The following is a 60,948-nucleotide window of genomic DNA, read 5'->3' as shown; positions in this document are numbered from 1 at the left end:
CACTAATTGCCAGGGACCAGGGGAAGGAAGAAATGAATAGGCAGAGCACAGGGATTTTTAGGGCAGTGACGCTGCTCTGTATGATATTCCAATGCTATATACATATCATTATACATTTGTCCAAATTCCCAGAATTTACAACCCTAACAGTGAACCTTAGTATCAACTAGGGACTCTGGGTGACGATGACGTGTTCATGTAAGTTCATCCGTTGTAACAAACGCACCACGCTAGCGGAGGAGGCTCATAGCGGAAGAGGCTGTGTGGGCACAGGGGGGCAAGCAGTAACTGGGAACTCTTCCTATCTACCGCTCAAGCTTTCTGTGAATCTAAAACTAAGACATAAAGTCTATAAAAAATCAACTCACTAGCCTCCACTGCTACCATGTCAGGCCAAGCCACTGTCTGTCTCACTTGGACAACTGTGATAACCTGATCAATTTACTCTTCTGCTCTCGGCTTTCTCAGAGCGTCCATCAATTCAGAATAATATCCCAAACTCCTGACCTGGTCTATAAATCCTTAAATGATCCAGCCCCTCCCTACTTTTCCAACCTGCGTCTCTTTCCTCTGTCCTCTGGCTTGTTCACTCGCACCAGCCAGATGGTTGATCCTAGGACATTGAGCTCATTCTGCCATGGGGTCCTGTTCCTCCAAATAGCTTCCTGGCTGTTCCTTCACTTTACCCAGGACTCTGTCCAAGTGTCACCTCCTCAAATGGGCTTTTCTTGACCCCTCCGCCCCCTCTTGGCGCGCTTTACTTACCTGGGTAGTATCCTTTGTAACAACTATCACCATGGATCATTACACTACCTATTCATTTGTTTGTTCATTTATTGTCTACCTGCCCCACCAGAACTTAAGCATCACAGCAATGGCAAATTTTGTCTGTTTTGTCCCTGCTCTAATGCCAGTGCAATGTGGCAGGCACATATTAGGCACCTGATAAATAGTAGTGGAAACAGAGCACCAAAAATGAGCTCAGCAGAAGATGAAGAATTCCCTTCTTTGTGTAAAAAAGACAGATAAATCACCAATGCGGGGAAATAACAGGAGAGATGTGTTTTTTTTTTTTCCCCAGAAAAAGAGAAGTGAGGAAATTAGGATTTAGTCCTTGTCTACAGCCTAGATGAAACCAGCCTAGTCTCAGCAGATCTCAATCGCTTCATGTATCAACAAAGCAACAGAATGTTTCACAACGGTTTGGGAGGAAAAGAAAGGAGGTAACTCAAACAAAAAGTTTTGAGCTTTTCAGAAAAAATGAATTTCATCAGTTTGAGGTATCGTGAATACCCCAGCTGGTGATGGCAGACAGAAGAGAGTTTTGGATTTCATGAATTTAGCAAGTTCCTAATGTCACTTTGGGTTCTTCCTTTGTTCTGTTTTAATCCTCCAGGTTGATACAAAATAAAAAATTTGTCTATTATGAAATAATCCTCTTACCCCATGACCTAGAATGTTCCTGTTTTGGGTTTTGCTTATTGTTTTTACTTACTTCTGTTTCGTTTCTTTCCCTTTTCTCAAACTCCGGAACTAGAAGATGCTAGAAAAAATTGTAGGGAAAGTTGTGAGTTTTCACGATAAGGGCAAAGTTTCTCAGAACTTAAGTAAGGAAAATATTGTGCTCCTCCATTCTTACCCTCCCTTGTCCAGCTCAGTTTCTGGAGACCCATTGGCTATTAAGGAGAAGCAGGTCTAGAGTCAAAGAGAACACACTCTGCTCCTAAAAAAAAAGGAACCTACATCAGCTGGCTAATTGCATCCAGCTCCCACCTAAACTGAAGGTGTGAGTACAATCAAACCCTTTGAAACCTACAGCATAACTGGGGACTCAGATACACCACAATTGAATGATTTCTCCTCAAACCCAGTTCCACAGAGTAAATGAAATGAAAGTAATGAAAACTAGTTAAGGCTAATATTCTATAGATCTTGTCCTCTAAGACCAGAGCTCTAAATGTCATCATTCATTCAACAGATACTTACAGAGTACCTATTAGGTTCAAGGTAGTGCATGAGGCACTGGGAATAAAAAGGTGACTTAGCAGCACTTCCTGCCTTAGAAGCACGTACGGTCTGGTTGGAATGATCAGATATGTCCCCAGAGACCTGTAACATGTTAGAAATTTGAAAATGCCCTGAGAGTGATGGAATAGTGGCACCGTTTAAGACGTAGATAGACCTAGCTATCTAGACATGACACCAACCCTAATTAATCGTGCAAGTGTGGGTGTTCCATAACCACAATGAGATTCAATGTCTTCATTTGCAAAATGGAAATTGTGATAGTGCGCTGACCTTAACCAGTTGCTGTGAGAAGGCAATGAGATAATACACATGAGATAATACACATAAATGCTTAGCCTGGTGCTCACCATGTACTGGATGCTTAATCAAGGCTAGTGATTATGATTCTCACTGAGATGCCGAGGAGAGACAGTACCTCCAGGACAGAGGGATAAGGTGAGATTTCCATCAGAAGGTAGCATTTGAGCTGGGTATTAAAGAATCCGATTTGAACCAAGGAAGGAGGATGTTGTGGTATTAGTGAGCCGTTGATGACTTTTACTTTATTGTTTGATTGTAGCAAAGCCAGCAGGAAGGAAAATAGTGGAGAATTCCTACAGAAGAGCTAGGCTAGGGCAAATGAGGGAGAATCTTGAATGCCATGTTGATGAATTTGGGTTTAATTTCAAAGACATTATGGATTCCTAAGACTCTAGGTTTCGAGTAACAGAAGGGAAAAATGACTGCTTCAAGAAAATCAACCTGGAAACAATGGAGAAGAACGATGGAGGAGCCAACACGTCCCCTCCAAGTAAATCCCTACAGCCCCCTGAGCTCTGATGGAGCCCCAGGACCTGCTCGGGTAGCCATTAGTAAATGATCAGTGTTGGCATGAAGGAAAAGATGTGTGCTTATGCACCCCTGAACTAGAGCTACAACAGAAGAGATGACATCCATCTAGCAAACACATCCTGTTCTCAAATAGAAAAGGGCAAAAGGAATCTAGAGTTTTGGCCATCTTTGTGAGATCCAATAGGACTGGTCATCATAAGCAGCAAATGGTAGCAAGGTCAACTGTCAACTATGAGAGAGGGAGGGCTCAGTTTTTGATTCGTTCAAACCAACCATTCTCTCCCAGTATCTTACAGGCAGGGCAATTCACAATAGCCAAATGGCTCCTGGGAAACTAGACATGAGAAGAGGGGAGTTAGCCGACTCACAGTGGATTTAGATTTTCCTTGGTACCCCGGTGCCCCGCCTAGTAAAATCTGGTGGAAATTACAAACTGTAGAAATTCAACTCTGTATTACAATAACAGGATGCACCTGTAGATTTCATAGAATTAGCAGCGGCGTTCTCTCAACACCAGTTTGAGAGAAATAAGGCTGTTTGCATAGCACCAACTGGGACAAAATCTGAAATAGTACGACATTCCTCTCAATGATGAAACGTGTCACTGACAGCAGACGCCGACTACACATCCGCCCCCACGTAACAAACAGGTACTGAAGCCCGCCACCCCCCAGCTTCTTTTGTATTGGTGGCTTTGCTACTTGGGAGATTGCCAATTTAACAGACGTGTTTGCAGGTGCCTGGGGGCTTTTCTAGAGGCTCCCAATCCCCATAATTACATTGTGGGCTCTTTGAGAGCAGGAACCCTGGATTTCTTTGTCTTTGCATCTTTCAGATCCTGGACTGAGTGCCTTGTTCCTGGGTCCCCGATCTGTATTCCTTGACTTATAATGAAGGGTGCACCCAAGAGCATGTGTCCTGTGTGAGAACAAGGAAACACTAGGACCTGTAATGGAGATTTCAGACCTATAGCTAGGAGATAAAGGTGAGAAAGGCTCAGGACACCAGAGGCTTGGGAAAACAGCCTCTTACTGAACTGAACAAGAAACGTGAGCTACGTAAACAGTAGGCTTTCTGCAGCATCTCCCGTCATTGGGCTGCCAAGAGTCCTCCTCTCTCTGGATTCTGCCTCTGATGCCACAGCTCGGCGAGGTGCTCTGCTAGGAGTGTGAGATGACAGAGCAAGGCTGCTTTCATGTGGTGCCGCTGGGAAAGGCAGGGCAGGCCTGCACACTCAAAGGATCCCTGCAGAACCCAGCAGTCATTTCTCTTGTCAAGAGCTCGTTTCCTTCTCTGAGTGGGTTGTGAGCAACCTCAGAGCAGGTCTGAATTTCTCAGCCTGCCCCAGATCCTAGCACCACGCTTTAACCATAGGTATGCGGTCAACATTTGTTGAGGGATGACTTGACAGAGGCAAAATTATTTTATCCAAGTTCTACCTTATCCCTTCCTGAGACTCGCCTGGTGGAGAGAGGAGCCCACAAAGAAATGGTGAAGAGGATGGCAGCAGGAAAGGAGAGGGAGAAACTATGGGATCCTGAGCTCACTGGCCTTCTCTCTTGCCCCTATCTCACAGAGAAAGCTGGGCTCAGCATGTTAACACACCCTCAAAGTGAAGTCAACTCCAAAAGGCATGAGCAAGAAATGGGATTTTTTACTCAAGCTTTTTGTGGAAATATTGGGGAAAGGGGCTAACATTGCAAAGCAAATCGCAAACTATTATTCGCCAATGATCTTAAAAATCTCTTTAAGTTCGCTATCATTTCCCCAAAGTTCCCTTTAATTTTTCACTCTCCGAACCCCTTCTCTGCCAGCCTCTGTCATCTCTACCTCTTTTTTTCTATAAAGCAATTTTTCTCACCCTTGGCATCTCTAATGTGAAAACTCAGGCTCACCCTATTGACTATGCCTTTGAGAACTGGTGACACCATCGTCGACATACAGGAATCAGCAAGCTATGTTACCTCATCACCTATAGGACCCACCATCCCTCCCTGTGATCACCGCTTTCTTATCTCTTTCTTCCTTATCCCATCCTTTCTCCTCATTTTTTGTTTCTGCTTCCAATCATTCAAGATCCATCTCTTTTACCTTTCTTTCAAAGGAGAATATGTGCCACTTGGGACTAGGGGCATTGTTGAAAGGGCCATCAAAGTGACAAGCCATAATGGTAATGAGGGGAAAGTGAAAGAAGGTGATAGATTTCTCATGTCTTTTCTCTTCACCTGCTCCTCCTTTACCCCCTTCTCCCTTATCCCTTAGAAATCATTTCTGCTGCAAGCTAGCTACTATTAGTGGGGTGATGGAAGAGATGGGGGAACCAAGGTTTAGGATAGTCTGGATGATAAATGTCAAAAACAGAGTTCCTCCTTAAGGACCACCCAGCATAGTGGGAGCGAGAGAGCAACCAAAAGTGAACAACTAACTCTTGTCCATTAATGGCACCGCCTTTCTGCCCCTCACCTAACTTCAGGCTCAGGCACCTGGATTTAGCCCCCTGTTGCCTCCTCCTATCTGCCCTTGCTGGCCTCTTTGTTCTGTGTTCACTAGCATCTTCCCCAGGGAACTTTCAAGGAAGGGAAAAGATGAGACTCAAATCAGTGAATTCTACTTCTACCAAAGCTCACAACTTCCACTCTTTACTTCTTGCCCCTGTATGCCAGGTAAAAAACTGCATTTTTCCTTTGCAAGGTGTCCGGACATCATTCCTCCTTGCCATTCCAACTTGTGTCACTTGATTCAGGTCCTCATTATTTCATGCCTGGGGACTATCGTAGCATCTCTATACTCTCAAGATCCCCTGGTGGCTGTCCCCAGCTCAGGCATCATGTGGATTGTGTCCCACTCCTTCTTTGACATCTTCAAAGTGGTTAAAGTCCAGATATCTTATAATGTCCATCATGGTCCACCCCAGTTTGAATCCAGGTGACATTTCTACCCATAGCTTCCACCACCTGTCTACCTGGCTCTTCTTCTGCCCAAATGCAGACCGTGCCTTGTTATCTCAGTATGTCCTACCAAGGCTGCACTGACCCCTCAAGGGCAATTCTTAGGCCTTCCTTGATCATACCAACCCACTAGATTTTCCCTTCCTGACTTTCTGCTGTTCTTATCATGGCCATTTTTATTTGTCATTTTTTACCATAAGAAAATTATTTCTCAAGCCTAAAATAAGGCAGATTGGTCAGCCATTTGTTGTCTGATGTAAGGAAGAATTTCTTCTGGGAAGTACCAAGCTTTTCTGGTAACAGGGTTGAGCAATTTCCTGATTAACTGAGACTCAACTTGCAGAGTTGACCATCTGTCCTGTGAGGAACTCAGTTACCTTTAACCAAATGTTCCTTTCTTGAGCCTAATCTATCAATGCTATCTAGCTACTTTTTCTTCCAAAAACAAAGCAAAACCACCTACTAGAAAAGAAATCTTTGGACTCATTGGAAATTACCTCCTTGCAGCAGGCTTGAAACAAAACTTGGACATATGCTCACAAAGAATTTGCCTGCAGTTGCTTTGTCATAGGCTATTTATATTTTTATGCATAATTGTCTTCACAAATAGCAGTATAACAGCATATAAACAGTGGATTATGGGACAGCGTGACAGGTACCATGACTGAGTAGATACGATTAGAAAAGACCTCTTGGAGGCAGTGATTCTTATATGTCTTTCCATCTCAACTGTAAATTCATTAACCACAGCAGCTTTGCTACAGAGTGTCACTGTGAGATGATGTATAACCCACGACAAAATGGTTCTGCTACCCTCTCCTCTACCAAATCTTCTGTGTCTGCACTGTGCAGCGTGACGTCAACTAGAAAGCTCAAGGTCAGGAAACAAGGACTGAAAGGTCACTTAGTGCAAACTGGAAAATCAGCTATTTGTTTTATATTAGCCTGTCTTAGTACCAAGAGTGGTATCTTATTTTGTCAGAAAAATTGTGAGGCCTTTGTGATCTGGTATTATTTTGAAACTTTTCATTAATATGATTTAAATATTTTATAAAGACCATCAGTTACTTTAAAGGTATTTTTTTGTGCTGCTTTATTAGTGGTCCTAGGAGTTCCTTAGCTGCTTGACCTTCAACAACTTCCTGTTTCAAATGTCAAGATACGTTTATGTGAAACTTTAATATTAGGGAGAAACTTCAAATTACAACCTGTCACACAATGGAATCATTGAGTTAGATTTATTGTTTAAAGCAAAATGGCAGAGTCTCCATATTTGGGAAGGATAAGGTAAAAAATGTTTTTGCTTAGAAGCTAAGAAAATGCTTTGGGGGGGGCTTTCAAACCAAATAACTGCAATTTTTATGAGGATTGTTGGCTTAGTTAGGTCCTTGTAACGAAGGCCACATTTGACAGTCCTTGCACGCTTACACTGGTATGTAGGGGAAAAGAGAAGAGCATAGAAACCGCACGTGGCTCCAAAAAAAACTGTCAGCTACTTTGCCTTCAGAAGCTCACTTCTCCTTTTTCAAGAAATTTCAGGTTGCATTTTTTTTTCACAGTCACTTAGAAATGTTAAGTCTTGCTGCTTGTTCATGTCAGTCCCAGTTGCAGAACTATGTAAAATTCTTTCAGTCACAGAGGTAAGTCTGCAGGGCTGTGGGATATATATGTTGGGTATTCACTAAACTGAGTAATGTCATAAGCACAGGATGAAATTACAACCCAAGTTACGTGACAGACCAGAGACCGGTAAATTGACAATCACAACATGACAATGTGATGGAGACCTCAGCTCACCAAATAGCTCACCAAAATCATTCTTCCTTTCTTCTCGGGTAAATGAGTAGAATACATTCCCAAGCTTCCCATAGCCAAATCACTATTTTCATTGTAACAATTTGTTACCGGGGCATCTGGGTTGAGTGGCCAACTCTTGGTTTTGACTTGGGTCATGATCTCATGGGTCCTGCAATGGAGCCCTGTGCCAGGGTCCTGACTCAGTGCGGAGTCTGCTGGAGATTCTCTCTCTCCCTCTTTCCCTCCCCCAACTCATCCACATACATGCTTTCTCTAAAAATAATTAATACATCTTTAAAAAAGTAATTTGTATACTGTTTTTATAATAAAAATGAAAAATAAAAGATATTTAATCTATTTTACTAATACCTTATCACTTTGTTACTAATAAAATAAAATAGATTTAGTTCTTCTAATTACTATGAGGAGGAGCTGAGGGAGGTTCTATTGTAAAGCAAAAAAATCATGCTTCAAATTTTGATTATTTTATAAAGAAATTAAATTAATTTGTGAGATTAACTTCTGTTGTCTACTTTAATCCAAATGTACATTATGAGTCCTGGTTAGTATTTCTTTGATCCTCAAACAATTTGTAAATAAATATCATTAAATTTAATTTTACTTTAACTTCATAAAGGAAAAAGAAGCTGACATAAAATTGAAGGTATTAGTGAACTTTAGGTAATTGTCACTTTCCCTCAAGAAATATTAATTGCTAAGACCTTCTAGAGTTTAAGAAATCATGAAGCACACAAAAAATCTTGGAGGTGATCATGGTTTTATTTGCTTCTTCATTACCTATGTGCTCATTCTCTGAACGTGTCTGGATTTCACATTGTGGCCTTATTTTCCTTTTAGTACTTTAGTCTTGCTGGTAGCCACTAGCCTGCCTTTTCTCCTTCCTTTTTTGAACAATTCAGTCCTAAATCTTTCAGGGAGAGCAAAGCAAGGAAGACAAATGTGGTTTCTGGTGGAAGGTGGCACAGTTGCCCAGAACAGTGGTGGGGTCACAGCCCAAAGGTAGTGAGGAAGGTGTCTCCATGGGGAGACTGTCTGAAATGAGGAATCAGGGTCTAAGCAGAATGGAGTGGGGGTCCCCACAGGGAGCGGTCCAGTGGGGGAAGTTAGAACCTGATCAGGGTGAGAGGGGCCCAAAAGGACAGGCTGATTGGCAAGGGCTATCTGAGCCCAAGTGAGATGGGAAGGAGGTTCACACGTGGGGTTGGTGGCAGAACTCAAGCAAGTAGAGAAGGTCATGCCCAAAAGGAAGGGCCCAGCATAGTGGTGCTGCACCCAAGCAGGGTCAGAAGCACATCCGTGAGGTGTGGAGGGCTAGCCTGGTAAGGGCTGTCAGAGCCTGATCAAGACAAGCTCATTCCCTCCGAGTTTTGGAGTTGACTCAGAGTAGGAATTCAGAGCCTGAGCAGGGAAAGGAGGGAATCCATGTGGGGTAAGGAATCGTGGCAGGAATAAGAGGCTGATAACATACAGGGGGCTTTATCAAAAAGTGAAGAGACTAGAGATAATGGAAACCAAATTTCCCACTGTCAGGGAAGGGAGTTAAAAAGATAGGAAAGGAAAAAACTAGAATTCAACCCTGTGGTATTAGATTGAAAGTGGGATATTGGGATGTATCAGTGTGAACACATTCATGATTTTCAATATGCATAGATGGGTATAGAAATACATATAGATAGAAAGGTGAGGGTGAACGTGTGTGTGTGTGCATATGCGTGTGTACATACATGTACTGTACATGCATATATTCTCTAGCTTTGTCCACTGGGAGAGCCTGGGATTAGTTCTTTCCCGATGGCAATGAGCACATCATTGACATATAGTGGCTTCTAAAGACTATTTTCCTCTAAAGGAACCAGGGTCTTTGGATAAATGGCTGATTCCAGGGCTGGGAAAGAGAAAGTAAAAGATGAGCCCAGAAAATCTTTTTATGCCCCCAAAGCAAGAAGAACTCAAGAGGAATGACGAGGCACATCAAAAGGACACAGAAGCCAGCTTGAATGGGCCCCCAACTGACAAATGGAGACAATTTGAGCACTGAAATGAATAGTAATAGATTATAACCTACTGCATAAAATAAAAAAATCATGGGTCCACATAGATACAAATAAATGAATCAATAATGGATATTAAATCCTATCACAAAATATTTAATACAAAGAGGAAAACAGTGTCTCTAAAGCAGGGCTACCTGGAAGATACCATTTTATTTAACCAACGGACCAGAGTAAACGTCATCAGTAATGGGATAAAAGGGTGTGAGGTAAGAACACAGCCCCACTTCCACATTATTCCTGCCAAAGACACAAAACTAAATCGAATCACCAGGAAACAGTCTATAAATCCAAACTGAAGGAGAATCTACAAAGTGACTTATCTGTCATCTTCCAATGAGTCAGGTCATGAAAACCAAGAAAAGACCAAGGACCTGCTAAAGGCACACGACAAAGAGATGCAAGAAATGGTTCTGAACTGGATCCTTTTGCTGGGAGGATGTCACCGAGACAACTAGAGAAACCTGAGTCCAAGGACAGATGGTAGTAATGCATCAACCCCGTTGCCGAACCGATGGTTGTAGTGATGCTGGGGAATCTTCGTTGGTCAGAAATACTTACTGAAGTATTTGGGGCAAAGGAACGTTGCACCGGCAACAATTCTGACATAGTTTATTGGGAGGAGGTATTTGTATTGTACTTACAATTTTTCTGTAAGTTTGTTTCAAAATTATGCATTGATAACTATGTCTAGTAAAATTCCATTAAATTGGAAATTTTGATCAGTGGGGCAGACTCTGGAGAAAACAGGATTTGCTGCCCTCCCCTGTGTGCAGTTGAACGTGTTCCTAGCAGTGAGGGTAAGCCCGCTCTGGAATCTTAAAAAAATAATCTTGTCACACTTTGATAAGTATCCCAGAAAGAGATCAGTTGACTGTTTTTCTCTGCAAACTCTGGTACTCAGCTAGGAAACCACCCACAGTTCATTTGCAGAATTCCAAGGCTCTCTTCAGAGCTAGTTGCTTTTCTGAGAGAATGTCAGAGGTGGAGATAATATATATTGGTACCATGAACTACTTTGGTTTGCCCAGACGGTCTTCTTTTTGCTTGCTTTTGAATACTTAAAAAACTGTATTTTATGATAACTAGATGATTGTTAATGGACATGAATTTCTGGACAGCAGAACACAGCCAACCATTTCATGAAAAGCAGAAGGTAACTCTGATAATTCAACAAGGAAGAAAGATTTAATTTGGGGGGGGAAAGTCCAAAGTTTAAAACCAAAGCCCACTTTTTAAAGATTTCATTTATTTATTAGAGAGAGAGAGAAAGAAAGAGAGAAAGCAGGGGCACGGGGAGAAGGAGAAGCAGACTGCCCACTGAGTGGGGAGCCCCAATGTGGGATTCCAGCATAAGACCCTGGGACCATGACCTGAGCTGAAGGCGGATACTTAACCGACTGATTCACCCGGGTTCCCCAAAAGCCAACTTCTAGTATGACCCTTTAAGAGAAAGACAAATCTGGAGGCAAAATACCTTGTAAAATGACAACTCACATTCAAAAACCTGGGCATCATGGTGAAATGATTATAGCCACTACTTAATATAGATGTCGAGAGACAATTCATGAATTCTGAGTATGGGTCAGTCTGTTTCGTTTTCAATTACCTCAATATTGAAGACCCCGCCATGGTTCCCCCCCATCTCGTGTGGGACCTGCTGACTCCCCAGGGAGCCGCAAGTCTGGGGGAGGACCTCGATTTCACAGTGAGGTCAATTTATGAAATGTGAAAGGAGACCACTGCCAAGAAATGCTTGCTCACCCTCTTTCGGCGGTGGGGGAATCTCCCTTCCCTTCTCTGGGTGAAGCTGAAGAAAGGATTCATAAATGAAGTCCAATCCTTTTCAACACCCCCCCAGCCCACACCTCCCAGCAATTGAACTTGAAAAAAAACCTGGTTAAAACCACTTCCTATATTTGAGACTAGAGAGGGCTAGGCACAATTTCCTGACTGAACAAAGCAGCCTAATAAGAGCGACTCCACACTGTCCTAGAGACTAGAGAGACCGCAGCAAGGATGACGGTCCGGACGGACTGATATCCTTTCATCTCCCATCCTCCCAGCATGATGCAAATAAGAGGCTGATAGGAAACTTGACCTTCTGCCAAGAAACACCTTCTCTCCACTGCCCTCAAGAAGGCAGCTGATCCCACGTGCCAGGACGATGGAGCCAAGCTTGCTGATGTGGGGAATCTCCACCTTCATCACAGTATCTGGCCACATGACAGGTAAGAGGTCACGGAGTGCCTTCAGAATCTGGGTAAGGCTAATGGATATTACCTCTTCCCAGCCACAGAATCAGGAGTGGGGAGTTACTTAAGTAGAAAATGCAAACAAAGGGGTTGAATCTTGGGGTCTATGCCTTGTCCATGACCCCCCCCCAGGGCCCCATGTTCTGCTTCCATCATCCCCGATCTATAAACAGAGCTTGAAACTGGGGGATCTCCTGCCACTCAGTCTTTGTTATCTCTAGGGTGAATGGAGTGGCATAACGGAATGTTAACAGGGCTACTAATGAGCAGGTTCCTCAAGAAATTTCCTCTTATTTTCCAATGGATTTGGTTTTTCACGGCACCAACCAGGTGTAAGATAACAAGAAAAATCTACTAGGAATCTCTCTAAGACCAAGGTAATATCCTGAGATGTCAGTAAGCAATATAGAAAATATTGGGGTAATTTTAAGTTTGGCTTCAAGGATGTATATGTTATTTTTAACTGCCTCAGGAAATAATATCGAGGATTTTCCTTACATATGCAACATTATAGAAATTTTAGAAAGCATAAGTGTACTCACTTTAAGAACTCTACTTTTTCTTATGACTTTATGTGTATGTATGCGTGTATCCATATGTGTATATATACACACACACATATGCAAATTTTGGATTTCATTCATCCTTTCAAATGGGTTTTGTCAAAGATTTTTTTTTAACAAATCAGAAACCACTAACTTCTACCTCAAACCACCTTCCCTAATTGAGTGTGAATTTTCTAATAACTTCTTCCCTTGCTTACCCAAAAGGACAGATAAGATATCAAAGTCTACAATTTCATAGCCTTAATTTCTAGATGAATAATAATGCTAACCAGCCATAGAAGGGTGTGTTAAGAAGTGAAGTGTGTTGCGGCCTATAAGGTGCCTTTATGCTTACTTGGTGAAGTAGTTAGGTTATGTTGAGCTGTGAGCTGACCCAGAGGTAGGAATTTCTTTATTGTGGAGTTGAAGAAGGCATGATTTCTGGAAGGTTTATGAGATGACTTCTGTTTCATTATGATCTTTGCAAAGTGGGAGGACAGTCCAAGCTAGAACAGAAAAGCCTTTACAACAGATCTGGGAAACACATTTCCAGTAAACCTGTTTTATTGCTAGCCATTGGTGACTTATCTGGAGATATGAATGGTCTTGGTGGCCGTGTGGCAAGTGGGAGTATTATGAGAAATCTTCCATTCACTCAGGTCTCCAAAAATCTATTCAGCACCTCTCAGTCCCCATCTCGACACCATAGGAAATATGAAAATGAACAAGACATAGTCTCAATCCTTGAGAGACTTATAACCCAGCAAGGGAAGGAAAGGCATGGACATCAGAACAGTACTACGGATTAGAATGTGATGGAATCTATGTGAGCAGGACAAACAGAGAAGCTGCATGACAGTAGCGTGCAAAAAGAGCCCTGAGAGACTAGTAAAGTTGCCCAAGTGGACATTCCAGATAGAAAGGCCCTATGACCAAAGACACATCAGAAGATGAGGGAACAGCAGGGGGTTTGTTGTGGCCCCCAACACTGGATGAGCATGTGGGGACATTGGGGATCGAGTATGAAAATATAGGATGGGGTCAAATGGACGATCCAAGACTACTAGACAATAAAAATGACCATGACCATTTATAGAGCGCCTTCCTTGTGCTAGACATGCAAGTCTCATTTTCGTCCTCATAACCACTTCGCAGCGTGGATATCACTGGGTGAAGAACCCAAAACTCAGAAGTCACACAGACAGGGACAGAGTTGGCGTTCCAACCCAGGGCTCCCTGACTTATAATGTTCCCATTCATTGCAGACACGTCTGTGGAGATGACCCTGGCATAGAGTGGAGGGAGATCAGGTGCACAGAGACAAGTTGCGAAGCCCCTAAAATAGTCCAGTCAAGAGGCTAATGAAGACTTGGTGGCCAAAGAGTGAAATGGGTTGAGTTTCTTGGATTAACATACAGTTTAGGAACCACCCCAGGATAAGAAAGAACCTCATCTCAGACCTTTTCCTCCAAGAGGAGGAACCCAGTCTTAAAATAAACAAGACTTTTTATTCCTCAGGGGGAGAGGTCTCTAACAAAATCAAACAGACTGCCAATAGATGCAATTTCTAGCTGATTCATAAGGCAGATTTTCATTCTGAAAATTTCCAAAGCCGCCAGTTAAAATTGTGATGGGTTGCAGAGGATGTATTAGTCAACTTAGGTGTTTTTAGTCTCTGTATTACTGGGTCCTGGGATGTGGTTAAAAAGAGAATTCTCCTGATGTTACCAAGATGGCACGTTAGCGAAGGCACCTTTCTCAGAATTGTGGAAATTCTGAAAGTTTATCTGTGCTTTCATCATCTTTCTTTCATTCTAGGAATTCTATGATCAAATCTTCATCCCCTAAATTAAAAAAAAAAAAACCAAAGTGTGGAAACCCATTAAGATGATATTTTTGTCTAATTATCCCTTCTTGTAAAGACTACTGCCCACACCGGAATTTCCCCTCTTCAAGTTTGCCATTAAAACCCAAAATGCTTCACTCTCCACACCTAATCATTCCATTTCTTCAGATCCCAAAGTGTTGTTACCATGGTTGACTCTGCTCATGTTCAAGATACACCTTGGAGAGACAGGGCTTTGGTAAGCTTAGGGAATACCTCACAGATCAGTTGCTACTTTCTTAAAACAGCATGTCTTACATATGTCACCTGTACGTACGCTCCATTTTAGATTTGAGCCAAGCAAGGCACACAAAAAAGTGACTTCACCCATGGTCAGTTAGAGGGGATAGTAAAAGAATCCTTGTTGATTCCTACAACTCCAACACTTGGACCCACTCATCTCAAAGAGAAGTATCCTTAAATTTCTTTGGCTAAGTCTTGAGGATTATGGATACTTCTCTGTTAGGTCTGGTGGAAGTTGTTGCTGTAATAGCTAGAGTCACCCCTGAGTCAGGCTAGTCCACAACATGGTAGCTGTTCAAGTGAATTTCCTTGTTTCCCGCCTTGCCCAGGGGTCAGGAGAAACTTCAAAAATTAAGACTTCCTTTAGAAAGTGGGGTCTATCACCTCAGGTCAGTGGAGAGAAGAACTGGGAGAAAATCGAACCTTGAAAGTGAGCCAAGGCCCATCCTAACAAGCATTGTTGGAGGATGCAAGACAAGACATGTGAACAGCATGACTTTTGACAAACTGCTCCTCCCTCCCTGGGCCTCAGTTTCTCCCTATAAAATGAGAAGGATGAAAGAGAAGATTTTGAGGCTCTTGTTGTTCTGTCAAAAATTCTGAAAAGGAACTAAAATAAGCTCTGCTTAAAAGGCATTTTCAAGCGAGGGTATTTTCAGACGAAAAAGTTTCCAGACTGAAGAGACACACACAAGGTCTGGGCTAAAGAGACATTTAAGTGGCAGAGTACCGAAGCCTGGCATGTCATGGCAGGTTATTTCCAACTCTTGAAAGGTACGCCACAGCACTTAGCCATGACCCACTGCTTCCGTACATGCTGCAGTTTTAAGCGTCAAGACCAAAACACCACTGAGGGCTGGTGACGCATTCTGCTGCTTGTTTGCTTCCTCAGGGAATCTTCGCCTTCAAACCATTTCCTTGTTCCTCACAGGAGCGGTCCTACATGAGTGGGAACCCGTTTCTCCTCTATTTATCCCTGGCCATTTCCTGTGAGAAAAGGATAGGTCCTCATTCAGTGGACTGCTTCAAAAGTTATAAGCCCTCTGTCCCTGAAAATGTTCCAGTAGAGCTGTCTGGCCACTTCTGGGGCCATCGAGGGGTGTAAGGAAGAGGGACAGAGTGGCCTTCTGGTCTCTTTCCAACCTTCCGTGCTGGTTCTCCTCTGCCTCCTTCCCATATGTTTTACCTCCCGTCTTAGAAAATGAAATTAAGGATATGTGATTTTCACATTTTGCAAAGCCAAGATCACAAACAAGTACAGGTTTTTGGCTCTAGGAGAGAAAGCACAATCCAGTCCACAGCCTGCGCCCTGCCCCAAACTCTGGACAGTGGTGAGAAACAGAAAAGCAATGGGTAAGGGGAAGTCTCTGAAAGGGTACAACTTGAACCATAGCTTTATTTGTGTTGGGCAAATTTCCAGTTGGCCAAACATTTGTAGTAAAAATTCCTCTGCTCCTTTCCTCTCCACAAAGGGCTCTCTTTCTCTGGAAGTAGTTGAGCGAAGCTCCAATCAGAGGTTGTCAAATAAGGTGGAGAGATTTCCCAAACCAGGCAGGAGGCTGAAGTGAGAGCCTCTGATCCCTTTGGATTTAGAATCTGTGATTTCTCTTCAGGCTGACCATGTGTGCCACCCTGGCATCAGTCCATGGCCCACCCAGGGGCCCTCAAAAGCTCCTGGGAGACTCTAAACTTCCTGAGATCTTCATCTCTTGTTCAGCTCTTCCTCGGGGCAGGTATCACGTGAGGAAAGCTTAAGAACAGTTAAGTACCTTCTTCTTGGCTTCCTAATAATTTCTTCAGGAATTTCTTCTTTGGTAGAGTCAGCCAATGCCCCAGGTAGCATCAAGGGAGGGAAAAAGCCCAGAGAACCTCATTGCATAAAGATCAACTCATTTGTCACTCCTCCACATAGAGCCTGAAGAATCTCAACAGGGAGAACATTGTGGTAGCAAGAATCCATCTGGCTTTTTTGGTTCTTAATCTTTTTTGAGTGGTGAGTCCTTGAGAAAACTTGATGAGATCTGTCTCCTTAGAAAAATGTACGCACACACACAAAATCTGGAGTATAATTCTCTGGGTTGTAGTCTCCCTGTAAACCACGGTCACCTGGCAAGATCTCCGAAGTGATCTTCACCATCTCTACACTGGTAGTCATAAACAGAGAGAATGAGACACAGAAAGTTACCCTCCCTGGAAAGAAAGCTGTAGCTGGCTTGGCAAAGGCAACTTAAGAGGCATGGTTGTATGCAGGGAGGACAGCAAGAGAAGGGTGCCAACGACAAAACAAAAACACTAGGCAACCAGGGAAACCAGAAAGCCGGGATTAGCATCCAGGCCTCTTAAATTCCACTCCAATGTTCCTGTACATCTTCACATGGAGTCTCGGTGGTACACAAGCAGCCGTCCACTGGTGGGTTAGGATCACCAAGATGAAAGAGTGTGTGGTCCTTGCCCTCAAGCTGCTTGTGGGGATGAAAGGTCTGCTGAGCAGTTCCTTCTAGAAGATGGCCAAAGGAGAACCAAGAGTGTCTGCCAATGAGTCAGTGCCCATCACTGAACCCCCACCAGGCTTTCAAATAAGTCACCCATTTAGGGCAAATGATAATGTAGTCATCTCTAGGTATTTTAGGTATTTTCCCCCCTAAGATTACTCAGATAGTTTTTGGCTATTTGACTTGTTCTACGGTTCCTCCCAGATTTGCATCCATCGGTAAGAGAACGCAAGTCTCACTGGGAAATGTATTTAGAGCAGAGGTTCCCAGTGTGTATTTGGAGTGCTTTCACAAAGGATATCCAAGCCCACCCAAGACCAGTTAAGACCAGTTAGGATAGACTCTCTGGAGATGAGAACTGGACACAATATTTTTTTCCTAAGTTCCTTAAATGATTTAAGACCCAGTTAGGATTGAAATCCACAAAATGATGATTCCCATGGTTGTCTGATTCCATTATTTCATTTCTATTCACTAAGATTAGGGGCCTTAATGCAGTACTTCCCAAAATTTAATATATTTACAAATCACCATGGAATATTGTCATGTAGCAGATTCTAATTCAGGATCTCTGGGGTGGGGATTGAGATTCTGGTTTCAAACAGGCTCCCATATGAGGCCCATGTTGTTGGTGCATAGACCCCATTTTGAGTAGCAAGGCTACCATGTGAGAGAAGAAATAGACATTGTATCTACCAGCGTAGAACTTGCAACTAAAATGGGAAAACTGATTTGGGAAAGATACAAGATCAAATATTCCAGAGTAGTACATGGCGAGGTCAACGCGTGCCATTGCGATCCGAAGGGTGTGGGTAATCCGCTTCTGGAGAGTCTGGAAAGTCTTCTCAGAGAACACGGTCCTAGGACATAATGACTCTGAATTTGTGCTTGTGACTCTCAGGACATGGGGTGGAGGACAGTATTTTCTAATGATTTTGCTAAGTTGTATACATGGATCAGGTTCTGTAATGGACTTGAAAACTGAGGAGTTGACGAGCGCAGGGAAATAAAAGGCCCTATTTCATGTGTAAACCAAAGCTTCTGTGTACGTGCTGAGCAAAATGAGACTCAAGGTGCTGGTGGTTCTCTGATGAAAACATACCTTTGCTCAGATAAAAAGCACCTGAGTCCTCTCCTCACATTCATCCTCTAGGCGTCTACACATGTCAGCGGTGTCTGGTTGATTTCCTTTGCACGATGAATCACTGGCCCCGCATCAGCAGGACCGTATCGTGCCCGATAATGGTCAGAAAGTCCGGGTCTAATTTCTCTACATCCATATTTTGCCCCGACCTGGCTGCAGCTAACCGCATGCCATGAGGCTAGATTCTAGAAGCTTTCCTCCCGACAACCCGTCCCGATGCCCTCACACACCCAATCCTTGGGGCTTTTGATCAACAACTCAACTCGGTGCTGAATATCCTGCAAACAGGAGGATCTCAGGCAGGAGAAAACTCTAAGGCACACAAGTGAGGGAGACGACCTCACCGGGAAGGGAGAGGGGAGGAGGCATGGGCCGGTCGGAGCTCTGTGCCTCGAGGCATGCCTGTCCCAGGGTGCAAGGCAGGAGGCTGATTGGTCAGATGTGCCTTTTGGGGTTGTTTTCTCTCCAAGTTCCCCACCGGCCTCTTGCCGTATGCCGTGAGAAAGTAGGTTGGTGGCTGGAGACCAGGAGCAGTTGAGTGATTTTCCCACAAGTAGAAGCAAGAGCAGCAGGTTTCTAAGGAATAAAAAGGAAGCTCTGAAGAGGCAGCTGGTCCCTTTCCCCCGAAGATCAGGGAGAATGGCCCCAGTAAGCCCGGCCGCCTACGGGGGGGAGGCACGGGGGGCGGGGGAGAAACGGGAGCAGGTGAGCGAGAAACTGTCAGCTGGGACCTGGGAAAGGAAGGCCAGGAAAGGCAAGCTGGCCTGGAACCCGCGTCCCGATGCCTGCTGCCTCCTGCAGGCTGATTGGTTCCCGCCTAGTTCCGAGAATCTTTCAACAGGAACCCTAACAGGAGCTGAGAGCCGCGGCCCGCACGCACTCCTTCAGGAACTATGGGAATGCGGGGCGTCCGTTCAGGTAACGCTCACGGTCAGGAAGGCCTCCTTGTCATCCCCATTTTACAGCCGGCACACTGAGGCTCGCAGAGGCTAAGTGGGCTGCCCAGCGTAACGCAACCAGGCAGAGCTGGGATGTGAGACTGCATTCTTCACTCTTCTTCTAAACTGCTGCTAAGGGCATAAATTCGTGGGCCATATTCAGAAAGAAGTTTATTCTCACTCTGTGAAAAGTCAAAGGAAGTGTCTGCGAGCTACGGCTCACCACTCCTGCAGTGCTGTCCTGGGTCGGGTCCATGTTCCCATAACGCAAACCCTCGGGCCACACGCCCGCCCCTGCCTCTAGTCAAGGGACCGAACCGACCTCTCCAGTCTCCTCGATTCCCTGGGGTCTTAAACTGTGACTGCTGTTGTTCCCCTCCCATGTTCTTTCCACCACCACCGTCCCCCACCCCCCACCCCCCACCCCCAAGAGCAGCTCGACTCCGTTTTGACTCGGCTTCAAAGAAAGCACTTCGGTGGAGCCCAGTCTGCCCCAGCCGCCCACAAAACAGAGGAAATTCTGAGCACCTTCAGGCATGAGTCAACCCCGCCAGGTTCAGGAATCTCTGCCCACAGCATCACCCACTCTTTTCTGTTTGGGCCCGAAATAGACACCTTCTTTAGAAGCTTTGCTGCTTTTGGTATTCTCAGCAGTAAAACAAAAAAAAAAAACCAAAGGTGAGGATCAAGTGTATGTCCCCGAGGCGTGATAGTGGGAGTTTTCTCTGCTGTGGAGTTTCTCAGAGTTTAGCAAACATTGCCGCTAAGGGACAGGGGACAGACAGGTGGAAGAGGGAAGGGGTAGGGTGGCTGAGGACAGTCTTGTCTGTGGCAGGACTCCTGGTTATGAGTTCATTCCTTTGTATATCAATCAGCGAGTTGTTAGTTGAGCAACTACGAGGTGTCAGATACAGGGTCAGAGATGATGTGGTCGCCCGGTCCTGGGCTGTCGGGAACTCCTCACCCAGGAGGAGAGAAATATCTTGCAGAGGTAATTACAACACACGGTAAGGTCTAAGATCTAAGTGTGAAGGAAGAGCGGATGGGACACACAGAGACGTTCCTTCGTCTTGCCAGCCCGGTCCTGAGCTGCCTCGCATTTACCCCCACATCTGGGACAGAAGGGAGCCCTGGGAGCACTGTGTTGTCGTTATTAATTACTGAAGTTATTAAAATCAAACACCACGGACGCCGAATTACAGTAATATTCGAATCATACGAACAGAGGGTTTGCCGGAGCTCTCTCTGTTGCTCAAGAAACTCCTTGATGGAGAAAATGGGAACATTTCGGGTGGGAGCATGGACATTCCTTGGAGAACAACCTGATGCTCCCATGGACCCCAAATGTTTGCAAAGCCACACGGAGAGAGACCGCACCGCCGACCCCCGCACCCCGACTCTGTGCGAACAGGTCCCCAGCCCCAGACGTCCGGAAAGCAGGGGCTTCTCCAAGGAAGAGGGGAAGGGCCCCTCATCACTACTTAAAAGCAAAGCAACAGTGTTTTTTTTTTTCCTTTTCCTTTTCCTTTTTCTTTTTATTTTTTTTCATTTCAAAAGGAAAGGAGCCCCGTGGAGCCCACTGGCCGATCTCCTCAGAGAAAGGTGGGTCTGTAACGATACCACGTACAGGGCGTAGGAATTACTGCTAACAGTGTGCGGGGGGGGGGGGGGGGGCCGGAACTGAAGTGACGTCAGCTTCTTCCCGTCTGGGAGCCCGGTGAGTTTCCCGGGAGTTTTGGGGGCGCTGACTTTGCAGGAGGCCACGCACCTGACAGGTGTCCTGGCCACCACGGCTTCCCCGCCCACGAGGCCGGGCCAGGCCCTGAACCCAGCTGAGCAGCCCTGTGGTGTCTTGCTTCCGGCCCCTGCGGTAGCGACACCTCTCTTCAGAGCCTGATTTAGAATAAAAGGACCTTTGTAAAGAGAAAACCTCCTCATTTTAAATGGAAAGCAAAATGAACAACTGTTAAAAAAAAAAGAGAGAGAAAGAAAGAAAGAAAGAAAAGAAAAAGGAAAAGCAAAAAAAAAGCAAAAAAAAAAAAAAAACAAAAACCAAAAAACCTTTGTCAAATGAAAGGCAGCTTCCTCAGACATCCTGCTGACACCGGGGAGCACGGAGACCGCAAAGGGTAAGCGTGTCCGCTCGCCTCGCTCGTTTCGCTGGAGAGTTCGCTTCGGGGCTTTCACTGACTGTCACCACCTTTCACACGGCAGCCGGGCAGGTTTCACTTTCCCACTCCCGGGGTCTCTGGCCTGAGCTGGTGATGGCTGCGTGCGACCGGGCTGGGCCGGGCCGCGACTCTGCACCCACCGTCCTGGGCACCCTCCCAGCAGCCCGGCCAGACAGGCGCCGTGATCACTCCCATTCCACAGATGAGGACCCGGACGTGTTGAGGCAGAAACTCGCGTGACCGAGCTGGACCCTCTGCTCCACCCGCAGGCAAAGGAAACAAGCTGACGACAGGCGTCATCGAGGCCCATGCGCGCCTTAGGCAAGCCTTCAGGTCTCGTTTTAAGGCCTCTTTCATCCATCCCCAGATTAAGGCCCCGAAAGTAAGGTTCATGATGATGTCTTGACCCTGACCAAAGAGCCCAAATCCTTCCCGGCTGCCTCAGGGACGCGGCCCATTTCCTCTGCCTGGCATCCAAGATCCTTTCCACCTGGGACCATCCATCCATCCATCCCCTTGTCCTCTGCTCACAGGACACCGCAGCCTCGTGCATCCGGTCAGCAGTTCTGTCCCGCAAACACCACTTCCTTGCCTGTGGTTTCAAAGCTCGGCCCCGAGGGGCACCTCCCCTCTTACTGGAATAATCTTCCACGGCTCATTCGCCAGCTTGGCATTCTTCCCGATTGCAAAGCATCTTGGGAGAGTAGACTAGGCTCATGACTTCGGGAGTCTACAGGCTTGAATTCAAAGACTCACTCGGACTTGTGTGACTCTATCTCCCTTCACAAGCATGGGTGGGTGCTGTTCTCTGCAGGCATGAGCAAGGGGTGGGCATCTGACTGACACACTGGGCAAAGAAACAACAGGGTGTCTGGGAGTACAGAGGAATGCCACAAAACCAGACAGTAGAGTGCAGAAGGCTTCCAAGAGAAAAACGTGGAGGGAGCCTGCAGGAGAAGCAGGAGTCAGGAAGATGGGAAATGAGCTGTAAGCCCAGCACGAGCAAGGCCAAAGACCAAGGACACAGTGAGCTCTGAGAGCTGCATGGAATTCCAGCCGACTGGAGAGTGTGGGCGGGCAGGGGCGGGGGAGATTTCTGAGGCTGGGCATGAGCTATGACACAGAGCCTTGCCGAGTACAGGGCTTTGGACTGCATCCCGCAAGGAACAGGATACTATAGGATGGTCTTAGGCAAGGAAAAGACACGATCTGGGCCTTCGACGGTCTGGGGAGGAGTTGATGGCAGGTTGGTTCTTTAAACCTCCATGGGCCTCAGTTGCTGTGGGTATAAAATGGGAATAACACGGGCGCCTGGCTGACTCAGTCAACGGAGTGAGCGACTCGATCTTGGGGTTGTAAGTTCAAGCCCCACGTTGGGTGTAGAGATTCCTTTAAAAAATAAAATCCTGAATAAAATGAAATGGGAATATCACACCCCCGTCCTGGGTGAGTCTAAGGTTTGCAAGATAGCCTGCCTATAAAATAGCCAGGATATAGCAGGTGCTCAATAAACATGACTTGCTGGACTTCGAAGCCGCACAGTCCCCACGGAGAGCTCACAATCTTCCCCAACTCGACACACATAGAACTGTCCCCCTGGGCCTGCTCTCTCTCCTCTATCTCCAGTTTCAGCAAAAGACACCCCCATCCTCCCCTGCCTAATTCCAGCCCTCACCATTTCTCCATGCTCCCTCTCATCCCTCCCGCCAAGATGCCAGCCATAGCCTTCCCGCCACACGGGTCAGATGCTAGACGAGGGCAGCAGGAGGCCCGAGGCTCCAGGGTACGCAGGAACAGGGTGCAGCTGAGACACGGAGGGAGGACATGCGGGGGGGTCATGAGCGCCGAGTCCCATCAGGCTGCCGGATCCAAACGCTAGCTTTGCCATCAGCCGGCTGTGCGACTCTGGGCAGGTCACAGAGCCGTGTACCTGACTCCAATAGTCTGTAACATGGAGACGGTAACAACTAACCCAATAATTAATTATTAAATGGCTTCATTTATAATTGTGTTAATTATACTATACTATATAATTATAATTATATAATTATATATAATATATATTACATATATAATTACATATATATAATTACATATATAATTATATATAATTATAACTATATAATTATACTATACTCTTAATTACTTATTATATACTTATATATTTGATTATATTTTAATTACAATAACATAAAATAATAGTGATGTTAATTATCAATAATACTGGTAATAGCCTACTTCCGTAGCTGGCTGGAGAGATGAGAGAAGTCCACGGGTGTAAAGTGCCTTGGACGGCGTCCAGCATGCGGTAACTCTGAGACAATCGTCTATGCAGGCGAGCAGATCCATAGAGAGGGTCTTCAAGCCCCTCTGAGCCCTGACATTCTGCAGCTTACTAAATATTTGCCCTAGAGCAGAGTGAAAAGCAACAGCTCCTCAATGCTGTGCCGACTGAGCCGTCGGACCTCCCCACCGGGACAGCAAGCTCCCTAGCCGCCGCCTCTCCGTCCTGAGCAGGACTGAGGCATCGGTTCCAGGCAAGGAAGAAGGTCTATCCAGTTCATGCTTTAATTACCGTGTCCCTGATGAGTCCCACTTGTCACGTTGCAGCACAAAGCGATTCCCAGGGAACCAAGGTAACAGACTTTAAGTTCCCACGTCCTTGAAAACTGCAGGCACCGCGGGTTTGAGTTCTGTAGGAAGCCCGGCAGTCGTGCCCACGCGGACCACCGCCCGGGGCCACGGCCACTAGCGCTGAGGTCTCCGTTGCAACGAGGAGCATCTGCTCCTTGAAAGGATCGAAAACTGTGGCTCTCCGTGTTAACGAGGAATTCAGGGAGGCTGCTGAGCCGACCCCTGACGGACGGGGAGCTCTGAGGTCATGGAAGGCTGTGTCTCCTCCAGGGCTGGTCCAGCCCATAGACTAAACTCAACAGAAACCTCTCAGGGGAGTTTGCTTTTCCGAGGCCTGTTTCTCATGTACAGGCGAGGGCTTTCGGTACAGCTCCCTTGATAGTCTTAACCTCCTCCCCGCGCTGCGTGGTCCACCCCGTCATCCCTCCCGCTCTGAAGCGTCCTGTGCTGCTTCTGTCTGTGAGGTAGCGCTTGTCAACATGCGGATTCGGGGAAACTTTCCGGCCGCTGCTTGTTTATACTAAACCGGACACAGGCAAGGCCCAGTGGGCGAGCGGATCGGGCCGTTGCCAAAGCACCAAGAACCCCGGGACCCACAGAGGCACTTGCCCTTCAGTTAGGTTGTGAGCTGCGCGTCCACGTGCGGATTGTCCTTCTCTGTGAAATGCATCGCGCCCGTGCCGGTCCATTCCCACCCTCTAACACACCCCACACACTGGGGTCCCTCTGTGTCTAGATCAGGGGCCAGCATGGTGGCTTAGGGTGAGGACTGGCCCCGGGGCTGCTGGACATCCCGGTTTCCGATGGATTCTCTGTGCCCCACACAGTTAGGACCTGTGACAGCACAGCTGGCCCTTGCCTGACACCCAGGCTGGGCTGTGGTTTGCGGGAAGCACGTCGTTCCCGAAGGCTCCCCGGGGTCCCGAGACTTTCTCCTTATTCCTTCTTTCCTATATTTCCCTTCTGGGCTTGTTTCTCCCGGCATCATACTCAGCCCATCTGGTGTTCTGTGAAATCTCAGCGGAAACGCTTGCTTTCCAGTTGATAAATCTCGATTCTGTTTCTCAGAAGAGTCCCTGGGGCAGACTCTGGGTGGGATTCACCGACGGACCGATGGACCGTATTTCTACTAAAAATATGATTCCATCCCAAGAAATAGGTTTCAAAGGTTTGAAGAAAAACTGCTTTTAGATTTCAAAGAACAAGAGTATATTGTTTTTCTTATCTGACACGGCTTTAATTTTCATCAGGTTGACATTCTGTGGTAAGTGTGTGGTTAACTCTTTCATGTGCAGAAGCTTATTGAACTGAGAAGGCTCCCGGGGCAGAAGAGAACCACCCCCTGCCCGTTTCATTCGCGGCATTTGAGATCCCCAGACAATGTCCCTGTTGATTCAGAGACAGCTGCTGGGAAGACTATTTCTGGTTCCCTGCCTCCTTCCTCCCTTCCAGGGTAAACAGAAAGTAACTGGATTCCCACCCCACCCCCGCTTCTTTTTTTTGGCCTTGGTAACAGTGTGCAGGAAGGTGCGAGCTGTCCTCCAAAGGGTCTCACCCCGTAAGTCACTCATTTCTGGGTTGCGGGAACTGACCCTGTGGCTTGCCAGGTCCAGCCAGACATCAGAAATAGCGGATCTGGGGGCGCCTGGGTGGCTCAGTGGGTTAAGCCTCTGCCTTTGGCTCAGATCATGATCTCAGGGTCCTGGGATAGAGCCCCCGCATCGCATCGGGCTCTCTGCTCAGCAGGGAGCCTGCCTCCCCCCACCCCCCTGCCTGCCTCTCCACCTACTTGTGATCTCTGTCAAATAAATAAAATCTTAAAAAAAGAAAAAAAAAGAAATAGTGGATCTGATAACACACATGAGTCACAGACCATCAGTGCTCCTGACCGCGGGTGTGTTCATCTGCTCTGAGATATTTCCCCTCTGAGCACACGGCCGCCACCTTTGGTCCCCTGGGGACCCTGCACATTTTCTTTGATGGCACTCACTTCTTTTAACCCTGCGACCCTCGAGTTCCCAGCCCTGTGATGCTGAACTTTGCTCCTGCCACGTTCCCCTCTGTATTTATGCCTGCCCAGAGAAGATGGGTATTTGTTTGAATAAGTACACAATATTGCCAATGCCAAGACACCCACACATTTGTTCAGTGCCTCCTGCTGCCCACGTTCATGAAATAATTTAAATAAATAACAGGTGATGTGGGCAGCCCACAACAACCAGAAACAACTAGGAGTATTCAGACTAAATGGCGGTGATGGGTTGGCAGCGAACAGGAAAGGGACTCTGTTTTAACCTATTTGAAATCCATTATAAGGTCTGCATGTGAACCTAGGTGAGAAGAAGGAAAGTCACAGAGAATGATCATAAACAGTTCTTAGAAGATGAATTCAAAGAAACTCCATTTCCTCATTCTGACACAATCAAGGTTTACGTAACTAACATGTTAAATATTTTTTTCCAGTTCACAAAGTAACCTGACGTATTTTATCATTTGGTCCTGAAAACAACACTGCCCGAGGGGTAATAAGCAACAGTGAGAACGTGCGGGACAATTTACAGAGTTCAAGGTCCTTCACTCACACACACACATGCGTTTCTGTTACTCACACCCTTGCAAATCACACGCAAGCAACACATTCAACACGTAGTTCCCTGGACACAATCGTCCCTCTGCCAGGGTGACCTCATCGGCTGAACCTGCCAGGTGAACCCGATATGCCCCTTAAACACGGTACAGTCAAGAGCGGCCTTCCTCCTTACCTGGCTCCCAGAGAGGGAGCAGTTCCCCACCAGGGCCCGGCACGTTAGGAGGCCCCGAAGACCAATGAGCATGGCGAAAGGCAGTGACATTGGAGCGACTAAGAAGCTCCTGCGGTCATGTTTAGTTAGTGGCCCCGAGGAACCTGCCCCCTGCCGATGGATGGGCAGACTCCATCTCCAAATTTGAGCAGTGAAATACTGTAGTACGTCCCAACAACAACTCCGCGCGTGTCCCGCAAACCCATTTTCTGGATCCTCCTGAGGTTTGGAATGTGGCAGGAGCAACGCTGGGAGCCACAGGGCTGGGAACTCAGGGTCACAGGGCTAAAGGCTTCTTGTCGAAATCAGAGGTTAATCACAGGGGCAGAGAACATACTAGAGCTCACCTCCAGGCCACTGACTCTGCTCCAGGTGCGACTGGTTCTGTAATTTAGGATGCTTGATTTGGCAACATTTGAAGGACACGTCGGAGGGGTGGGGAGATGGGAGGTAGAGCAGGGTAGTAAGACGCTGCTGCTATGACAGGTGAGCAGAGGGTGAAGGTCATGGACGTGAGAGGAGGCACGTATAGGAGGGACTGAGGCAGCAGAAATCATGACTCTTGGGAAGTGATTCCACAGGGGGGCAAGGAAGGGGTGGCATTTAAAGAGGGTGCCGGAGTGCCAAGCTTAGGTGACACAAGTGATGGGAATGGAAGGATCATGAAGACAAACAGGGACACGAGGAGGAGCAGAGGACTGTCTGTGTTTGCTTTTGTGACTTGTAATTCTGAGATGATTGCAGAGTCACATGCAGTTGTGAGAGATACCATAGCGAGATGCGCTATGGCCTGCACGCGCTTCCTTCCGTAACCACAGCGTGACATCACAACCACGAAACTGGCATTGGTACAACCCATCAATCTGATTCAGATTTTGCCAAATTGACATGAAGGGTGTCCATTGTATTTAGTTCTTGCAACTTTATCACATGTGACCGTCACCGCAGTTAAGACGTACAAGAGTTCCCATCACAAGCGTTTCTCCTTAGCTACCCTTTGTAGCCACAACCATCTGCCTCCTTCCCTTCTAATCCCTGGCACCGTACCATTTCCGTCAGTGTATTTTTGTCATTTTAAGAATGCTATGGGATGGAATTATACAAAATTAACTTTTGAAATTGAATTTTTTTTTTCTCATTCAACACAATTCCCTTGAGATCCATCTTTCTGCATTTCTTAGCTGGCATTTTCCTGTAAAAGACAGCTTTCTCCCCTCCCCAGTCCCATCCCACACTCTTATGGTATCTCTATGGATTGCTATCTTTTAAAATAATTTCATCATTTTGTTACTTTCATCATGGGCCCTTTTGGATTTACCAGACCTACTATCATATAACCTACAAGTAGGGACAGTTTGTAGTTCCTTTACTTCCCATTGTTATGCCTTTGCATTCTTTTATCTGATTGCATTGGCTAAAACTTCAATGGCAATGTTAAGCAGAAGAAGAAATAGTACCTTGCCCTAGAAACAAAGATTTTTTTTTTAATATTTTATTTATTTATTTGACAGACAGAGATCACAAGTAGGCAGAGAGGCAGGCAGAGAGAGAGGGAGAGGGAAGCAGGCTCCCTGCTGAGCTGAGAGCCTGATACGGGACTCGATCCCAGGACCCTGAGATCATGACCCGAGCCGAAGGCAGTGGCTTAACCCACTGAGCCGCCCAGGCGCCCCAGAAACAAAGATTTGAAGAGAGTTGAAGCACTGGAGGTGGAAAGGTAAAAGGGCCGTTATGTTGTTACGTTACGTATGTTACTTTTATGGCCCCACCAAAGCTCAGGGTTGGAGGCAGGTATCTGGACGAGGCAGCACAGCATCCTTGTTAAGAACGTGGGCTCTGAAGCCTGGCTGGGACTCCCAGCTCCTGCGTCCTCTAGCTTTGTGACCGCACTGGGCCACTACAGGCAGTTTATTGAAACCTTTTGGTGTCTCATCTGTAAAATGGCAGTAACAATTACAATATTTATTTCACAGTAGAATTGAATTAGTTAATATGTGTGAAGATCTTAGAACAGCTTTTTGAGCTTGGTAAGAATTCAGTAAGTGGCTAAGTCTTCTTTTATCATATGGAAGCCGTCAGCACAGAGTTAAGACTTGAAGCGATGAGTCTCCCGAGAATAGAATGGCAAGAGCATTGGGAAACGCCTCTGCTGAACCCTTCTGGACACTTTTTGGGACTCTGATGAATGCTATCCTCCTCCTAATCCCAGTCCAAACATGCAAAGAACATCAGACAAATTCCAATAGTGGGACATCCTCCAAAATACCCAACCAGGATTCCTCAGAGCTGTCGAGGTCACCAAAAACAAGGAAAGTAGGGAAACTGTCACGTAATCCTCATAGCCAAGAGGAGCTTGAGGGGATATGACAACTCAGTGAAATGTGGAATCCTGGATAGGATCCTAGAACAGGGAAAGAACAGTGGGGGAAAACAGAGGGAATCCGGGTAATGTATAAACTGTAGCTAATAACAAAGTGTCCATATTGGTTACTAGTCGTGACAAAGGTACCACACTAAGATATCCATAATAGGAAAAGTTTGGGTCAGAGGATGTATAAAACAAGAGTGAAGTGAGCATTCAGGGAAAGAAAGCCAAAGAATGAGGAACCAGCGGGTCGTGGTGTCTTACAATACCGTGAGTGAAGTTTCCAGAAGGAAGGGCTAAAGGAACCAGATGCTCAACGAACGAACTTTGAGGCAAACAAGTATCACTGGGTTGTTGACTCATAGCTTTCTTGGTGTGTTCTGAGAAAAGAACATCATCCCAGTGCAAACAGTAGGCACACTAAACAGTTCTGGAGTGATCGGGGCAGGGACGATGTAGGCACCACGAATGCGCTACCCCCGTGCGATAACAGGATTCCGAGGGAAGGACATGAAGAGTCATTCCTGGCGGGGCTGTAGGCACCTGGGATGCTTCCAGGCTCAGGAGGTGATGGTGAAACTGGGAATGCCAGAAAGGGGCGGCGGGTGGGGCACAGCTCCGGAGGCAGAGGAGGGGACGTGACCCGAGCCACGCCATGTTGGCTTTGGCGAAACCAGGAACGTGTTTTACGTGGAGAGACAGAAGGAAGAGGCTATGCTGACTTAAAGGGGGTGTGGTGGGGAAATGGGGAGAAACACAGAGAAAGCTGAGAAGGTTCAGAGATGAGAGGACAAATAAAGAGTAAGTGAGAAAGGGCGATCGAGCAAACACTCATGCGGACCAACTCTTCAGTGTCGCTAAGGTTGGGCGATGGTAGGACTGCAGAAGTACGGCCGAATCTTTTGATTTCTACTTCTCTCTTAACCTACGCCATTCACTCTTAACCTACGTTTCCTTATCTATGAGTGAGATGCCATTCTTTTCAAAGGGATGGTATGAAAAATCTTGGGTAAACTTAAAAAAAAATGTGTGCCTCAAGATAACATTATAATTTTCAAGCTAGTAAACCCCAACCCAAGGATCCCCAAATTCTCATAAACTTCACCCAACTATCAGAGCGAGCCTCTGGTTCCAGTATCTTTCTTCTAGCCTCCCACTGGAGGTAAATGAGCTTAAGGCACTGTGAAATTTGACCAGCGATCTGGGAGGAATGCTTCCCACTCCCTCTTCCAGAAAGACCATCACAGGGGACGAGGGGACAGAGTGAACGGTCAGTGGAACAGGAAGAGGACTCAGGTCTCTGATGCCCAGAGCTGACTTGCTTTCCCTCAACATTAGGGGGTAGACACGAATAGGAAAGTAAACTCTCAACTCGAGATCATCGTGCTCAATACCTGACATTTTAAAATAAGGACAAAAATTTCTCTTCTAGAAGATGGTCACATCTTAGCCTACCAACACTCATTTCTGTTTACTGCACCAGCCACTCTCCTTGCCCCGCTGGGTTCCTGCACGTCTTTGATCCCTTCTCTTCCATTCCCAACCTCCGCAAATCGATGTCCAGTGCTACTGATCTTCCCGCCCCTCCAGCTACCTACACCCTCTGCTCCTTTCCATTCCCAGATTCCTCTTGGCTCCGACCCAGCCTATTGTAGTGATCTCCTAGCCCCTTACTCAAACTGTGATTGGAACAGCAGCAGAAAACCCTGAAATGAGGATTCTAAGGCCCTGCCCCAGGCCTCCTGGATGAGTATTTGCATTTTAATAAAGACCCCCCGGGACTCAGACATGCACAGAAGTTTGAGAAGCACTAGCCTAATTGGTCACCCTGTCTCCCACCTGTCTGCCCCACAGCTGCCCCCAGCTAACCACATGTTGTTATAGACCCATGAAGTCTTTTTATTGAGAAGGTGGGGGGCATAGAGGGAGAAGGAGAGGGAGAGAGAATCTTAAGCAGACTCCATGCCCAATGCAGAGCCTGATGTGGGGATCAATCTCACGACCTTGAGATCATGACCTAAGCTGAAATCATGAGTCGGACACTTAACCAACAGAGCCATGCAGGCCTGCCACCATGGGCCCACTTGTTCTTCCCAAAGAATGGGTCCAAGCACAGTTATCACTTTCTATTTTGTGTTAGAATCATATATCTGTCCTACCTTCTTTACTAAATTATAAAGATTGCCAAGGAAGGAACCACAGCTTAATTTTTTTAGTTATCCTCCAGGGTCATAAATACTCAGAAGCCATTCACTGGAGGGAAAGTCCACAAGGGACCAAAGTTAATTCACATTATTCATTGTACACAGAATGTCATTACCAAACAAAACAAAAGGGAAAAGAGTCAATTATCAATATGCTCTGATAGTAGCTTATACTACATCTTTCTGGTACCTACTAATTTGTAATATTTATTTAATATTGCTTTAATACAATATCTATCTAGAATATAAGTTCCATGAGAGAAAAGGCCCACCTTCACCACTCACTCTAATCTCCAGGCCTCAGCAAGAGCTCAACATGTGGTAGGTGTCATGTATGGCCTATTACACTACATTATCCATCGTAGAGCAGACGAGTCCCATCGATAATGCCCTTTGAAGTTGGAAACAGAAATGCCCTGTGATCCAGCAAGGGCACTACTGGGTACTGACCCAAGGAATACAAAAATGCCACTGCAAAGGGACGCGCCCAGATAGTTACAGCAGCACCATCTACAACAGCCAAACCATGGAAGCTTCCCAAGGGCCCACCACTCGATGAGTGTGTAAAGAAGATGTGGTGTGTACACGGAGCCGCATAAATCCTGAAATCTTGCCACTTGGAACATGTAGCTCGAACCCTCCCGGATCTTATGGCAGCTCCTCCCGCTGGTTCCTGCTATCCTGCCTCTTGAACACTTTGAGCCCTGCTCCTACAGAGAAGCCAACAGTGTTGTCCTGTGGGTGCTCATGGCGACTAGCGTCAATGAAAACCTTTTCTCTACAATTCTGTCCTCTTCCTTCTTGTTCCTTCTCGACACATTTCAGTTTATTATTTGATAGCATTTTCTGAAAGTAAAAGTGAGTTGTTGTTTTTTTTTTTAATGCAGAAATGAGGGCCTCAGTACTAGGCTTTCTCATGATTCCTGTCCCACCACGTTGAGCTGTACGCTTTGGACAATTTGCTAAAGTCCTCTGAACCTCCGTCTCCTGCTCTGTGTAAGGTGGGGATGATAATATCTACCTTTCAGGGCTGTTGTGAGCTTTAAAGGTAAACTAAACAAAGAAGCAGCACACAGGCAAGGCTCAGATATCATATATATTATATATATATATATATATATATATATCTCAAAATGGAAGATCTGAGCTCTCTGACTTCTTCAAAGATAATGATCTCAATTAAACCACAACATTTCACAAACACTTCCCAGTGACCCAGATAGCTTAGACATAGCTCTACCCCTCAGCAAGAGAAAGCCTTCCACTGCTGGGTTGAAAGCACCCATATTCCTGAAGATTCTGATTGTACGTGATGGGAAAACACTGACCTAGGAATCAGGGGTCCTGCTCTCTTGCCACAACCTGAAGAATAACACACAGCCTCAGTTTCCTTACCTACAAAATGTGTGGATGGACCTAAATAATCTCGGGATCTCTCTCGGCTCTCAGATCCTAGGATCCTATTAAGAGGAAAATTTGACATGTCCTATGGTGTTTTATTTTGTACCAAACACGTACTTTCTATAAGGCCCAAACTGCTGGATGGGTTTGCCAAGGAAGTTGGAGACTATCTTTGACATTAGGTACAATTTGGGGGATTTTTTTAGATCTGACGTAGGAAATGAATGACGTTAGGTCAAGAACCAGATTCTTTATCAGGTACACCGAGCTCTCGATGTACTTCTGTGTCCTTTGTGTAAGCTTAGTAAAGCATGATCTAGAAGTTTCTGTGCTTTGTCCATTGCTCTGCTGGAGAAAACGAAGGCACAAAGATGAAGCCATCTACTCAGTGCTGGCTGGGCTGTGGGTAAACATCACTTGACCTTGATTCGCCCACTGAGAAAAGAATCTTATCTCAGACTCTGTCCACATCCTTTTGAATCCCCTTTATTTTCCTTGTCTTTCATGTTGCTCACATTGGCCACAAGGGCCAGAAGGGTTCTCTTTCATTTTGAGCAACATCAGAGAAGAAAAACAAATCACCTAGCCCACAACCGTTTTTCACCCACCCACCTTTCCTCCTGCCGAGAGTAAGTTTTCACTGCATCTTCTTAGATACTGAGGAAGGCCCCTGGTTGTAAACAGGATCACCAGCGCCTGAGTCCTCTGCGGGTCCACCAGGGGCAGGTGCGTGTCTCAGAAAGGGGCGGATGGAGAGGGGAGACGTGGCAGCCGCCAGTACTATGTGGTTGTGGACCCCACAGAATCTGCGAGTGTGTCAGAAATCATCTTAGCCTTCGTGTTTGCCCTATTGAATCCAAATGCACATTTTAATAAGACCCCCCTCCCCGCGACTTGTTTGCACAGTAACATTTGAGAACCACGCCCAAGGAGGACAGCAGCACAGTCCCACTGTTTGTACAGAATCCGCCTTAGATGGGACTCTCTCAGATCAAAGGATCGATGGCCAACCAAGCGTTAGTATTTCTGGTTCACTCGAGGGACCCAAAAATATTAGCAGAAGACTCATTTTAATTCTATTCCCCTTTCAAAAACAAAAGGGTGAAAGATAAAGGAGCAGATTGGGGGATGGAGCTGAGGGGAAGCGAAATAACGGGGGGGGGGGGTCAGCATTCCGAATCCAAGCAGGAACCCCTGGTCTGCTCCCACCTTTCTCACTGTGTGATGGGGCCCCTGACAGGAAGAAAGTGCCTCGTTTCACCAAGTTTCTTATCTCTTATTTGAAACCCAAGCACTAGAAGCTGCACCGGTGTCCTCCTGGGAACAAGGGGTGCGTAGTTGATGGGAGGGCCTACTACTTGAGAGACCAGATGCCTGAGAGACAGAAAAGCTGGTTTGATCCTAATTCTGTCGCTGTGCAACTTTGGTTGTCATTCTTGTCCACGATGACCCGAGAACCACAAATGCCTACTCTTTCCCCGCCTGGCAGGGGCCATGGCGAGATGGGGAAGTTGAGCCTCCAGCAATCCGCAGGAGGGAAAACAAAACCCAAGATAACAACAGAGAAAAGAGAAGAGTGTCTTATGGTTCCTCACTCTCACCCATCCTTCTCCCCAGACCTGTCCGGCCGTACAGGGCTGAACAAGGAAGCTCTAGTTGCCGTCAGCCATGTCCCAAAAGCACCCAAGGAGGGTTGCACTTCAGTTGAGCAGGAAGTGCCTGGAGGCAATAGATCTTCAGATACCCCAGGGGAAGATGCCCCTAATTCTGCTTCGGGGACAGTGACGAAGGTGAAGTGTGAGAAGGAGGAGAAACACATGGCATCCGGCCTGTGTCTTTCAAATCACCATTCAGAGCAAAACCCCAACACAAGATGTAGAACACTTTAAGGGTCAGAAAAGCTTAATTTAACTCCCTCTTAGTACATGACAAAGCCTTGGGATTTTCAGGATTAATAACAGGCGTTGTCTCTTTTCCCCTCTGTGTACACAAAAGTACAAGAGCTAAAAGGCAAGGCCACAAGGATAATACACCTCTGCGCCTGCCCAGGACTCTCATCCTCGGAGCCCCATTTTTCAAGCTCTGAGCATTTGCCGCCACATTCCAATGTCAAGTTAGTAATCTGAAATTTTCCTCCACTCCATAGGAAGCAGACACTTGACTCTCAGGAGAGAAAATGACATCTAAATCCAGAATGAGACCAGTACCAAAAAATTACAAAGAGGAAACTTCCCCTATCTACCTTCTAAAGAAAATTCTGGGAAGAAAAAAAACAAAAAGAAAGAAAAGGAGAGGAGAGGAGAGGAAAAAGAGAAAAGAGATTTTAAAAAAGAGAGAAAAGAGAAAAGGAAAGTTGTGTTTGCTTCCTAAGCTTCCAGGACCACTGTGGTGTGAGCCAGAAGAACGGGTACAACTGAGAGCACAGAACAGTATCTTTTTTTAAAAAAAAGTCAGAACCGCTGGTAGAAGCAAGAAATGTATCTGGAAAGGGAAAAGCCCCTGTTAGCTGAATTTCAAGAAAGGATATTCCAAATTTTTAGTGAGCAAACTTAGGGAATGGCTGTGGCTGCCATGCTGTGTGGGGAGAAGGTTTGTAAGTGATCGTTCAGGGAAAAGTATTTAAAGACATTGGGCTGCGTCACAATCCCAGAACTCTCCTTCATTACTCCTGCGCAAGACTTCAGAATAGACAGTGTTTGTGATTCTTCTTCTGTTTTCTAGATGTTTGACTGCTGCTTTTTTTGTTTTGTTTTTTCTTTAATGATACCTAGGAGAGCTAAAAATATCCCAGACTTACTCCTGTTGGACTAAAAAGAAGGAGTGTTTCAGGGCCATCTTTCCCACATGCTTATACCTCCCACTTTCTTCAGATGCCATCTGCAACACCCTTGGCAAGGCATTCTAGGGAAAAGGATTACAGCCAAGTTCTTCACCTGTTCTTAGCTATAGATCAGAGCATTTCAGTGTTTCTAAATTCCAGGAAAGGTGCTTCTTTGAACATGAAGTCTGTGGGAGAAAGAAATTCTGGAACTTCCCTTGTCCCCACATGATGGATGTCCTCAGATAGTCAAGCTAATTGTGATGACTCTGGGAACTTCCATGGTCTTATTTAGAAGAGCACATCATTGTGTAATTCAATAGTTTTTAAGGACACAACGTTGCTTCAAAGGCAATTTTCCCTAAAAAAAGATTTAGGTGTTTAGAAGCATTCTTGGTTCCTGATTACATCATCAGATTCCAAATGCATCTGAGGTTAATCCTTGATTATTTGTGCTAATGAGTCATTACAAGAGTTGCTAAGTATACTTCTTACTGATTTTCCTGAGGCCAAACTATAGAGAAATGCCATTCTCAAGTGCACAACTTGATGAGTTTTCCAATGCACACACCCACATAACCAACACTTCCATCACCGCTGGCTTCCCGCCAGCCCCATGCACAACGAGCAACCAGTTCTCTGATTTCTTTCTGTATCTAGTCCTGTCTTTCCTCGAACTTCCTACAAACGGATTCAAACTGTATGATTTTGTGCATGTCCTCTTTCATTCAACACAGTATTTTTGAGATTACTTAAAGCCGCTATAAATATCTTGTATAAATTTCTTGTAAACCTGCACTTTCACTCCACTGAGATAAATATCTCAGAGCAGAGTGGCTGGATCCTATGATGGGCGGATACACAGTTACCTTCCCTAAAAAAACAAAAACCAAACAACTCTCCGCTCTCCGAGGAACGGTATCATTTCACACTCCCACCATCCCGTGAAAGCGCTCTGGTACCTCTACCTCCTCTCTTCTGTCGTTGTCAGTCTTACCTGTTCTAATGGAATATTCCGAGGTCGTCTCCCACGTGCTTTTCTTGCTGTCTACCGATGTGAGGTGAGGCGTCCTTCCACGTGTTTATGGATAATCATCTGTCTGCTTTGGAAGAGTGACTTGTTCCGGTCTCTGCCCATCTGTTTATTGGGTTGTTTGCCTTTTAGGATTGATTGGTAGTTCTTTCGAGAATGTGGACACGGTTTTTTGGTCAGAGGTGTGTGTTGCAAACATGTGCTCCCGGTCTGTCACTTATTTTTTCATTTTCTTAGTGTCTTGGGATGACCAGAAGTTTCTGATTGACTTTTTGCTTATAGTTGGTACGTTGTGGGTCGTCTCTGGGAAATCTTGGCCTATCCCTAGTTTGCAAAGCTGTTTGCCTTCACGGACCCTTAGAAGCTTAAGAGTTTCAACTTTTATGTGTATACCTAACCTGGATAAATCTAAGGTATGGATTTTTTATATTTACATATATAATAAAATTAATTTTTGTATGTGAAGTAAGCTTCTTTTCCCCCATAAATTTATCCATTTGTCCCAGAGCATTTGCTGAGAAGATTTTCCTGCCCCCGTTGATCTGCCATAACATATTTATAAAACAATTAGCTGATTGTACATGTATGAGTCTATTTCTGGCCTTTCTCTTCTGTCCCATTGTCTATCCTTCTACCAAAATATACTGTCTTGGTTACTGCAGCTTTATAGAAAATCTTGGTATCAGATTATGTGAACTCTCCAAATTTGTGCATTCTTTTTAAGATTGGCTTAGAAATTCTGGTCTGTTGTATTTCCAAAGAGGTTTTAGAATCAACTTGCCAAATTTCTACCAAAAAGTGTTTTGGATTTTTTAAAATTGTAACTGCATTGGATCTGTCAATCAACGTAAGGTGAACTGATGTCCTTTTTAAAACAATGAATCCTCCAATCCATAAACATTGTACATTTTTCCATTTATGTAGTTCTTTAATTTATGTTGGTAATGTTTCAGAGTTTTCAGTTCAGAAGTCTTGCAAGTTTTTGGTAAATTTATTCATGAGTATTTTATTTTTTGATGCTATCATAATTGAAATTATTTATAAATTTTTAGTTTTCTAATTGGTCGCATCCAGTATACAGAAATAACTGCCAGTGATTCTTTTTAAGATTTTATTTATTTGACAGACAGAGATCACAAGTAGGCAGAGAGGCAGGCAGAGAGAGAGGAGGAAGCAGGCTCCCTACTGAGCAGAGAGCCTGATGTGGGGCTCGATCCCAGGATGCTGAGATCATGACCTGAGCTGAAGGCAGAGGCTTAACCCACTGAGCCATCCAGGCGCCCCACTGCTAGTGATTTTTGTATATTAAATTGCTAAATTTACCAAGTTGTAGTAGTTATTTTTCAGATTTCTTAGTAATTTTATATAAGCAATCAAGTCATCTGTGAATACTATTTATTTTGAAATCTACTTTCTGATATTAACATAGCCACACCCATTTTCCTATGCAGATCTCTGCATAATATATCTTTATATATACTTTGTTTTCAATCTATTAGTGCCTTTGTATTTAAAGTATGCTCTCTTGTAGACAGCACCAGGGTTGGGGCCTGCTGTTTTATCCAGTCTGAAAGTGCCTATCTCTTAATTTATGTGTTTGGAGTATGTTTCATACAGTTACCGATATGGTTGGCTTTAGGTCTCCCCTTTTGCTACCCTGTTTCCCAGGTGTCCCATTTGGTTTTATATTCTTCCATTCTTCCTTTTCTCTCTTAGTTTTGGCTAACCAAGGCATGCCTGGGTGGCTCAGTCATTAAGTGTCTGCCTTCAGCTCAGGTCATGATCCCAGGGTCCTGGGATCGAGCCCCACATTGGGCTCCCCCCTCAGCAAGAAGCCTGCTTCTTCTTCTCCCACTCCCCCTGCTTGTGTTCCCCTCTCTCGCCGTGTCTCTCTCTGCCAAATAATAAATAAAATCTTTTAAAAAAAATTTTTGGCTAACGAAAAAAGTATTTTAATACTCTATTTTGTGTCTCTTAGTGCCATTTTAGCTACCCTCTCTGTGTTGTTACTCATCAGGTTCCCTGAGCTTTCCGGGAGGCATCCCTAACTCACCATGCTCTCCTTGGATTTAGTATCATATCGTTCCCCGTACGAGAACTATACGATAGAAACATCTACTCACCCCAACTTCTACACTGCACTTGTTGCATATTTTACATTGACATATGCAATAACACTGGCCATGCATTCTTATTTTTATTTTAAATACTTCTCTTTCAAAGAAATTAAAAGATGATCTTCCACTTACCTAAATATCTACCAGCACACCACTCTTCCCTGCGGATCTGTATTTCTAACTGTGGTAATATCCACATGCCTGAAGAATTTCCTTTCAGCATTCTCTTTCAGAACACAGGTGTGCTGGTAATACATTCTCTAAGCTTCCATTTATCTGAAAATACATTAATTTCATCTTCATTTTCGAAAGATATTTTTTTCCAGGTAGAATTCCAGGTTGAGAGGCTTTTTTTTTTTTTCCTTTTTTACGACTTTGGATATGTTCTACCATTATTTTCTAATTTGCGTTGGTTCCTTATTTCAGTGAAATAATGTCAGCCATTATTCACTGTTGTTTCCTGTATGCAGTGTGTCCTTTTCTTCTGGCTACTTTCAAGATGTTTCCACTAGCTTTAGTTTTCAACAGCGTAGCTACGATGTATCTAGGTTGGTTTTTTTTATATTTATCCTGCTTGGAATTCATTGCTTGAAGCATCTTAGACCTGTAAGTCAACATTTGTCCTCAAATTTCAGACATTTTTGGCCATTATATCTTCAAATATTTGTTCTGCTCCATTCTTACTCTCCCACTGCTATAGGACTTCAGTTAAATATGATAGGCTATCTGATATTATCCCATAGGTCACTGAAGGTCCAGTCAATTTTTTTCTCTGTGCTCATCAGTTCAATACTTTCTATTGTTCTTTCTTCAAGGTCTGGTGAAGCCCTTTTCAGATGTTGTAATTTTCAGTTCTAGAATTTTTATGTGGTTCCTTTTTATAGTTTTCATTTATCTTCTGATATCTCTTATTGATTCACTCATTATGGCCGTGTTTCCTTGGAATGGGTAGTTGACAATTTTTTTCTTAAAGGGCCAGAGAGTAAATATTCTCAGCCAGCCGGACATCTAGTCTCTGTAAACATTTAACTCTGTCTTTACCACACAAAAGCAGCCACAGACCAAATGTAAACGAATAAGTGTGGGTTTGTCCCCATAAAGTTTTCTTTATAAAAATGAATGGCGGCCGATTGTCTGCTAATTCCAAAATCTGGGTCATTTTAGATTCTAATTGACTCTTTTTTTAAAAAATGGGTCACACTTTCCTATTTCTTCACATGTCCAGAATTTTTAAAAACTTGCTGGACGTTATAAATTACACATTTTAAAAGGTCTGGAATATGTCATCTTCCTTTCAGAGGCGTTACATTTTGTTCTTACAGGCCCTTCAGTCCCAGGTGCATCCTCCTGTCAGCTTTGGTCTTACACTTCATAAGGATGGGTCTGTGTGGGGGAGTGTCCGAAGTCCAGCCATGCCAGCAGCCTAGAACCCTTTTTCCCTCCTCAGGTCTGTGAGACCACGGCTCTGCCTGGGTTCCACTTTGGTGCCATTTGGCAGGAAAGTGGCCGTGAGGGCCTCCATGGCAATGGTGGGGCTCACGTCACAGTTCCCTCTTCTTGAATGATACAGTGCTGCCCTGCCTCTTACTCAATGCCTGGAAACACTTTTTTTGCACATTCTGTCTGGTTTTAAAGTTGTTTCAGCAGGAGGATAAGTTTGGGTACCAAAATTTTGCCATGGCTGGAAGCAGAAGTCGTTGTTGATTTCCCCCCCTTCAATTATTTCATCTTGCTCAGGGAATATCCATTGCTTCTAAGTTGTTGTTGTTGTTGTTGTTGTTGTTAATTGACTTTATGGTTTAAAGCAGTGTTAGGTTCACAACAAAACCAAACAAAAGGTACAGAGATTCTTCACATACTCTGGACCTCATTCATGCATAGCCTCCCACGTGATCATATTGTCAGCCCCCACCAGGTGGTACCTGTCTTTCAGTGGATGAACCCGCACGGACACGCCATCATCACCGGGTCCACAACAGACATCGGGCTTCACTATTGGTGTCGCACATTCTGTGGGTTTGGGCAAGTGTATAATGACACGCACCCACCAGTATAGTATCCTACAGAGTATTTTCACTGCCTCGAAAATCTTTTGTATGCTGCCTATTCATCTCTCCCTCCTCCCTAACACCTAGCCTCCAGGATCTTCTTACCGTCTCCATAGTTTTGTCTTTTCCAGAGTGTCATATAGTTGGAACAACACAGAATGTAGCATTTTAAGTTGGCTTCTTTCACTTAGGAATATGCATTTAGGTTTCCTCCATGTCTTTTCATGGCTTGATAGCTCATTTCTTTTTAGCACTGCATACTATTTTATCGTCTGGATGGACCAGAGTTCATGTATCCCTTCACCTACTGAAGGACAGCTACACGTAGCTTCCAAGTTTTGGCAATCACGAGTAAAGCTGCTAGAAACATCCATGTGCGGATTTCTGTGTGGATGTAACTTTTCAATTCCTTAGGTGAATACCAAAAAGTGTGCTTGCTGGTATACAGCAAAGCAATTTACTTTCGTACATTAGCTTTGTATCCTGCAACCCTGCTGAAGTTGCTTATTGGTACCACAAGGGTTTTGTCTATTTTTCTAGATTGTCTACAGAGGCAATCATGTCATCTGCAAGAGAAAGTTTTACTCCTTCCCAATCTATACAACTTTTAATTCCTTTTCTTTTCTAATTGCATTAGCTAGGACTTTCAGCACCATGTTGAAAAGTGGTGATGAGAGGGAACATCCTTGCCTTGTTCTTTCATTTATTTTTAAATTATTATTGTGCATATCTTATCTTAGCAATAGATTCACCTTCTGATACTCAAAACATAGGTTGGTTCTGATGTACAGCAGGTACAGTGACTGGTCCTAGGGATGCAGGCTGTGCAGAGAGATGACCTCTAGCAGGAGATAAGGGTTAAGGTGAACTTCAGTCCCGCCTCTATCTGAATTACCATTCTCGTTTCCTGGACAGAGGCAAAAAGGAAGGAAGAAGAACGGGCATCTGTTCTATGTCTCTTATGTGTGGACAGTCTCCAAGTTACATAGTCTTCTGAATCGTTGGGAAGTACAGTGTTCATTTCATGCAATCTTTAAAACAAACAGTAAAATGGTGATGATGATTATACTACCCAGTTTATAGAAAAAGTGGCCAAGCCTTCGAAAAGTAAAAACAAGGACACTCTATAGCTATTAAGCTGGTAGGGCTAGGATCTAGAAGCTCATTTTTCTCCCCTTTCTATCATGCTACCTTTCTTGCCTTATTATGGTGATTTTTATGATGACCAGTATCTTTCAGTGTGTATGTTACATGTCCCTTTCCAATCACTGGCTCTCTGAGCCTTTCATATTATTTCCACTTAGACCCTTCTTGGTGAGAGGTGGGTGAGCTGTCCTCCCTCTCCTTGCCCTCTGTGATTCAGGAGATCAGGGGTATCCTGAGTCATGGGTGGGGCAAGATCTGGGGCGCAGTGTAAGGTCAGAGAGAAGATGCACTCCAGTGGAGGGATGATTAATGAGCCATCGGCCGGCTGTGGTCTGCCAGCGATGAGTGCAGCAACCCGCCTGGATTTGTGCCTGTGCCGGCGAGGGGCGAGGCCGTCAGTGCCGCCTCACCTGTTCCTGTCTCCTGTGATCCTTCCTAGCCACGATCTCCATCCAGCCTGGGGCTTTTCCCTAACCATCTAATCTCTCGAAGCAGGACTTGTTGTAAGATAACACAATGGAATCATTTTTCTGATTTGAACAGCACATTTTTCCCCCTTACTACTTGGGCATTTGGCTACTATTTCAGGTGTCCTTGGTGAGAAACCAGTGTCCTTTTTTGAAGCGGGGTGAGAAAGGGTCAAGTCCTTGTGGTATGAGAAGGGATTTGGAAAACTCAGAGGTGGGGAGGTGGGTGAAAAATATACGTTACCTACTTGCCAGACTTTGGGTGGAGCCCTTTACATATATTTCTCAAAAAAAAAAAAAGAAAGAAAGAAAGAAAGAAAGAGAGAAAGGAAAGTGGTACAGAATCACTAATTATAGAAATTCTGACAATCCTTATTTCCTGAAAAGTATTTCTTGCCCACACGTGTCCCTCAATTAAATTTATATGACTTTCCTCCCTTCCTTTCCTCATATCCTTTAGTCCTCTTCTCTCTTTCTATACTTGTTCAGCATGAGGCATATTCAGAATAAAACCTCATTTGCTTCTATTCATTTAGTTTGAAATAAATTGTAATTTGGAGGGGAGCTCTGTTGAGGTCAAAGTCTGAACCGTCTCTGATACAAAGGTTTGTAAAGGACAGTGGCGACAGCCTTTGTTTCTTTCTGGGAAGAGGTGGGGTACCCATAAATCCTTTAAAGAGAGCCAAGAAATGTGTGATGGGATCATCCAAGGGTCCATGTGTGAGCGTGAGAGTGGAGCCTCCCTGACCCGAAACAGGCCTCTTTTTCTCGGCAGACCTTTGTGATGACAGCCCGCCGAGCCTCAAGCACGCCGCGTACAAAGCCCTCGAGTACAGGACCGGCACGATGCTAACTTGTGGATGTGAGAGAGGCTTCCGCAGGCTAAACAGCGTCATGCGTTGTGCAGGAAACTCCAGCCACGCTTCCTGGCAGAACAAATGCCAATGCGTCAGCACATGTAAGTGTTTCCTTTTGTAACATGGAGGGAAGGAAAAGAACTCTAGTAGGACGACACAGAGCGTCAGCCCTACAGACGAAAACCCACCTGCCCAAACTCTGCAATAACTCACCTCAACGGTTCCTGGAAAATCATTCACTCAACAAATATTTAAGGCGTGCCTCCCGGTTCCAAGGACTGATCTAGGCCCTCGGGATACCCAGCGCTCAAAGAATTTATATTTTGCAGGGGGAGAGGGAACAGACATTATATTAATCGTTACTGAACAATTTGAAAATAAGTCTAATTCATGCCAATATAAATGTACTTCATGCCACCAAACTACACATTAAAAATGATTCACAGGGTATGTTTTATGCTATGTATATCTCATCACAATTTTTTAGACATAAAAACTTAAAAAGACTGGTCAGAATGAGCCCATATAAAGAATCAGAAAAATAATAACCATCCCGGTGAGTATCTACCCGTAAGGCTACACCAACTCTTTTGCATTTTGCTTTCGGAAGCTCCCACCTCATGCCACCCACAGGCTGCCTGGTGCCAGCAATCCATCCTAGCTCCACCCCCAGCAATATGGCGACCTGAATTCCCAACAACTCCCCAAGATGCCTCCATGCCCTCGCCTCTCAGGGTCCATTCCCACAATCCTAAGGAGGAAGCTCTGGGTAGAAAAGTGGAGGTAGTGGGAGAGACATTTCCTTCCCTGATGAGAGTAAAGAGGGAAGAGAAGCTCATATTACTGACTTGGAGAGTCTTATCTATTACGGATATTTTCTATTTTTTTTTAAGATTTTATTTATGTATTTGAGAGAGAGAGAGCACAAGTGGGGTGAGGGCCAGACGGAGAAGCAGGCTTCCTGATGAGCAGGGAGCCCGATGCAGAGCTCGATCCCAGGACCCAGGGATCATGACCTGAGTGGAAGGCAGACCTTAACCGACTGAGCCCCCGGGTGCCCCTATTACAGGAATGTTCAATGTGGCTGCCAAGAAGTCTTTGAGACATTTCTTCAGAGGACAAATCCATGGTCAAGCAGAAAGGATTGTCCGCCCAGGGTCTTCCCAGCCCAATGTCAGGAGCTGGCATTCCAGAGTGTGAGAAATATTCCCCCAAAGACCCCCAGATGTCCCCCGCCCCCCCACACACGTTCCACTACCGCAAGACCCTGGCTGCCCTGGGGGAGCGAGGAGAGTGTCAAGCCCAAAGGCAGGTCAGGCTGCTGGGGGGGGGGGGGGCTCCGAATCTGTGGGTGGCGGGTGCAGAGCAGAGAGAAAGAGGAGGAAGAGGAAGCTGTTCCCTTTGAATGGCTTATTTCTGGACTTTATATACTGGCTTGAGAGCCTCCTAGCCCTCACTGCCTGACAGCATTGGAACCGGCAGTGGACTAAGGGTCCTGAACCCCATTGCTGCTGGCAAGGGCGAGCACAGAAGCCTGAGCACCCTCCACCCTCGCCTACCCCCGCCCCCGAGACAGTAGGCCGGTCGGATGTGGAGGGCATGACCCCCCGAGGGGCTTTCAAGACCTAAGCTGAGCTGACTTAGCTCTTCTGTGTTCTCCACCGAGTCCTGAAAGCTCTCTCACAAGCCCAATTTCTCTACCGGGTCTCTTGTCTCTGTGATACTGGAACATGGTGAAAAGTGGTAGGTCCATTTGTCCTTCGATGCTTCAGCCCTGGGGACGGGGTCTGGGAGCTACAGTGAGTTCTGTGTCGGCCACCCCAGGCACGGACTGCAAGGTCTGAAGACCTCTGCTGACCCCGTTGCCTCTTCTCCCAGCAGACCCTCCCCAGACCCTCAGCTGGAATCCCGAGCCCATCTCAGTGGTGCCCATACTCAGCGACTTTGCTGAAGTCTTCACAACAGAGAGGAGTGTGATAGGAGGCTTCCCTCGTCCTTGCTTTACGACTGAATCCCTTACCTTTTAAATGAACTGCTGTAGGGAAACAAGGAATTCCTCACAGCCATCGTGCCCACGCCCGCGTGCAAGGTTGGCAGGTGGATGGGCAGAATGGAGTTCCTTTTGGGGAAACCCACACGCACCAGACAACCTCTCAGTTCCTTCAGAAACACGTTCTGGGGGCGCCTGGGTGGCTCACTCAGTGAAGCGTCTACCTTAGGCTCAGATCATGATCCCAGGGTCCTGGGCTGGAGCCCCATGTCGGGCTCCCTGCTCAGCGGGGAGTCTGCTTCTCCCTCTGCCTCTGCCTGCCTCTCTGCCTGCTTGTGCTCTCTCCCTCCTTCTCTCTAAATAAATAAAATCTTAAAAAAAAAAAAAAGGAAAAGAAAAGAAACACATTGTGAGTCACTGATGCTCATGGGGAGGTCCCACTGGGAGCACCCCAAGGGCAGGGTGTGTGTGTGGCTCCTCTTTGTAACCCCTGAACCCCCATACTGCCTGGCGGTGGAAAGACACACGTCGAATAAATGAATACCAAAGAGCATCTTCTATTTTAAGCCTCTGTGAAGTTATTTGCTTCTGTCTATACCCCCTAGCCTCCAAGAGAACAGAAAGACAAGTCACTCCCAAACCCGAGGAAGAGAAGGCAATGCAGAGCCTAACGCTGCCCGGGGACCAAGGGAACCTTCCAGGTAAGAGGCGGGTCTGCACAGCGGTCTGGCCGCCTCCCAGGCCGACCCTGCTCCTGCGGGCGCACCCTGTGCTCCCCGGGGGAGGGACATCTGGTCCACCATCCTCTTCTTACAGGATGTCAGGGAAGCGAGAACATCTGTGCAGTGTTTACAGGGTCTAGGGCCACTATCCTTTCCAGCCCGAGAGGGCTCTGGGCTTCCTCCCGCTCCAGGAGCTGAGCCCAGCAGCCCTGGGCTCAGGTCAGCTCAACCCGGTGCAACTGAACTGAGTTCAAAAGCATGTATGATGCTGCTCACGGTGCCCGGCCCTACAGACTGCGGTGTCAGCCCTCGAGGAAATGCGCTTGTTTTCCCTTCAGTACAAGACAACAACTGCCAGCCAAGCACCTTACCTCAAAATGTTGCTTATAAACAGAGGTGTGAGACCTGCTGGGCTATGCTGGGGAGCACTAAGGCCACCGACAGACAACTCCAAGCTAATGGGATGCGGGGGAGCGAGCAAGACTCCAAACGAGCCTCGCTCAGATCAGGTCCTCAGGTCACGAGGACACAGAGCCTGTTAGGAAAACCTGAGTTTTGGGGGGACCTACCAACTTTTACAAGACCCTCTGTCCTGTGTTAATTTTATTATTTTAAGTTAAACAGAAGTTAAAAGACAGCTACACTCACATTTGGGAGTAAGGTCTTACTCAGGATCTTTCTACTGATCACCTTTTTAAAACTAATTTTAATTTATTTGCAGCTTCCAATATATATAAAAAAACAAAAGACAAATCGAGGGGCACTGTTGCAATATCATACTTTTTATCTTGGACCTCCAACTTCGGGCTGACTGGCATTTCAAAACACATTTAATTGTTCATTTTTCTCTCTTTTTCTCATATTACCCTGAACAGTTATTTCAAGGTCTTTACGGAAGTCAAAGTTTGTTGTCCTTATTCAGGAGATGACCAGCCACTGGTTCTGGCAGACCCTCTTAATGGGATGTTTTCATTCAAGAGAAGCAAACGTCATTTAAACAGGTTCCGACCATTACAGATTTTATTGGCTGTAAAAGAAATTTTCTTCTGAGACTAAACCTAAGTTCAGCCATGATCTGGAAGGTGCTACACTAGAGCCGATCCCATGGGACAGGTCGGCTCTCCACTTGCTGCCGTGGGCTTCCCTCTGGGGCAGGGGGTTTATGTGTAAGACACTTTTAAAGGTCATACTGGGTATTCGGACCGTGGAAGGTCTGGAAGGCCAGAACCCACGTCTGGGGAGAGAGGGTACATGTGCTTCCGTATACGCAGATGTGGGGTTGGGTAGGGCACCCCGAGAATAAAACAGAGCAGGACATGATCCCTGGGGTCAAAGACCAGTCAGGCTTGGCTTTTAGCTAGGCGAGTGGAAGGTTTGAGGGCATGGAGAATTTCAGAGGCTTTGGCAGGGCTCACATAGAGCAGGCTTTAGGCATGGTTTGATCAGAGATCAGGTTCCATTTCCCCGAGCTTCTCTCAGCCCTCCCCTCCCTCTGGTGTTGGCTCTATCTCCAGTTCTTCCACCACAGCCCCAAGAGGACCAGCAGCCACCACCTGAGGAAGGACCTCCTCGCTTAGAATGGACATCGGGGGTGGGCTTCACCTTCCCCTGGCCGCAGTGGGCTTGAGCCTACCTTTATCCTTCAGCTGAGACTGCCCCCCCTCACTCCTGAGCACTTATGAGAACCCTCGCCATCACAAGGAGCCGCTCATTGCCCTGGGCTCCTCAGTGACAACACTCAGGACATTGTGCCTCCAGGCGTCATCTTCATTCAATCACTCACCCCCTCCCACGGGAGGGACAGGGTCTGGGTGCCTTCCCTCGCTCGGAGTGCCTGGCAACGTTCCGGACGCACAGACCTCTCAGCACATACTGGTGCAATAAAAGAAAGAAAGAATGAACAGTAAGAACCGAGGTCCGGTCTCCAGCAAGAGGCAACTCGGGTTCATGGGATGCCTTCCGAACTTCCTGTCCCTGTTCCAGGTCACTGCAGGGAGCCTCCTTCCTGGGACCACGAAGATTCAGAGAGAATCTACCACTTTGTGGTGGGGCAGACGGTTCACTACCAGTGTGCGCCGGGATTCAGGGCCCTGCGGAGAGGTTCTGCCCAGAGCGTCTGCAAAACCGTCTCAGGGAAGACCCAGTGGACGCGGCCCCAGCTCAAGTGCATAAGTGACAGAGAGGATGGTCAGTTCCCAGGTATGGAGGCACCCGCGTGGGCCCGTCCCCCTGCTTTTCCCACTGGGCTGCGCGGAGTGGAATTCCCGGCCCGCCGGCTCCGTGACTGCAGGCAAACTACTCCATCTCCTCGGGCCTCTGTTTTCTCTCATTCTAGAAAATACACCAGATACACTAAGGTCCCTATCACCTCAGGCTCCCCGCACCCTGAGTGCGGATAAACGGTAGAAGGTGGAAGAGGAGGGAGATCTCGCGAGTGTTCACTGGAGACAGTGCTGCCCCTTCCTAGCCGATCCTGAAATCTGACCTCTTCTAAGCTACCAGAACTTTCTCTCATTCAAAAGGGCAAGGCCAGCCTGCCAGCATGCACTTCTAGTTACGGATACATAACGTGAACTCATTATGTGTCTGGCAGTCCACCGTTAGCCCGCTCCTGCTCCTCGCGCAGTGCCCCTCCGGGCTTTGGTAAAAGCACCAGTGTGCAGGGAAGGGGCCAGGTCAAGCAGGGACGTGACCGTGTGTGCGCGCGTGCACACACACACACACTCATTCAGACATGCGTGCAACCCGCCACACACACCACACTCATTCAGACATGCGTGCAACCCGCCTCTGCGGAGGTCTGCTATTTTCATTCCGAAAGCGTACTACTATTTTTACAACCCAAAGCCGCTCAGATTTAAACATCAGTGTTACAGGTTTCTCAGCTCGCGCCCGTTGGTTCTGAACTCTCCCCGGAGTTTCCCTGGGTGAAATCTGAAACCGCCCCCATACACGGAGCGCGCAGGGAGAGACCAGAGAAAGAGGCGGGCCACCACTGGCAGGTGGCGGTTTGAATAAGCAGAGGAACTTACACGGGGCTAGTGTGGGGCAGCAGAAAGAGGCATGGACACCCGAGCTCGGCCACCGGATCTTACAAGTTTATAACGAAGCCTTAACGGGGTTAGTCACTGATGCTCTGCAGGTGTTCTCGATGGCCCATGGCTAGCTCCAGGCTGTGTCCTTGGAGCAGCCTCTGGGAGCGGGAAAGGCAAGCGGGGCCCGTATTCCGAGCACAGGGAAGGGGTGAGGGGTCAGCTGGCACTTGCATCCTTCTGATGACATTCCCCGACCGTGCGCTGGCAGGGAGCCACGTGGCTGGCCGGGCGCCTGTTGCATGTGTCCCCTCCCGTGTCAGAGGATGGGAGGGCAGGGTCCCAGGTAACTGCAAACAACCACAAGGGGCAGGGAACCTGTCCCCGAGAGAAGCTGTCCTTTTGTGCGTTTCTACTTCATTTGCTGTTTCGGGGCACTTGGGCACGGATGACCTGTTTCCAAGCCACTGGTGGAAACCAGGGCTGACCAGGAACCTGGGGAAGGAGAGGCTGCTTGGGGTCCCACAGCGCCAGGGTCAGGGTCAAAAGTCCCTCTCGCCCGGGGGTGCTGGGGCCGTTCCCGCGTGCCTGTGGCCTGTTGTAGAGGGACCGGACCCCCAGACCACGTCAGAGAAGGGAGATCCGCACCCCACTGTGTCCGGGTCAGCTGAGGACCCCTGTGTGCCCCACCTTCATCACTCCCTCTCTCCAGCAGATGACGAAGACGAGCCTGAAGCAAGCACCCTCGCGCTCCCTGGGAGAGACACTTCCCGTCCCTTGATGACAGCAGGTACTACAGGTAAGGCTGGCGTTCCTGGGACAGCGATGAGAGCACGGCCCTGAAGCCACCAGGCAGGAGAGGGAAGACAGGGTGCCTGGGGCAGCCCCTCCCACAGCCGGGTCAGCAAGGCCACCCGCCCCTCTGACCTCCCAACCCTCAGACGAGTCCAGAGCAGGGCCCCTGGGTCTCAGTCAGCTGGGCTTCTGATCTTGGTTTCGGCTCAGGCCATGATCTCAGGGTCATGCGATCGAGCCCCGTGTCCAGGTCTGTGCTGGATACAGTGGGTTTAAGTTTCTCTCTCTCCCTCTGCCCTCCCCTCTGCTCTCTCTTTCTCTCTCCAATAACTAAATAAATCTTTACAACAAATAAACATGTCAAAAGCAAGGGTCAGGACCAGGAGAAGCCAGGTGAGGACGGCACGTCGACGCAGAAGGCGGCGTGCTTGTCCGTCCCTCGCCCTCCCCCAGGCTCCGAGGCTCTAGCTCGCCAGAGGCCCCGTGCTCCCCAGCGAGCGCGGCCTGATACGCAGCACAACTGAGCACCTTCTCCTCTCTCGTGCACAGATTCCCACAAGCACACAGAAGTGGCTACCACGATGGAGTCCTTCCTGTTCACCTCCGAGTACCAGATAGCAGGTGGGTCGGGGGCTCATGGGTCCCGTGGACAAAACGCAGCCCAGAGCCTGTGGGATATGTTGCTTGGTGGTCTGGGGCGACAGACGGTCGGTCGGTTGGCTTCAAACACCCGCTCCTGACCCTGTCTAGTAGTCCTACGAGTAAAAGACTAACCCAGACACGAATGGCACAAACTCACCGCCGTCGGCCGCAGTGAGTGCGGTGGGAGGGCTCAAAGCAGCACCGAGAGCTCCTGCAGGACGGACCCGAAATGACAAAAGATCCCATAAACCTCACAGTGGTTTCCTGGTAGGAGAGAAAAACAGGCTTTGAGAGGGGAGGAAAAAAACGAGCTCACAGAAACAGAGAGCAGAGCGGGGGTGGCGGGGGCTGTGGGCGCGGGAAGCCGGGAGACGCTGGCGGAAGGACAGAGACTCCGGTCAAAGGACGACTCGGTCCCGGGGAGCTGGTGGACAGCGTGGGGACTCTGGTTAACAGTGGGGTGTCGTAGGCCCCGAAACTGGCTAAAGGAGTAAATGTGCAGTGTTCTCACCGCGAAAAGGACCCGGCAGACAGGAGGGCTGGTGGGAGGTGTGAGGGCTGCGGCCCCAGCGTGGTGTGATGTGTACTCACGCCAGACCAATGCCGCGCACGTCGTCGGCGTCTGCCCTGCTACACGACTGCGCATCCAGAGAGTTTGGGGGAGAAAAGGGAAAACGCGCTGTGAAGAGCATCCAGGACAGCTGTTTGGCCGGGTAGGGGGGCAGGGGGGCAGGGGGACAGGGGGGCAGGGGCTCCCGCCCGGGGAAGGCAGCATTTGGGGAGCAGAAACACTTTCAAGAGAGGCTCGTTGCCCCTTGTGTTTCGAGCTTTCCTTCACCCATCGCAGGCCTCCCCGGTGGCCTCCCTAACCGAGGCCCCGACCCTTGGTGGAGAGCGTGCTGGTCGGTTAGCTCAGCCTTCCAGAAAGAGGCAAGCCCCTCATGGAAAGGTGCCAAGACCTCTCCCACCTCCCTGGGCTCCAGCCCCGGGCCGAGCCTCCCAGGAAACCATGTCGGGGTGGGAGCTGCACTCTGAGAAGGGAAGGCGGGAAGGCAAGCGCTCTGGTCTTCAGGAAACCCCTGCTCTGGGGGGATTTTCTCAGGTTGCTCGGCCAACCCAGCCCAGCGGGAGCCTTAACGAACGGCTTCTCTGTTGACAGTGGCCGGCTGTGTTCTCCTCCTGGTCAGCGTCCTCCTCCTGAGCGGGCTCACCTGGCAGCGGAGATGGTGAGTCCCGGGGGGTCAGGGTCACGAAGCCCTGGCCGGAGCTGGCAGGCGGAGCCGGTGTGCGAAGAGCTCAGGCAGAGAAACCCTCACCCTGTCCTCCTACTAACCAGCAGCGGTTTGGGGAGTCACAGAGAACTGGTCAACCCACACATCCCCAGAGCGGCTGGCAAGAACCCAAGCATGAGGAAATGGGAAAGGAAAGGAAACTAGCATTGGCTGAGCGCCTACTGTATGGCAGGCTCCATGCGTATCTAAGGAACATTCCCACAACCTAACTTCTCAGGACATTTGAAAGAGCTGCATGTTCCCCGATCCAGCCACGCGAACAGGGGTGCATGGCAGAGGCCAAAATAACAGCCCAGATGTAGAGCCCAAGGCCTTTCTGCCCCCGTCACGTGGCCGGAAGGAAACCAAGGGCAGCGTCCCCCTGAGTTTTCCTCTCCTGTGCTCCCCGCTCGACCTACTGCAGATACTCAGACCAGCATGCCCTTGACTGGGACGTGACCCATGTGTGGCCTTAATTGCATTAACTTGTATTTTCAACAGTGGTGGCCAATTAGAACAACCAGGAGAGACTTTTTTTTTAAAAAATACCAATGCTTGCCCTCCAGCCAGGATCCCTAGGACATCAGTGCTTTTTTTTTTTTTCCAAATGGGATAGAATTCATCATTCTGACCATTTTATTTTATTTTTTTTAAGATTTTATTTATTTGACAGACAGAGATCACAGGTAGGCAGAGAGGCAGGCGGAGAGAGAGAGAGAGGAGGAAGCAAGTCTCCCTGCTAAGCAGAGAGCCGATGTAGGGCTCGATCCCAGGACCCTGGGATCATGACCTGAGCCAAAGGCAGAGGCTTTAACCCACTGAGCCACCCATTCTAACCATTTTAAAGTGCATAATTCAGTGGTTTGGGGCAATGTTGTATATATGCCACCACTGTCTCATCACACATCAGAACATTTCCATCATCCCAAAAGGAAACCCTGTACTCCCAATTCTGCGTTCCCCCCAGTCCCTGGAAACCACAAGTCCACTTCCCATCCCTGTGGATTTGCCCGTTTGGGACATTTCCCATAAACGGAACCATACAGTGTATGACCTTGTGTGACCGAGACACCAGTATTTCCTTAAAGCTCCTCAGGGGCACCAAACACACACACGTCCAGTTTTGACAGCTCTGTGCTAGGCCAGCAGTTCCCGAACTTGAGTGGGCTTGTTCCTCAGAAGCTGCTGGAGGGCTTGTTAAAACACGGACTGCCAGGCCCTGCCTCCGGAGCTTCTGATTCAGCAGGTCTGGGGTAGGGCTTGAAAATCTCCATTTCTAGCCAGTTCCCAGAACATATTGATGCCGCTGTTCCGGGCACCTGACTTTGAGAACTGCTGCACTAGACAGAGAATATGAAGGTCAAGAGAGTAAATTCATTTCACACACACATAGGCCACTTTCTCCCTCCTTTTAGGCAGACCTCCTATGTCACTCTCCTGACTCTCTGGGACATCCCTAAAGCACCACCCCCGTGCCCCCCACCAGAGTGCCATCGAACCAACCTTGACATGAGCTCCCCAGGAAGACCCTGAGAAGACACAGGCTCAACCCCTCCCTCAAATCCCAGAGCTCTTAGATCCTACAGTTAGCCCAGACAGGGGAAACCGCAGACGTCTTTGATCATTCTATCGGTCATAAGGCCCACAAATACTCCTGATTTCCCTCATATGAATCAAAGAGCGCCGATTACCGAGGTGGGGTGGGTAAGGCCCCTGGGGTTATTCTATCAGGAATTACTCATATAGAGACCTGACCATCTACCAACTTCTCCATTAGCTGATTCCTAAGGCATTGTTTTAGGATTATGTGCGATGGGGTGTGTCAGGGGCTCAGGATATTGTGGGAACTCAATATGTGCTCTCCCCTCCCTTTGCTGACAAGACTTAATACCTCCTCAAGGAAATTCTCACTTGGTAGCTTCAAGATGAAGAGCCTTCAGACACAAAGGCAGGAAGCTATTTGGGAGTGGCCAACATTTGGGATTTGTGTTGTGACATAAGGAACAGCCTAAAACTAGATGAGTTCCTGCAAGCTCTCCGAGAATGACCGTCTTCCAGGAGACCCACACTCCTTCCCCAAACAGCCTTCTCCCACCAGGTCCAGCCAGCCGGAGAAGCCTTCCCCAAATCTAATTTCATCTGATGGTGCCCTCTTGTGACCACACAGAAATCCTACATGTGACTTTTCTGTTTTTCGTTTTTTGATTTTTGGACCAATTACTAGGGATAAACAGCTGTTGGCTTCCCCTGACTCCTAACAACCAAAAGCCAAAAGCTAAATTTTCATGAATCTTGTGAACCGTTTTTAAGCACAGCCATTGTCAAAAATTCAGTATGTAAACATAGTTACATAGATCATATTGAAAACAAAGTTAATACATACTGGGAAGTAGCCACTCTCTAATTACTTAACTGCTTTATTTGTTCTCAGGGTTATTTCAATCTATTGTCTCTATATTATCGAGGCATTGCCGCACAATGGTCTGCTACTACACACCTCTTCCAGTTCTGTGTTTGGTTGTGTCACGTTGGTAGCTAGAAACTGGGCTTGGTGGGAGTCCTGACGCCATGGAAACAAGCCAACTCTTTTAAAGAGCTGGTTGTTAATCATTTTCCAGCACGCCGTCCTCACAGCCTTGCCCCCTGTGAGCTCCCAGGACGTAGGAAGGGATCAGACATTCCTGTGGACTCAGTAAGGGCTGGGGAAGGTCTAGGACTATGCTGTCCAACAACACACTAGCCACTGGCCACATGGTGGATATTTAAGCCTAAACTTAAATAAATGAAACAACATTAAAAATTCAGTTCATCAGTGACACTAGTCACATGTCCAGTGTTCAGTAGCCACAGATGGCCACCTCATTGGACAACACAGATACAAAACATTTCCATCATCAGAAAGTTCTTACAGTACAGAGTTGGCTAGAAACGGTGCTATCAATTCATGAAAGTCACTTAGCACAGTTACTATTATTCTTTTCTGTACCTACTGCTCCCCCACATAACTCAAAAAAATGTATAGAATATCTCTTGTATAGATGTGGATCAAAGACCAAGCTTGCAGTTAGCACGAATGAGTTCTGGGGATCGAATACACAGCATAGAGATCATGGGCAATAATGCTGTATTCTATACTTCAAAGTTGCTAAGAGACTAGATCTTAAATGTTCTCCCTGCAAAAAAGAAATGATCATTATATGACACAGTGGAGGTGTTTGCTAGTGCTACGGTGGTAACCATGTTGCAATATAGTGATACAGTGTGTATAAAAATACATAAACATGTTGTATGCCACACACTTATACCATGTTACTGTCAATCGTATCTTAATTTAAAAAACAAACAGTATCGCAAGAACATCTGCTTTGTGCCAAGCACTTGCTAGGCCTAAAGATGAATAGGAAGAGGAAAAAGAGAGTTCAAGTACAAATTTTTAAATCCCAAGATTGAGGGGTAATAGGAGCAAAAAGAAAGGACACTGAATCCTACGCGGGGGTGCCAACAAGAGTAGACGGTGCCTACAGCCAGATACAGGAAGTTGCGAGATGGCTGCTCAGCGGCAGGGAGCATGGGGAGAGGTAACGCGGTGTGAATGGACGTGACAATGTCTGGGAGAAGTCAGGCAGCTCTGAACATCAGGTTGTGAGGTGCGTGGGTAGCAGGGACGGCCGTGCTGTGGGGATGGACGGTGACCACATCATGGAAGACCAGGTCAGCCAGAGGGGCTCAGACCCCACCTGAGGAAAACAGCCACAGAAGCTTGACCTGGGGACAAATGGTAGCACTGGCCCTTCAGACAGTCTGGCTGTGACAGAGGTGAGACGGAGGGGACCTAGGAATCATGGTGGCAGTTATGACGCAATATTTAGAGAGACAAGGTGAGCATGAGCAAGGTCAGTGGGCACACACTAAAAAGAAGGAAGAGAATCATGAAATACATAAAGGGGGTCAAATGAGCGGGATTTGCCAGCAAATGGGCAGTAAGGGTTAAGGAAGATGGATGCAGCACGGATGACCCCAAATTTTCAAGTATGATGGGGGACCCCTTAGCCTCTTGGTGAAATAAATGCAAACAGCAGGACACCCCTTGGGGCATCAGTCCCAAAGCAGAACCATCCTGCGGTAGGTTCCCTGAGACCCACCCAGCCCTGGAGCAGACAAGGAAATAGAAGATCTGCTCCCGGCACAATGGTTGTTGAATCTTCGTGCTGTAGGAACCAGGGGCAGGCAGTCGGGACCTCTGGAGGCACGGAGAGGCCTTGGGGTCATATTTCAGGCTGTGGGAAGGTAACAGGACCCCGGGATGGAATTTTAAGTTAGCAGGTCACCGGGGGTTTATGTTGAAGGCTCTCCCCACAGCGGGGTAGGGTAGGGATCACATTTCTTCCTCCGTGCGGTATTACACCCACGACTGACTTAGCTGTATCCCTGCAGGAGGAAGAGCAGAAGAACAATCTAGAAAACTGGGAGTGGTAAGAAGCCAAGGACAGCTCACAGAAGTCGTGGAGCCCAAGCAAATTCAAACAAGTCGAACGCTCGGCCAAGAGGCATCTCCTGGGACCTCTTGGGTTTTGGAAAACTCTGCCGTCGCATGCTGACCCACCGGACCACTGCAAACTCAGGACACAGCCAGCTCCGTAGTACCAACGAGTGGACCCGACCGGCTTCTGGGCAGCAGATCCAGGGTCACTGGAGGAACAGGAAGCAACAGCCGGAACTGTGGGTCTTATTTTCGCGTCGGCGTGGTCATTCAAGCTTGAACAGCATGAGACTCTCCACACCATACACAGTACAGAGAAAAGTAGCTTCGTGTTAATTTCACCCTAACTTCCCAGTTTAGGAAAACCCTAGCACGAATGTAAATAGACACACACACACAGTCCCCTCCCTATGGAACTGGGGGATGGACGCAGATCCTTCCCGGCCGCTGGTTGATTAGCCCATTCTCCAGGCCATGTCCTGTAATGAACTCGGAATCTTTTTGTCCTTGGCTCAGTCCTCTAAACTAGCCCCCTTCCACGGAACCTTCAATCTGAATTTCTAAACAGAAGCCACAGCAGCACTCTTTGGGTAACACTGACAGAGGGCAACCTCTGGGGATCCCATAGCTTTGGCATTTAGGATTATTTACTGGAGGTACGCTGGGAAAAGACAGGAAAACTAAGTCCAAGGTAACGAACTGTGCCTAATAAAAAGCTCTATGTGTACCTTACTAACACGCCCCCTCCAGAGTTAGTTTCTGTGGGATTGTGTTAAGTGATGATCTGAATTGGGTCTGTACCAATGTGATGTTCACAGACACATCACATGCAAATGCCTACATTTTCCAATCAGCATCGTAAAAGCACTGATAAAGGACGGAAGAGCACTGATAAAGGATCACTGCATTTGATGTTTAGGGATGGAAGGAAGAAGGAAGTGTGGTGCAGGGAGGGTGATCCCACAGACAGAAGGTAACCTGGAAAAGGTCACTCCTTAGTAGCCATCAAACTGTTAGCAACGCAGTTAGCAAATCAGATTTACCTGGAGGCCAGGTTGAGGGTGGGCAGGGGGGGTGCATCTGCGGGTCTCTGAGTCAGCAGTTGCCGGCCGAGGACTTACACTGGTAAAAAGTTCCAGGTGATGCCACTGAGGCTGGTCTTGAGACCACACTTTGAGAACCTCTGGGTTCTAGGCCTCCGTGCCCATCCACTCGCATAAATCACGTGATTAAGGAGACTAATGAAAGGTTAAAACCAGCCCGTTTGCATTTCTGAATTCAGGCCAGAAAAGTGTTATTTTTAAAATGGACAGGCATCAGCAGGTCCATATCCAGATGAAAGAACCATTTTCTGCCCTGTCTGTGACTAACCAGGTACAATGCCCATTCCAGTGTCCACTTCCCCATGCCCCCAAGTACATGTTTTCTGGGTTGAGAGGAATCTCAGACCAGAAAAAAAAAAATTTTTTTTAGTGTTACTTCTCTTGAGTAAAATTGAACTGAATTATCATGACTCACTGGGGGGGTGGTGCATGAGAACAAATGTCTTAAATAATAATTAAGATGTTATTTACCTTCTTCATGCTCATTCTAAGTGTATGGTGGAGTTTCCAAAAACTACATGTTATGTGATGATGTCATCTCTCTGATGTTAACACGTAATGAGTTTATTACCATTGTTTATGAGAGAACTAATAAATAATATTAATAAATAATATTTTTAGGGGCGCCTGGGTGGCTCAGTGGGTTAAGCCGCTGCCTTCGGCTCAGGTCATGATCTCAGGGTCCTGGGATCGAGTCCCGCATCGGGCTCTCTGCTCAGCAGGGAGCCTGCTTCCCTCCCTCTCTCTCTGCCTGCCTCTCTGTCTACTTGTGATCTCTCTCTGTCAAATAAATAAAATCTTAAAAATAAATAAATAAATAAATAAATAATATTTTTAAACTTTCTTGGTTTTAATGTCTAAATGTGGTAAGTATCCCTGACTGTAACTACACAGATGAAAGCAGATAAAATCTCTTTGGGATTCTCAATAGTCTTCTTTTTCTTTCTTTCTTAGGGAGATAGAGCCCAGAAAGGGGCAGAGGGAGAGGGAGAGAGAGAATCCTAAGCAGGCTCCATGCTGGGCGTAGAGCTCGACGCCATGACCAGAGCTCCATCCCATGACCCTGAGATCATAACCCAAGTGAAAATCAAGAGCTGGGCATTCACCCAACTGGGCCACCCAGGCGCCCCACCTCGATACTTTTTAATAACGTACAGAGGTCCTGACAAATAGGTAACAAACACATCGTCATTGGTCATTCCAGAAATCCAAATCAAAACCACAATGCAATAGCCCTCCATAGCCATTAAGATGACTCTCGGCCAAAAGGAGAATAACAAATGTGGGCAAGGATGTAAAGAAACAGGAATTCTCGTACATTCCTGGTGGAAATGTAATAGGTGCGGACACTGTGGAGAACAGTCTGGGGATTCCTCAAAACATTAAATATACAATTACCACATGACCTGTCAATTCCAAGGGATACCCAAGAGAGATGAAAAAGTATGTCCACACAGAAACTTGTATGTGACTATTTCTAACAGCACGATTGCCAGACAGCCAAGAGGTGACAACAGCCCAGGTGCCCATCAATGAAGAAATGGACTGGTAATTTGTGGTCTCTCCACACACTGCAATGTTATTCAGCCATGAAAAGGAATATAATACTGATACAGTATGGATACGTGGTGCAATGTGGATGAGTTTCAGAAACATCATGCTAAGGGAAAGAAGCCAGGCACAAAGGGTCCCATGTTATAGGATTCCTTTTATATGATACACCCAGAGTAGGCAGATCCATCGAGGCAGAAAGTAAATGAGAGGTTGGACACTTGGGTGGCTCAGTGGGTTAAAGCCTCTGCCTTCGGCTCAGGTCATGATCCCAGGGTCCTGGGATTGAGCCCCGCATCGGGCTCTCTGCTCAGCAGGGAGCCTGCTTCCTCCTCTCATTCTGCCTGCCTCTCGGCCTACTTGTCATCTCTGTCTGTCAAATAAATAAATAAAATCTTAAAAAAAAAAAAAACAGAATAAAAAACAAACCGAGAGTTGATGGAGGGAGGTGGGTAGAAGATGGGCATTAATGAGTGCACTTATGATGAGCACTGGGTGTTGTATGTAAGTGATGAAGCACTGTATTCTACTGGAACCACTATTATATGTTAACTAACCAGAATTTAAATAAAAATTCAAAAGAAAAAAAGATTTCTATAATAACATTAAAAAAATAAAGTAACTTAAGGCACCTGGGTGGCTCAGTGGGTTAAGCCTCTGCCTTCGGTTCAGGTCGTGATCCCAGGGTCCTGGGATAGAGCCCCGCATCGGGCTCTCTGCTCAACGGGGAGCCTGCTTCCCTTCCTCTCTCTCGGCCTGCCTCTCTGCCTACTTGTGATCTCTCTCTGTTAAATAAGTAAATAAAATCTTTGGTTTAAAAAAAAAAATGAGAGGTTAACTGGGGCTGCAGAGTGATTATTTCACATTTTACACAACACCCTTGTGAATGCACCAAATGCCACTGAAGTCCACACTTTTTATGGTTATGTGAATTTCACTTCAATTAAAAGAAACAAACAACAAAAAAAAGAGATCCTGAAACCCAACTATTTGAGTATAGCGGGTCCCAACCATGGCTCTCAAAGAATGGTCCTCAGTTCACAATAGAGGGTCCCCCAGGGGTGCAGGCAAAGGAGCACCCCCCAAGATTTCTTCAGTCTGAGGGGTTCAGATGAGGGCTCCTGTCTGCACTGTGGCTGGAGGCTGGAAGGCCTGAGCCTTGACCCCACCTCTGGACCCAAGAGTAGAACCAACCTCCCTCATTGGTTGCTTGAGGTGGACAGAAGAGTGAGCCGTGAGAGAAAAGGAGGTCATTGCCAAGAGAAGGGAGCACGGATGAGGGGAAGCAGCCACACCTTTCTCTGTGCCTTTGCTTCCAGGCAGTATTATTCTATTATGGGAGAGCCTCGATTTTCACATCAGTCATACCCTTAGAAAGCTTAGGAGGATCTAGGTCAAAGCTCTGTCATGGGAGCAGGAGAGAAAAAATGTGGACAAGTAGATTTGTAGCGCCAGCATCTGGGAGTTTTTAAGGATGTCGAAAGGCCTTCTGAGGTTCTTCTGACCATGTGCTGGGCTGTCCAGGCGGAACGGGGACACACACTTGGAGTGGAAGGGAATTGGAGCAGGAGTGTTGAGCGGGGGTTGGGCGACGGCATCAAGATATGATTGTCAGTGGACTTGTGAGCCGGACCCAAGGGACTGGAGGCTCCTCACCCCTCCTCTGTCCTTGGAATGTGAGTTCTGCATGCCTCTCCTCTGAGAGGCTGCTCCAAGGACACAGCCTCAGATAGGGATGTGGTGTGGAGGACATCTGCTCAGTATCCGGGACTGACCCAGTTAAGGCTTCTCTCTGAACTTCCAAGACGCAGTGGGTGGGTGGGCGTGGCATCCACCAGGCTTCCTGTCCCCACCCCCAGCCACGTCTTGTATGTAAATTCCCTTGTTTATTAAAACTGCCACCTACCAGCCTGGGGCCACCTGCCTTCTTCTTCAGTCCCTCCCTGCCCTCCTCCAACAGACAGACGCTGGTTTCAGATTTCCTTGGAGAAGCTCCAGAAGAGGCTGCAAACCAGCAACGGGTGAGCCAGCCAGGGAACTGGAGAAATGAGCCCTGGGAATGAGACATCGCAGGGAAATCCTGGGTCAAGTGACCTCTGTGTGGGGAGGGGTGGCCCACACA

The 60,948-nt window shown here is 46.9% G+C and overlaps 1 protein-coding gene across 3 annotated transcripts; it reads left to right on the top strand.

Moving 5' to 3' along the window:
- The first annotated feature begins 11,682 nt into the window (after positions 1–11,682).
- On the top strand, positions 11,683–57,871 carry LOC111158621 (interleukin 2 receptor subunit alpha). Of its 3 annotated transcripts, none has more exons than XM_022520765.1 (8): positions 11,683–11,907; positions 43,159–43,341; positions 45,836–45,931; positions 47,936–48,151; positions 49,697–49,783; positions 50,329–50,400; positions 51,581–51,647; positions 56,127–57,871. In XM_022520765.1, exons 1-8 carry the CDS (start codon positions 11,844–11,846, stop codon positions 56,149–56,151), a joined length of 810 nt encoding a protein of 269 aa, XP_022376473.1. In that variant the 5' UTR covers positions 11,683–11,843; the 3' UTR covers positions 56,152–57,871. The 3 variants fall into 3 exon arrangements, with proteins under 3 accessions (XP_022376473.1, XP_022376472.1, XP_022376471.1); XM_022520764.1 differs by having other exon boundaries at positions 43,141–43,341; positions 49,700–49,783; XM_022520763.1 differs by having other exon boundaries at positions 43,141–43,341.
- Positions 57,872–60,948: the final 3,077 nt, after the last annotated feature.

The sequence above is a fragment of the Enhydra lutris genome, unplaced genomic scaffold, assembly GCF_002288905.1.
Source record: "Enhydra lutris kenyoni isolate GAN:26980312 unplaced genomic scaffold, ASM228890v2 scaffoldscaffold61, whole genome shotgun sequence".
Taxonomy (NCBI): domain Eukaryota; kingdom Metazoa; phylum Chordata; class Mammalia; order Carnivora; family Mustelidae; genus Enhydra; species Enhydra lutris.
Note: the sequence above shows the minus strand (reverse complement) of the source record. Positions and strands in the feature narration are given on the sequence as shown.

Coding starts and splice junctions, on each gene's coding strand:
- LOC111158621 (XM_022520763.1), top strand. CDS start 11,844: ATGGAGCCAAGCTTGCTGATGTGGGGAATCTCCACCTTCATCACAGTA. Junction 11,908..43,140: donor AGTATCTGGCCACATGACAG/GTAAGAGGTCAC, acceptor GACCCGAAACAG/GCCTCTTTTTCTCGGCAGAC. Junction 43,342..45,835: donor ATGCCAATGCGTCAGCACAT/GTAAGTGTTTCC, acceptor TATACCCCCTAG/CCTCCAAGAGAACAGAAAGA.